Genomic DNA, 72,089 nt, shown 5'->3' with positions numbered 1-72,089 from the left:
ATTCGAGATTTCAACACTATCAGTAACTGAAAGATCCACTAGGCAGAAAAGCAGTAAGGACACAGCTGTACTGAATAGCACCAACAATTAACTGGTTCTAATTGACATCTGTAGAATATTTCATCTAAAACCAGAATTTACATTCTTCTAAAGATCACATGGAACAGACACCAAGATGGACCCTACTGTGAGCCACAAAAAATACCTTAACAAATTTAAAAGAGCAGATTAGTCAGTGTATGTTCTTGGACCATAATGGAATTAAACAAGAAAATAATAGAAATGTAGCTGGCAAATCCAAAATATTTGAACATTAAACAACACATTTCTGAATAACAAATAAATCAAAGAAGAACTACCAAGAGAAAATTTTCTTTTTTTTTTTTTCTTTTTTTTTTTTTTTTGAGACGGAGTCTTGCTCTGTGCCCCAGGCTGGAGTGCAGTGGCCCGATCTCGGCTCACTGCAAGCTCCGTCCCCCCGGGTTCACGCCATTCTCCTGCCTCAGCCTCCCGAGTAGCTGGGACTACAGGCGCCCGCCACCTCGCCCGGCTAATTTTCTTGTATTTTTAGTAGAGACGGGGTTTCACTGTGTTAGCCAGGATGGTCTCGATCTCCTGACCTCGTGATCCGCCCGTCTCGGCCTCCCAAAGTGCTGAGATTACAGGCTTGAGCCACCGCGCCGGCCGAGAAAATTTTCAAAGTAGTTTACATCAAAATGAAAATATAACATCAAAATTTGCAGCATGCAAATAAAGTAGTGCTTAACAATAAATTTATATGATTGAATAGATATATCAGAAAAAAGAAGTATCAATAACATTATCTAGCATGCCATCTTTAAAAACCAAAACAAGAAGAGAATATTAAATCCAAATTGAGCAGAACAAAGAAATCATAAAAGAGCAGAACTCAGTGAAATTGAAGGCAATAAGGAGATAATAAGCATTAGGGTAAAAAGATAAGAAAATTTCAGGCTGGGCAAGGTGACTTAGGCCTGTAATCCCAGCACTTTGGGGGGCCGAGGTAGGCAGATCATTTGAGGTCAGGAGTTTGAGACCAGCCTGGCCAACATGGTGGAACACCGTCTCTACTAAAAATACAAAAATTAGCCTGGTGTGGTGACGCATGCCCATGCCTGTAGTCCCAGCAACTTGGGAGGCTGAGGCAGGAGAATAGCTTAAACCCAGGAGATGGAGGTTGCAGTGAGCCGAGATTGTGCCACTGCACTCCAGCCTGGGCGGCAGAACAAGACTCCATCAAAAAAAAAAAAAAGAAGAAAACTTCAAATCAACAACTATATACCTTAAGGAATCAGAAAGAGAATGACAAACTAGGCCTAGAGCCAGCAGAAAGAAGATAATAAACCCTAGAATGGAGATAAATATGGAGTAGAAAACAACAAGGAAAATTAGTAAGATCAAAAGTCAGCACTCGAAAATATTTTTTAATGACAAACCTTTAGCTAGATTGACTTTAAATGATGGAAAACTCAAATTAATAAAACCAGAAATGAAAGCAGAAATAGTATTACCACTTTATAGAAACAAAAAAAAGAGTATGAGTACTATGAACAACAGCATGCCAAAACACTGGATAACCTAGATGAAATGGATGCATTCCTAGAAACATACAATTTACCAAAACTGAATAATTAAGTAATAGAAAATCTGAATAGATCTATAACTAGTGAGGACATCAAATCAGTAACCAAAAAACCTCCCAACAAAGAAAACACTGGACCCGATCATTTCACTAGTAAATTTTGCTAAATATTTAAAGGAGAATTAACAGGAATCTTTTTCAAGCTCTTTAAAAAATAAGGAAAGAGGAGGGGCTACTTCCTATTAGCTTGATACCAAAGTCAAAGGTACTATAAGAAAAAAAAAAAAAAACATAAACCAATATCCATTATGAATATTTATGCAAAATTCTCAAGAAAATACTAGCAAACCAAATTCAGCAGCATATTTAAAAAATTATACTCCATGGCTGCATTAGTCTGTTCTCACACTGCTATAAAGATACTACCTGAGACTGGGTAATTTATAAAGGAAAGAGGTTTAATTGACTCACAGCTCTGCACGGCTGGGGAGGCCTTAGGAAACTTACAATCATAGTGGTAGGGGAAGCAAGCACATCTCACATGGCTGCAGGTGAGAGGGAGTGTGCAGGAAAAACCACCATTTATAAAACCATCAAATCTTGTGAGAATTCACTCACTGTCATGCCAACAGCATGGGGGAAACCACCACCATAATCTAATCACTTCCCTCCTTCAACAGGTGGGGATTACAGGTCCCTCCCTCAACATGTGGGGATTACAATTTGAGATGAGATTTGGGTGGGGACACAGAGCCAAACCATATCATTCCATCCCAACCCCTCCCAAATCTCATGACTTTTCACACTTCAAAACACAATCATGTCTTCACAACAGTCTCCCAAAGTCTTAACTCATTTAGGCATTAACTCAGAAGTCCACAGTCCAAAGTCTCATTTGAGACAAGGCAAGGCCCTTTTGTCAACAAGCCTTTAAAATCAAAAGTAAGTTAGTTACTTCCTAGATACAATGGAGGTATAGCTCCTGTTCCAAAGAGGAGAAATTGGCCAAAATGAAGGGGCTACGGGCCCCATCCAAGTCCGAAATCCAGCAGGGCAGTCATTAAATCTTAAAGCTCCAAAATGATCTCTTTTGACTTAATGTCTCACATCCGGGTTATGCTGATGCAAGAGGTGGGCTCCAATGGCTCTGGGCAGCTCTGACCCTGTGGCTTTGCAGGGTACAGCCCCACTCATGGCTGCTTTCACAGGCTGGTGTTGACTGTGACTTTTCCAGGTGCACAGTGCAAGGTGTCAGTGGATCTATCATTCTGGGGTCTGGAGGATGGTGGCCCTCTCCTCACACCTCCATAAGGCAGTAGTACCCCAGTGGGGACTCTGTGTGTGGGCTCCAACCCCACATTTCCCTTCCACACTGCCCTAGCAGAGGTTCTCCATGAGGGTTCCACCCCTCCAGCAGACTTCTGCTTAGACATCCAGGCATTTCCATACATCCTCTGAAACCTAGGCAGAGGTTCCCAAACTGCAATTCTTGCCTTCTGTGCACCCACAGGCCCAACACCATGTGGAGGCCACCAAAACTTGGGGCTTGCACCCTCTGAAGCAACAGCCTGAGCTGTACCTTGGCCCCTTTTAGCCACAGCTGGAGTTGAAGCAGCTAGGACACAGGGCATCAAGTTCTGAGGCTGCACAGAGCAGGGGTGCCCTGAGCCCAGCCCATTTTTCCCTCCTAGGCCTCCAGGCCTGTGATGGGAGGGACTGATACCAAGATCTCTTACATGCTCTGGAGATATTTTCCCAATTGTTTTGGTGATTACCATTTGGCTCCTCCTTACTTACGCAAATTCCCACAGCCAGCTTGAATTTCTTCTGAGAAAATGGGTTTTCTTTTCTATTGCATCATCAGGCTGCAAATTTTCCAAACTTTTATGCTCTACTTCCCTTTTAAACATAAATTCCAATTTCAGATCATCTCCCTAAAGTTCAAAGTTCTACAGATCTCTAGGTCAAGAGCAAAATGCTGCCAGTCTCTTTGCTAAAGCATAACAAGATCGATCTTTGCTCCGGCTCCCAAGAATTTTCTCATCTTCATCTAACACGACTTCAGCCTGGACTTCATTGTCCATATCAGTATCAGCATTTGGGTCAAAACCATTCAACAGGTCTCTAGGAAGTTCCAAACTTTCCTACATCTTTCTGTTGTCTTCTGAGTCCTCCAAACTGTTCCAACCTATGCCCATTACCCAGTTCCAAAGTTGCCTCCGCATTTTCAAGTATCTTTATAGCAGTGCCCCACTCTCTATGGTGCCCCACACTCTAATACCAATTTACTGTATTAGTCCATTCTCACACTGCTATAAATACACTACCTGAGACTAGGTAATTTATAAAAGAAAAATTTCATTGACTCACAGTTCTGCATGCTTGGGGAGGCCTCAGGAAACTTTCAATCATGGCAGTAGGAGAGGCAGGCATATCTTACATGGCAGCAGGTGAGAGAGTGTGCAGGGAAAACTATCATTTATAAAACGATTAGATCTTGTGAGAATTAATTCACTATCATGAGAACCACATGGGGGAAACCACCCCCATAATCCAATCACTTCCCTCCCTCAACAGGTGAGGATTACAGGTCCCTCCCTCCACACATGGTGATTACAATTCGAGATGAGATTTGGGTGAGGACACAGAGCCAAACCATATCAAGGACCAAGAGGGACTTATGCCTGGAATGTAAGGATGGTTCAGCATACAAAAATCAAATGATATACTATACCCTATTAACAGAATTAAGAGAAAAAAAAACCACATCATCATCTCAATTCATGTAGAAATAGCATTTTAGAAAAATTCAACAATCCTTCATGAAAAAAATAACACTCAACAACCTAGAAATAAAAGGAAACCTCCTCAACTCCTCAACAAAACAAAGGACATACATGAAAAGCCCAGAGCTAACAACATATCCAATGGTGAAAGACTGAAAGCTTTTCCCATAATATCAGCAACAAGACAAGAAGTGCGTTTTTCCACTTCTATTCAACATAGTATTTAAAGTTCTAGCCAAAGCAATTAGTCCAAGAAAAAAAAAAGAGAGAAATAAATAAAAGGCATATAAGTTGGAATGGAAAAAAAATAAAATATCTATGTTTACAGATGGCATGATTATATACATAGAAAACCCCAAAGATTTCCCCCAGAAATGGTTAAAGCTAATAAACAATTTCAGCAAAAGTGCAGGATACAAAATCAACAAACAAAAATGTGGTGTATTTTGTATACTAACAATGTACAATCTGATAGGGAAATTTAAAAAAAACTATTTCATTTACTATAGAATCAAAAAAATAAAATACTTAAAAATATGCCTAACTAAAGAAGCCAAAAACTTATACACTGAACACCAGAAAAGATATACTATTTAATCAATCAGAAGACTTAATGTTGTTTTCAATACAATCCAAAGCAATCTATAAGCTTCCATGTAATCCCTATCAGAATCCCAATGATGTGTTTTGCACAAATAGAAAAAACTATCCTAAAATTCATATGGAATCTCAAAGGACAATGAATAGATAAAACAGCCTTGGAAAAGAAAAACAAAGTCAGAGGACTACTGCCTCCTGGTTTCAAAACTTACTATATATAACTAAAGTAATCTAAATAGTATGGTACTTGAATAAAGACAGACATATAAACCAATGGAATAGAGAGCCCAGAAATAAACCCTCAAGAATATGTTCAAATGATTTTTGACAAAGCTACCAAGACTATTTACTTGGAGGAGGACAGTGTTTTCAAAAAATGGTGCTGGGACAACTGGATAACCATACACAAACACAAAAAAAGTTGGACCTTACCTTACTCAATATACAAAAATTAACTCAAAGTGCATGAAAGACTTAGTAGAGAAAGAAAGTAGGATAGTGCTTCCCAGGGGCTGATGGGAGGGAATAACAAGGAGTTATTTTTTAACATGTATAATTTTAATTTGGAATGATGCAAAACTTCTGGAGATCAATAGTGGTGATAGTTGCACAGCAATGTGAATGCACTTAACTCCACCAAATTGGACAGTTAAAAGTAGTTAAAATGGCAAATTTCATGTCATGTGTATTTTACTATAATGGTTTTAAAAAAATGAAATGTACAACTTATGGACAGACCTTAAAATATACTAGGGACTTTAGTTAATAATAATGTAGCAGTATTCATTTATCGATTATAAAAAAAAGTAACATGCTAATACAAGATGCTAATAATATGGGAACCTGTGGGCACTGGGTGGCAGAGATGGGGTATGGGAGAAAAGTAATATATGGGAGCTTTCTGTATGTACTTTCTGCTCAATTTTTCTGTAAACCTAAAACTACTGTAAAATACAAGGTCAGTTTTTCAAAAAGCCAGTATTATTGCATTTTTGGTGTTTTACTTCTGTTTTTTTTCCCCTGTATGTTTTAAAAGCCAAATGCATAAAACTATAACTATAAATCTGTTAATAGACACACAGTATATAAAGATTGAATTTGTGACAATAACATGGGAGATGCAATTATAAAGGAGCAGAATTTTCTATATCATTGAAACTAAGTTGGTACTAATTTAAACTTGGGTATTGTATAGTTAAGATATTAATTGTAACACCCAGAGTAACCACTGAGGAAAAAAAAAACCTGGAAAAAAATACAAAACAAAAAAAAAAAAAAAAAAAAGGAAACGAGAAGTGAATGAAAGTGATACACTTGAAAAACTATCAAATTATTTTCCACAGTGGCTTTACCATTTTATATTCCCACAAGCAATGTACAAGAGTTCCAATTTCTCCACATCCTTGCCAATACTTAGGTTCCATTAAAAAAGTATAGACATACTAGTGAGTGTGGAGTGGTGTAGCTATGGTTTTGATTTGCATTTCTTTAAAGACCAAATTTTAAAGACCAAATTTCTTTGAGCATCTTTTCATGTGCTTATTAGTCATTTGTATATCTTCTTTGGATATATGTCAATTAAAGTCCTTTGCCTAGTTTTTAATTGTGTTACTGGTCTTTTTATTGATTGGTAAAGTTATTTAAACATTAAATACCATAATTTTTGGTATACTAGAAAAATCACATTAACAGGAGTCTTAAAAAGGGAAAACCTTTGAGCCATTTTCTCTTGCTTCTTATTCACTTGGGATTTACATACCAAGGGGTAATATTCACTTAAGTTTCTGTTTAACCAAAACTTTTTACTCAAAATAAATTATTATCTGTTTAAGGAATTGAAAGATGATAAGAGAGCCCTGCTCTAGAAGCACAACCTTTTTGTGTACTTAGTCATTGTCTCACTGAGGGATGAATCTTCAGCTCTGGGCTAGGGTTTATCATCTAAGGTGCTTTGAAGAGCATAAAATTACTTCAATTATGTTATCTCAATGAAATAAATCCCCACCAGAGAACAAACAATATTGACATAGAATTCTTAATTAAACATATATATAAAAATATATATACTGCTTAGGGTCACTTTAGTGCAATCAGATTATGGGATTTGCTGTAGCACAGAATGGAGTTCTAACACAGGAGATCAGATCATATGTTTGCATACACAACCATTTTCTCACTTTTCATTTTGGATCATATATTTCAGTGTGTCTAACTTTCTTCTCTGGTAAATAAATCAATTCCCCCAAAAACATTAACACCAGTGAGATCTAGACATGTTTGAAAATCCTATAAATATCATGTTAGAGAGAAAAAAGATTTCTTAGCTAAGAAAATAGAATTTCATACTTTATAGAGCCTGTTCCCACAACTTCAGGTATTCAACTAGGTCAGTAATAAGAAGACACTGCCAGGCGTGGTGGCTCATGCCTGTAATCCCAGCATTTTGGGAAGCTGAGGTAGGTGGATCACAAGGTCAGGAGTTCAAGACCAGCCTGACCAATATGGTGAGACCCCATCTCTACGAAAAATACAAAAATTAGCCGGGCATGGTGGTGCATGTCTGTAGTCCCAGCTACTCTGGAGGTTGAGGCAGGAAAATCGCTTGAACCCAGGAGGCAGAGACTGCAGTGAGCCAAGATCACACCACTGTTACTCCAGCCTGGGTGACAGAGCAAGACTCCGTGAGAAAAAAAACAAAAACAAAAAACATCATTAGTTGTGAATGAACATTAACAAAAATGTGTTAACTATATTTTATAAAATAAACTGTCAGATTTTATTTTACATAGTACAAAGATGATTGTCTAAACTGTTCTTACCACCACCAAGATGATTTAAGCTTTTACACATTTTGAATAGAAACTTCCTTCAAGAAGAGCTTAGTAATCTTAGTGTTGAAGTTTTGAATCATCGTTTATTATCATGCTAATTATCAATAACTTATAATTATCTGAAGTGTCTCAACATATTTGAAACAGCTAAAAGAATAAAAGTTCTTATAATAGTAAACTCAAGTTTGTTAGTGCTATGAGATGACTTCTATTTGCATATCAGGAATTTTGAATATTAAGTTCAGGCAAAGAAAAAATGCTTTTCTCTTCAGACAATTCTTCAGCCTCCAAAATCTTTCTAATAAGCATTTTGCTGCTTACAAATTGATTTGTATTTGTATTTGATTTTAATTTGTATTTCCAATTTGATTCTTTTCTGTGAGTTTAGAGAGCTTATTTATTGTCTTCAACATTAGTAAAAACATAAAACAAAGAGATACCATTTTCATTATCAGATTGGTAGATATGTTTAAATATGCAGGTAGTACTGCTGGTGAGTATGTGGGGAATGAGGGACTCTGATATACTGAGGAAGCATCAGATGATATAATCCCTTTGTAAGGAGATTTCTAGTGTCCACTAAAACAAAAAAAATTGCCTATGGCCCAAGACACAGCAAAGAGGGACACAGTCCTCTGCGGAACAAGAAAGGGAAGAGAAAAGGGTAAGAGTAAGGGTGGGGACACAGAAAAGTCAGAGATGTTATTCTAATAAAGATTCCACTACATGTAAGGATACATCAAAAGTGGGGGAAAAACATTATTATTCCATAACAGCACGTATACATAAAATTTTTAAAAAATTAAATTGCTTCCGGGAATATGGAGGCTTTGGTGACACTGTGGCAGAGTGTTAGTCGAGTAGTGGAGAAAGAAACTAGATTGCAATTGTGTGAGAACTGGGTAGGAGATAAGAAAGCAGAAACAACAAATGCGGAAAACTTGATTATTCTGAAAGGGTAGAGAGAAAGATAACTGGAAAAGTGTAAGTTTAGTGTTGGGAAAAGGATATTTTTCCTCCCGAGGTAAAAATGAGTATATGTTCCATGCAGATATGGAGAAACCTATAAAAATAGTGGGGTTAAAATACAGGAGAATGTAAATAAGCAGGAAAGCAAAAGTCCCTAAGAAGAAGCAAACACTGACAGAAATGAAGAGAAAAAAAATACAGTTTTATAATAATAGTAGGAAACTTCAAACCCCACACTTAAAAATGAACAGAGCATCTAGACTCGAGATCAATAAAGAGATACAGGACTTGAACAGTGGTACACATCAACTAGGCCTAACAGACATATATAGAACTCTGAACCAAACAATAGCAAAAACACATTCTTCTAAAATAAGTCTCAATGAACTTTATAAGACTGATATCATGTGAAATATCTTCACTGACAATGGATGAAGCTAGGAATCAATGCCAGAAAGAAAAATAAAAAATTCACATATATATGGAGATTACACATCACACTTTTAAATAACCAATGGGTCAAAGAAGAAATCACAAGGAAAATCAGAAAATACTCAGAAATGAATAAAAACAAAAACAGCATAACTAAACTTATGGGATGCAGCAAAAGCAGTAGTCAGAGAGAAGTTTATACTATAAACACCTACATTAAAAAATAAGAAAGATCTCAAATCAATTACCTAACTTTACACCTTGAGGAACTAGAAAAAGAAGAGCAAACGAAACCCATAGCTAACTGAAGGAAGGAAATAATAAAGATTTGAGTAGAAATAAACAAAATAGAGAATGGAAAAACAGTAGAAAGAATCAATGAAACCAAAAGTTGGTTCTTCAAAAAGATAAAGAAAATTGACAATCTTTTAGCTAGAGACAAAAAAGAAGACACAAATATCTAAAACCAGAAAGGGGGAACATTATTACCAGCCACACAGAAATTTTAAAAGGTTAAAAGTACACAATGAACATTTATACACCAACAAATTAGATAACTTAGATGAAATCAACAAATTCTTAAAAACACATGTAAATTATATAAACTGACTCCAAATCTGAATAGAAAAGACACTGAACTGAATAGAAAATCTCAACTGACCCATAAATAGTGAGGAAACTGGACCAGTAATCAAAAACTTCCCCAAAAAGAGAATTCCAGGACCAGATGGTTTCACTAGACAATTCCAACAAACATAAAGACTTTGAGTCAACAACAATCCTTCTCAAGCTCTTCCAAAAAGTAGAAGGGGGAACATCTTCTAACTAATTCTATGGAGCCAGCATTACTCTGATACCAAAACCAGATGAAGACATCACAAGGAAACATTACATACCAATATCCCTTATGAATATAGATGCAAAAATTATCAACAAAATCCCAGCACAACAAATCCAACAGCATATTAAAAAGATTATATACCATGATCAAGTGGGATTTATCCTAGAAATGCAAGGGTGGTCAACATAAGAGAGTCAAACAACGTAACATACCACTTGAATAGAACAAAAAAGTCTGCACATGATCACCTCTGTTGATACAAAAAAGATATCTGATAAAACCTGATACCCTTTAAAAAACACTCGTAAAATTAGGCAGAGAAAGGAACTTCCTCACCACGATAAAAGACATTTACAAAAATCCCACAGCTAATATCATATTCAATAGTAAGGAAAGATCAGGAACAAGACAAGCATGCCCATTTTCAGCACTGTTATTCAAGTTACAGCCAGAGCAATTAGACTAGAAAAAGAAATACATGGTAACCACATAAGAGAAAAGAAGATAAAGTATTTCTATTTGTGGAAGACATGACCTTATAGAGAGAAATTTCAAAAGAATCCACAAAAAAGCTACTAGAGTGAATAAATTCAGCAAAGTTGCAGGTGACAAAATCAACACACACACATATCAGTTATGTTTCTATACACCAGCAATGAACAATCTGAAAAAGAAAGAAAATAATTCCATTTACAATAGCATACAAAAGAATGAAATACCTAGGAATAAATTTAAGGAGGTGAACAACTTACATACCTAAAACTATAAACTATTGCTAAAAGAAGTCAAAGACCAAAATGAAAGGCATTATGTGTTTATAGATTGGAAACTAAATATTATAAAGAGGGCAATACCTCCAAGCAAAATTTCAATCTGAAAATTCCAAAGACTTTTTTGTATCAGTGGAAAAGCTGACTCTAAAATTGACATGGAATGGAAAGGGACTCAGAAAAACAAAAACAATCTTGAAGCAGAAGAACAAAGTTGGAGCACATACGTTTCCTGATTTCAAAATGTACTACAAAACTACTGTAATCAAAATTCTGCAGTACTTGATGAGATACAGAGGTCTAGTTTCATTCTTCCGTATATGGATATCTAGGTTTCCTAGCACAACTCAAAATGGATTATACACCTAAATCTAACTATGAAACTACTAGAAAAAGAAAATATAGGAGAAATGCTTCAGGACATTGGTCTGGGCAAAGATTTTATGGATAAGACCTCAAAAGCACAGGCAAAATAGCAAAAATAGACAAATGGGATTATATCAAACTAAAAAGCTTCTGCACAGCAAAAGAAACAATCAGAGAGTGAAGAGACAATCTACAGAATGGGAGAAAATATTTGCAAACTATTCATCTGACAAGGGACTAATATCCAGAATATATAGTCATGTATTGCTTAACCATGGGGATAAATTCTAAGAAATGTGTCCTTAGGCATTTTCATCATCATGAGACTATTATAGATGCAGATTTTCTTAAGCTCTTCTAAAAGTGGAAGAACAAGAAAGCTCTTCTACTTAGAAGAAGAAAAGTACTACTTACAAATACCTAGATGGTATAGCCTACTACATACCTATGCTGCATAGTGTAGCCTATTGCTCCTAGGCTGCACACCTATATAGAATGTTATTGTATGGAATAATGCAGGCAACTGTAAGACAGTGGTAAATATTCACGTATCTAATCATATAAAAGGTACAGCAAAAATTTGGTATTATATTCTTATGGGACCACTGTCATACATGCAGTCCATCATTGACTGAAACATTGTGTAGAACATGACTACACAAGGAACTCAAACAACTAAACAACAAAAACACAAATAATTCAATTTAAAAATTGGTAAATGATCTGAATAGGCATTTCTCAAAAGAAGACATACCAGTGGCCAAAAATTATATGAAAAAACACTCAACATCACTAATCATCAGGGAAATGCAAATCAAAACCACAATGAGATATCTCACCCCAGATGGCTATTGTCAAAAAGACAAAAAAAAAAAAAAAAAAAATAACAAATGCTGGTATGGATGTAGAGAAAATGGAACTCTTATACATTGTTGGTGGGAATGTAAATTAGTAGAGCCATTATGGAAAACAGCATGGAGATTTCTCAATAAACTAAAAATAGAACTACCATATGATCCAGCAATCTTACTGCTGGGTATGTATCAAAAAGAAAGGATATCAGTATATCAAAGAGATATCTGCACTCTCATGTTTATCGCAGCACTATTCACAATAGCCAAGATATGGAATCAACATAAGTACCCATAAACAGATGCAAGGATAAAAAAATATATACACAACAGACCACCATTCAGCCATAACAATGAAATAAATCCTGTCATTGGTGAAAACATGGATGAACCTGGAGGACACTACCAGGCACAGAAAGATAAATACCACATATTATCATTCACATGTGGAAGCTAAAAAAGCTCATCTCATAGAAGTAGAGTATAGAATAGTGGTTACTATTAGGATGGTGCAAAAGTAACTGTGTTTTTTTTTTTTTTTTGATTAAAAGTTAAGAGAATATAGGGAAAGGAATGGGGAGGGAAAGGTTGGCTAACAGATACAAAATTGCAGCAAGATAGGAGGAATAAGTTCTAATGATCTATAGCAACGTAGGGTGACATAATTAACAATAAATAATTGTATATTTTCAAATAGCGAGAAAAGATTTTGAATGCTCCCAAAATAAAGAAATGATCAATGTTTGAGGTGATAGACACACTAATTACTCTGATGTTTAAAACTATAAAACTTTTAGAAGAAAACACAGGGGTCTCTTTGTGACCTTGAATTTGGCGATGAATTCTTAGATATGACACCAAAAGCATCAGCAACAAAAGAAAAAATAGATAAACTGGGCTTCATTGAAATTAAAAACTTTTGCACATCAAATGACACCATCAAAAGTGAAAAATCCTACAGAACAGGAGAAAATATTTGCAAATCATATAGCTAATAAGGGGCATGTATCCAGAACACATATATTTTAAAACTCCTATAACGCAACAATAACCAAAAACACAATTAAAAATGAGCAAAGAACTTAAACATACATTACTCCAAAAAATATACACAAATGGCCAATAAGCACATGAAAAGATGCTCAACATCATTAAGACTTTTGGAAATGCAAATTAAAACCACAATGATATACCACTTCACACCTACTAAGATGGCTATTTAAAAAATAATGGAAAATAACAAGTGTCAGCAAGAATGTGGATAAATTGGAACCCTTGCATATTGCTGATGGGAATGTAAAATGGTACAGGCACTGTGGAAAACAGCTTGGCAATTCCTCAAAAAGCTAAACATATCATACAACCCAGCAATTCCACATCTAGGTATATACCCAAAAGAATTTAAATCAGGGACTCAAACAGATACTTGTACTCCAATGTTCACTGCAGCAATATCCATAACAGCCAAAAGATGGAAACAACCTAAGTGTCCATCAACAGATGACACCTCAAGAACAATCTAGGAGATGACTTCGCATCCCACAATTCCCATCCAAGGAGAGACCATCAACTTTGTGCTTTGACGCAAATACATACACACCCCACACTCACCCTTCTCTTTAGCTGATGTTGGAAAATTCCATAGCCATCAACTGATTAAGTGTGTGCTCCACAGGGCATTTGAGACACAGAATTATTTCCAAAGGGTCTGGTCCAATTGTATTTTGATGATCTCCAACACTGAGAGTAGTACCCACAGCTGGTATTACAGGCTACAGGAGTTCTGTGGATTAAAAGATGTTATAAAGAACTTCAAAAATCATCTAAATTGAAGTTTCACATTGCAAAAAAACTACCTTGTTTCTCTTAATGCACAAGTGTAGCTAATTGTGCTTCATTTAAACTTTTAGACGTACGGCAATAGATTCACACTTGATCCTAGTAGAAATTAAACCAGAGATAGCCATTAAAAGTAGGGATCTATTACACCATATTGAGATTTTCCACTTCAGACCTTCCCTTAAATGCATAAAAAGTTAGGAGAGGAAGGTCAACAGAAAGACCACCATTTATATATTGATCCTAATATTTATATTTCCCAATTCTGGGCAGTAAATTAACAGTAAAAGAGGCAGGGGGTAAAAGAGGCAGAGGTGACCCCAAAATCCTAAACTATACATTGTCATTCTATTCCACAAACCCTTGCAGAGAACCTAGCTTTTGTTAAGAATAAACAGGACAAGCTTAGTATAGACAACATGGCTTCAGTTCTATAAACTATGCAAATACACAGAACAGTGGGTTTTATGAGAATTAATTTCTCCCTAACTACTCATTTCTACAGGAATTCGGTATCCTGTGGCTATACCATACATAGAGCTGAGCTCTGACCAAAAAGAATCAGCACAAACAAGGGGCTGCTACCAACTGTGATACAAATCACCAAGTCCAAACATTGGCCAGAAAACAAAGGCAAGGAGTAAACAGTCACCAGGATGAGACAGACGAGATTATCTATGAAGCAGTTTCAGTGGGTAATCCCCAGAAAGACTCTCCTCTGAGGCCCAGGACTTCAGGGGGAGAGAATCGCAGACGAAGCAGTAAATCTGATACCCCTGGATAGGGAGGGAGCTGTTGAAGGCACAGTGGGGCTGGGTCCCTTCAGAACCACACTTCCTGTGCAGCTGTCCATGGCTTACTGAATAGGGGTGAGAACCAGGAATCCTCTTGGGGTTAAAAAGCTTCAAGGCATCCTGATGAGACATTTTATGTGAAAACCTGAGCACAAGTTCTGGAACTGAGACTACAGTGAAAGCATCTGTGGTTCCTCCTTACTCCCTTCCCCAGAGTTGCCCAGATAGGGCTTCATTCCTCATCTGAAGCCCTATCAGTAGGAGCCTACAGACAGCTAATAGCACAGTCCTGTCTTCATGCATAGAGTGATTCTACTCCTTGAGTATGTTGAAACTAAATAATCTGTCAATGTGAACTTGTTTTGTTTGTGCCCCACTACAGACACACAGGCAGTGTTCTTCATCATCTTTATGCTCTCTGTGCTTTATCCCCCAAGACTAGATTTCAACTGAAGAACTAGGACAATATTTTCACCAGTTTCAGCATGCAACTTTATTAATAACATGTAAATAAAATCTCAAAAGAATACACTTATATCAATATAAAGCACAGAAGTGTAGCTTACTCAGGATGAATAGATTCATTATCAGGTCACGTTGCAGAAATACTAAAAATATCTCAATTTATATTATATAGCACAATAAAAATCAGCACATGTTCAGGATCTCAAGATTAATTGGTATCCATAAAATTGCCTCCCTCAATCAACATGGAAAACATGAGTATTGAATTTATAATTATAATATGCATTGGTTTCATATTGCAACTCCAAAAAACTGTTTGAGGCTTTATGAGAACAGAGGGGTATTCAGAGTTTGAGTATTAATCTTATGACTTTATCTCTCACTTCAGGATCACTGTGCTCTGCTAAGTCTTGGAGTTTCCGACCAAACTGTTTTGCTTCCTGGAATATTGAAATAAGCTCAGATTTAGTGAACTTTTCCTTGGTAAACAGCTTCACCTTTGTTTTGAACTGAAAATTTATATTCTCAAATATTTCAATAATATTAAGAATATTGGCCTTTGACTCATGCTTGTTAAAGGGTGCAACCAATGATGACAGTACTTTGGCACTGATCAATTCTCTTGTATTGGCACAATTTTTAGACAAACACGAAAACACTTTTAAAACATAAAACTTGGTTTTGACACTTCCCTTGTTTAACAAGGTGAGAAAATCTGGAATATAACTGGTAATCACATAGTGATCGTCAAATTTTACACTCAAGTGCCCTAGTAATTTCAGTCCAGCCAGCTGCACAGGGGAGTTCAAGGGGCAAGAGACTATGTCTTTACAAACTTGATGTATATAGGATTCCCCTGATTTTGGTTCTTCAGAAGACTCAGAGCTGTCATCCACTATACTTAAAGCTCTAGGGTGTTCTTTAACATTGGCATTATTGACCAAGTTTTCAATCATAACAGTAATACCTACATCATGAATTATATCTTGAGTAAATGGATAAGCAGGACTGATGCCCATTATCATTGTAGCTATTTCATGAATGAAAGGATCCTTGGTTAACTTAAGGAGGGCAACAAGTTTATCAAACTCTTTAGGCTCTAAACTAAAGCCACGTGATTTGCAGCGGCAGGCCTTCGGATTAGGCCCATACTTTTCCCTTTGCCTAATCTCTTTTTTTATCTCAGTTAAGGTCTGGTAATAAGGCCCATGATAAGGTGGGATCTTGGTCAAAGGTCGAATCCCCAGAGGAGTTTCAATCAAAGTCTCAACCAGGGTCCAGTTTCCTTCTGGAGGCAAGGATTGCTCCCCTCCCTCAATTGGAACTAGGACAATATACCTGGCCCTTGACCATGCTATTGCCTTTTGTTTTATAGTAAGTGTGGGTTTGTGTGCGGGCTTGGGCTTTTCCTGGATCTTAGGTAGGGGCTTATAAACTTGAAGAGAGGTCTCTTCTTCAGGCCAGAACCAAGAACCTACACTAGACTCTTCTCCAGTCCAGAACCAGGAGCATATATTTTCTTCATCCTCATCACTGGATTTCATCCCAATGCTGGCCTCTTCCCTTCTGTCAGGTCTGGACCCAGTATTGGCCTTATCATGTGACTTGGCATAGGACCTAATATTTGCCTCAATGACAGCAACAACCTTGACTTCAGATTTGGTTACAGCACTGACCCCAGACATAGGCATGGCCTTTGACTTAGTTTGTGGCACTATACTGCGTTCTGCCAGGGGTTTTGTCTTAGTCTCAACCATGACTCTACTCTTAGTTGTATCTTCCATCTTGCTCACTTCCCTTGTCACAGCCATAGCCTCCCTGTAGGTCACTTTATGCATCCTGGTCATTGCTCCATCAACAGCTTTGGCCTGGGTCACTGATTCTGTTTTCAGTTCTGCCTCAGCCACTGCCTTGGCCTGGGTTTTACCATTCACTCTAGCAGTGGCAGGACCACTGATTCCATCTTGCAGGCCAGCCTCAGCCTTTCCTCTAGCCCTTGCTTCTGTCCCAGAGTCAACCATGTTCCAAGTTTAAGGTAAGGACAAGTTATATACCCCCAACCCCTGTCTCAGCCTTGACTGAAGGTCTGTCCCGGTTGGTGTTTTCATACAAAGTCCAGTAGTCACTCTGTCCCCTTTCCAACTACAGGCTCTGCCAGTGATATAGAAAACATGCAGAGGAAGCTCACTCAAGGTAGGGAAGGATGGCTGTGCATGGGCCCAGCCCTGTAGAGGGTGGTGGTCTTCAGCCACTCCAAGGCCACCAGATCTGCCACTGAAGTAGGACCTAGGGGTGGAGGAAGGAAATTGGGCTTTGAGTCTCTTTCAATTTTTTTCTCCTCATGCTGATTAGCACAGGGAGACAGGAGAATATGGAGATTCAGTGCTTGGTGGGAGAGGTAGGTAATTAGCGAACTCTCTCTCCCTTCATTTCACCCACTCCCTACACTTCCAAGTGCTATCAACCTTCTTTCCAGTCACCAAACAGGAGCATAAGGAGTAGGAAAACTGGAGGAGAAGCTGAGGAATCCCTTTAGTGGTTCTTGACCCCTGCTAGAGCCAAGCAGCTCTCCACCACTCCATCCTACAGGTCTACCCAGGCAATCCCCATACTCATACCAACCTGCACTGATCTGGAGTAACTTTCTCCTCCTTACCTTGCTTCCAATGGTGACAAGCCCTACAGCAGATCTACAGGCAGACCTATGGACAAATAAACAAACAGGAGAATGTGGAAACTGATCTCCTGGTGACAGACCTTGGTCCCTGGCCCCGATTCTTGCCTTTCCAGATACATTTTGTCTAGTGTTTCCCTCCTCCTAGTCCCCTCTCCCCCACTGCTTTGTTTCAGGGCTACTTCTCCTTCTCCTCCCTATTGCCCACCATCTTCCTCTTCAGTGATTGCCCTAGAATGTCCCTCATTCAGATTAGACTAGGCTTAAGCACGAGAGCAGGACAAGCAAGTGGAGAGTGAGAAAGGCAGGTCTTAGTATTCTGTATCCCCACAACTTACCAAGACTCCCAACTAAATCAGCAGCAGCAGGGGGTGGGGCGGATGGGCATAACTAGTAAAATGACAAAACAGAAGAGATGGAATTCTCTAGTCAAAGTTGCTCCCGTCCCTGTACCTTTACACCAACCTTAACAGATACAGGGCAATTTTCTCTTCTTTGTAATTTCCTAGTTTTAAGTTGGGTAACCATTTAACAAAACTTCACAACTGACAGTTCCACAGACCTGTGGACAGATCTACCTACAGGGATGCACAAAAACAGAGACCAATAAATGAAGACACAGGAGACAGTTGAGGTTGTCTTTGGTAGAGACCAGCACCCAGGGCACAGATTCTTTCTGGATACAGATACCTGTTCGGCAAACATTTTCTATCTCCCCTTTTTCTCCCACTCCTAAATCTTCAAGCCCCTCTGCTCTATTCTCAAAGTCTGATAATTCCTATACAGAGACAACTCAAACATCCCTACAGGGTAGTAGTAGTGGTGTCAACAGGGATGAAATGCCTAGACAAACCACGGAGGCTGGGAAAAAAATGAAAAGTATTTATTTCCATATTTTATCTGGGTTCCTATGTTTCCTTCCTCTCTCCCAAGGCCTATCATTTTCTGCAACATAATGCGGGTAAGGGAGGACATGTTAGGAAAGCTGGCAGAGAGTTCTGGAGGCTCCCTTACACTCCTGCCTACTGTAATCTTAGCCATCTACAACCTCCAAGTACTGCCTCCAAGTACTGCCCACTCTGTAAAAACCATGCCAATTTTCTTTTCCTTCTCCTCTCCCCTTGTGGTCTGCTGTCCCCTACAGATCTGTACAGAAACATGGAGTGCTGCAAACTTAGGAACAGATCTACACATACACACCCAAAGAACAAATGAAAGACAGAGAGAGACAGACGTGGTTATTAACGGTCAGACCAGTAACCAAGACATGAGGCCCTTTTCGAATACAGAGCCTTGATTATCAAACATTTACAACCTCTTTTTACATTCTCTCTCTCTCAGGGCTCCCCAGACAACTGTCCTCGCCTATGGAAGCAGCCCTCTCTTCCTCTTATCTAGTCTGCCTTTTCCCTGCTAGAAGCTGCAACCTTTTTCTTCCCAAACATGGTCTGAGGTGACCGAGTGTATGGAAATCAAGCTAGCAAAAGGCAGATCATTTTTTTTTTCTTGTTGTGTGCCATTCCTATTACCCGTCTCTCTCTCCTCACCGCCCGCCCCCCATGACCAGGTCGCGTAACCAGTGTTCACCTCCGATAGCCACATCCACCCCCAAGCAATGCCCACTTTCTCACCGACCTTCTCTGCTTGGATCAGAGGCAGTTTTCTTGTTTCCTTGCCTCGAGGTGCTGTGTCATACAGCAGCAGGAACAGCCAGTCAGACACAAGGACTCGAGGCAATGGCGGCGGCTGTGTATGGGTACTGACCCGGCACCTGGGACTCAAGACGAGATAACCGCTTTATCAGATTAAAGACTGCGATTGGCAAACTGTTGTCAATTTTGGTATTCTTTTCTCCTTCCTGTTCCCAGGGCTCCTCAGAACCTCGAGCGTAGTTACCATTTAACATCTACCTTGTCCTCCGCAGACGAGATTCTTCCTCGTCCGGGTTACCCACATCGGCAGTGGGAGGAGCTACAGCGTAGTTTATGGGGATCCGGCTTATGGAAGCGGAGTGATATCAGGCTTTGTCTAGCGCCGCGACTCTTAATGTAGGCGGGCTCCGGGCCCTGTACCCTGTGGCCGCTTCAGGTATTGGAATGCGCAGGGGCGAGTTCCGGATATAGGGAAAACGGCGCTGGAACAAGAGAGGCATACAAATACCAGAGTGTTTCTGTATTAGTTTCCCTTTTGCGGGAGCTCCCCGCAGCAAGCCTACCGTTCTTTCCTGAACTGAAATGCACACTGGTTTTCAGCTGTGGTGTCAGGAAATCTCTTCTGGCCGACAGGAGGAAGTGTTGCAGTCTTTAGAAGTTCATCTCTCCAAACACAGAGGCCCACTGAAATGGGCGGTCTCGGGGTGGGGCCCAAGGTAGGGAAGTCGGCAAAGAGAGTCAAGACTAAGATAGGAGAATACGTACTAATCGATTCCGCAAACTTTGTGTTCCTTCGAGTCCCCCCTCCCAGCCCTTAATTTTCGTTTTCTTTTCTTTTCTTTTTTTTTTTTAAGTTCTGGGATACATGTGCAGGATGTGCACGTTTGTTAAATAGGCAAACGTGTGCCATAGTGGCTTGCTGCACCAATCAACCTATGACCTAGGTATTAAGCCTGGCATGCATTAGCTATTTTTCCTAAGGCTTTCCCTCCCCCGACCCCACCCCCTGACAGGTCCCAGTGTGTGTTGTTCCCCTCCCTGTGTCCATGTGTTCTCATTGTTCAGCTTCCACTTATAAGTGAGAACATGCAGTATTTGTTTTTCTGTAGCTGCATTAGTTTGCTGAGGATAATGGCTTCTAGCTCCATCCATGTCCCTACAGAGGACATGATCTCATCCTTTATTATGGCTGCATGATATTTCATCGTGTATATGTACCACATTTTCTTAATCCTATCATTGATGGGCATTTGGGTTGATTCCACGTCTTTGCTATTGTGAATAGTGTAGCAATGAATATACGTGTGCATGTATCTTTGTAATAGAATGATTTATATTCCTTTGGTATATGCCCAGTAATGGGATTGCTGGGTCAAATGGTATTTCTGGTTCTAGATCTTTGAGGAATTGCCACACCGTCTTCCACAATGGTTGAACTCATTCACATTCCTACCAACAGTGTAAAAGTGTTCCCATTTCTACGCAACGTTGCCAGCATCTCTTGTTTCTTAACTTTTTAATAATTGCCATTCTGACCGGTGTGAGATGGTATCTCATTGTGATTTTGATTTGCATTTCTCTAATGATCAGTGATGTTGAGCTTTTTTCCATGTGTTTGTTGGCCGCATAAATGTCTTCTTTTGAGAAGTGTCTGTTCATGTCCTTTGCCCACTTTTTAATGGTGGTGTTTTGTTCTTGTAAATTTAAGTTCCTTGTAGATTCTGGATATTAGACCTTTGTCAGATAGATAGACTGCAAAAATTTTCTCTTCTGTAGGTTACCTGTTCACTCTGATGATAGTTTTTCTGTGCAGAAGCTCTTTAGTTTAATTAGATCCCATTTGTCAAATTTTGCTTTTGTTGCAATTGCTTTTGGCAATTTCGTCATGAAATCTTTGCCCGTGCCTATGTCCTGAATGGTATTGCCTAAATTTTCTTCCAGAGTTTTTAGTTTTGGGTTTTACATTTAAGTCTTTAATCCATCTTGAGTTAAATTTTGTATAAGGTGTAAGCAAGGGGTCAAGTTTCAGTTTTCTACATATGGCTAGCCAGTTTTCCCAACACCATTTATTAAATAGGTAATCCTTTCTGCATTGCTTGTTTTTATCAGGTTTATCGAAGATCAGATAGCTGTATATGTGCAGTCTTATTTCTGAGTTCTCTATTCTGTTCGACTGGTCTGTGTGTCTGTTTTTGTACCAGAACCATGCAGTTTTGGTCACTGTAGCCTTGTAGTATAGTTTGAAGTCAGGTAGTGTGATGCCTCCAGGTTTGTTCTTTTTACTAGGATTGTCTTGGCTATATGAACTCTTTTTTGGTTCTGCATGAATTTTAAAAGTTTCTTCTAATTCTGTGAGAAATGTCAATGGTAGTTTGATGGTAGTAGCACTGAATCTATAAATTACTTTGGGCAGTATGACCATTTTCATGATATTGATTCTTCCTATCCATGAGCATGGAATGTTTTTCTATCTGCTTGTTTCCTCTCTGATTTCCTTGAGCAGTGGTTTGTAGTTCTCCTTGAAGGGGTCCTTTATTTCCCTTGTTAGCTGTATTCCTAGTTATTTTATTTTCTCTGTACCAATTGTGAATGGGAATTCATTCATGATATGGCTCTCTGCTTGTCTGTTGTTGGTGTATAGGAATGTATGTGACTTTGGCACACTGACTTTGTATTCTGAGACTCTGCTGAAGTTGCTTATCAGCTTAAGGAGCTTTTGGGTGGAGACAGTGGGGTTTTCTAGATATAGGATCATGTCATCTGCAAACACAGACAATTTGACTTCTCTCTTCCTATTTGAATACCCTTTATTTATTTCTCTTACCTGATTTCCCTAGCCAGAACTTCCAATACTGTGTTGAGTAGGAGTGATGGGAGAGGGCATCCTTGTCTTGTGCCGGTTTTCAAGGGGAATGCTTCCAGCTTTTGCCCATTCAGTGTGATGTTGGCTGTAGGTTTATCATAAATGGTTCTTATTATTTTGAGATATGTTCCTTCAATACCTGGTTTATTTCTTTCTCTTGCCTGATTGCCCTGGCCAGAACCTCCAATTAGACAGATCAGCGAGACAGAAATTAACAAGGATATTTAGGACTTGAACTTAGCTCTGGATCAAGTGGAACTGACAGACATCTTCAGAACTCTCCACCCCAAAACAACAGAATATACATTCTTCTCGGTGCCATGTGGCACTTACTCTAAAATTGATCACATGGAAGTACACATTGGAAGTAAAATACTCCTCTTCAAATGCAAAGGAACTGAAATCATAACAGTCTCTCAGACCACAGTGCAATCAAATTCAAACTCAAGATTAAGAAATTCCCTCAAAACCACACAACTACATGGAAATCGAACAACCTGCTCCCGAATGACTCCTGGGTAAATAATTGAATTAAGGGAGAAATCAAGTTCTTTGAAACTAATCAGAACAAAGAGACAACATACCAGAATCTTGGATGCAGCTAAAGCATTGTTAGGAGGGAAATTTACAGCCCTTAATTTTCTACACGAAATGGTCAAGGTCCTGATGAGGCCGCTGGAAAGCTGATGCAGCCTGACTTGCAGATCAGTATCAAACATCCTTTCATCTTTTTTCTGTTCCTCTTACCTGAGTCTTTTCACCGTTATTGCCCAGCATATGTCTTGCACTGAAATAGTCAAAGATAAAGTGGGATGGGGATGTAGGGAAAGCAGAGAGATGACATTAATACCAAACTACCCCAGTGTGTATGCGTTCCATTCTCACAGTATTTTCCCCACCTAAATATTCAGGGCCTGAGCATAGGCTTGAGAAAAACAACTCTGTACTCATGGAATAGGATTAACACCAAAATACCTTGTACTGGTGAGCCAACTCCCTCCTCATTTTGTGGGCTCCTTCGAGGCGTTACCGACCACATTTTCTGCCCCTAAAAGCCCAGTGAAGTAGAAGGAGCATCGGGACTGTGGGCTAGGGAGGAGAGGCAATTTCAGGCCAGACAGGCCCGGGGCTCTAGGGTGGTCCTCCTGTGCGTTTCCTTCCCTGCTTCATGGAGCCATGCCAGGGAAGAAGGAACACCTGCTCTTAAGTGAACTCTGGGGCAAGGGCTTTCATCATGGCCTCACCGCTGCCCCTCTTCTAAAAGAAGGTAGACATAGACCTCTAATCCTAGGAAACTAATCACTGGTCTGCACCAGACTCATTCTTTCTGCCACACCGCTTTTTCTCCTTTCAAATGGTGGCTCACATTGGCATTGTGCCATCCCCACAGTTGCCCCCAAAAGAGGGCTTTTCCCTGTAAGGATCCACAGGAGGTCATAACAGTCCTCCCTCTCTGATGGCACCAGGTAGGGATGGTCTTAGCACCTCTTCCACTTTTCTGTCAGGAGAGGGGACCGCTGTTGGTGCCCTTCCTCAAGGCAGATCCCAGATCCCAGGTGCTCTCCTCAACTGCACCTTTTCTCTGAGCCCTGCACCCTTCCTAATGAATGCATGTGCTCTTTTCCTCTGAGTATATAAAACATTTTACTCTCCCTTTGAAGCGGTGGGGAGTTTGGGTTGTTAAACTGGAAGTTGCCTGAATGAAGGGCCCCTTTTTTTTCCGTCTTGTTCAGCAATGTATCTTCAGCACATAGTAAACAATACAGTCAGTCAAGGGTTGAAGGAGGTGAGGGGCTACTGAGTCATGAGAATTCCACCGGTACCTTCCGTTTTTTGCAGATCAATGCTAATTCACAGGTGTGTCTTTGTCTCTGCTGCCTGTAACCCCAGGGCTTAGATCAGAGTCAGCCATACAGTAGCAGCTCTGATTTTAATGGAGGAAGGGAATAAGGATGTTTTAAAATATATTTTTGAAAGAAGCCTGGGATATCTTATTATCTCATATTTGTAATGAAAATTTTGGGGGATATATTTAATTTTGATTGATATTAGTGGTTTCTTTTTCTTTTTCTGTCTTCTATTCATATTCACAACTATGCATTATTAAGTTCTTCAATATATTAGCAAACACCTATGAATTCATAAAGACCAATGAACAATGATCCAGTGGAATAATATGCAAGTATATGAACAGACTCTTCACAAAAAGACACATCAGTATGTTTTAAACATTTGAGAAAATGTTTAATCTCACTAATAATAGCAAATGCAAAATATAATTACAATGGTATATTATTTCTCATCTATCAGATTAACAACAAAATTTTGACAAATTTTATTGGAGAAAGGGTTGGAAAACTGGCACTACTGTATGTTGTTAGTGGAAATGCAAATTGTTATACCGTCTGTGATGATTATTTGGCAATTATCAATACACAAATGCACGTAGCCATAGACCAGAAATTGCACTTTAAGAATCTACCCTGGGCCGGGCGCGGTGGCTCAAGCCTGTAATCCCAGCACTTTGGGAGGCCGAGACGGGCGGATCACGAGGTCAGGAGATCGAGACCAGCCTGGCTGACACGGTGAAACCCCGTCTCTACTAAAAAATACAAAAAAACTAGCCGGGCGAGGTGGCGGGCGCCTGTAGTCCCAGCTACTCGGGAGGCTGAGGCAGGAGAATGGCGTGAACCCGGGAGGCGGAGCTTGCAGTGAGCCGAGATCGCGCCACTGCACTCCAGCCTGGGCGGCAGAGCGAGACTCTGTCTCAAAAAAAAAAAAAAAAAAAAAAAAAAAAAAAAAAAAGAATCTACCCTGAAGTAATATTTGCACATTGCAAAATACGGTGGATACAAGAATATTCACTGAAGATTTCTTTTAAATAATAAAAGATTGAAAATAATCGAAATATTTATCAATCTAAATATTGATCAGATTAAATAAATTATGGCATAGCTTCATGCCGTGGTGTGTTCTGTGACAGGCTTATTGATGATTGCGTTTTCCTGTTTCATTGATGACTGCCTTTTTTGCTGTAACCTCACATGGTGGAAGGGGCAAGGGGTTTCTTTGGGGCCTCTCTTATGAAGGCACTAATCCCAGTTATGAGTCTCATCACCTCCCGAAGGCCCCACCTCCTAATACCATCACTTAGGTGTACAGTTCTGTGGGTTTGTACAAACGTATGCCTAGTATAACTTCACCACCACAATCAACATACAGAACATTTCCATCACCCACCTCCCCCCACCAAATTTCCTCATGTCTCTTAGAAGTCAATCCTTCTCCCCATCCTCTATAGGCTATCTCCAATCTGTTTCTGTGCCTGTTGTTTTCCCTTTTGCAGAAATAATTATCAATAGTCCAGGGCATCTTCAACAGCCCAGTTGTCTTATAAATAGTGTGCTGTATTATAATTATCACTGCTTTTAAAATTAAAATGCTCACTGATGTAAGGTATGGAGGGCTTTGCTCAACTTCAAACCTCATGGACTGATGTTATTAAACAAATGACATTTTCTTAACAGACTGATTGCCTTCAAATTTCAGTACCATCTACTCACTAGTTGGTTGCCATTGAGTCACTTACTTCATGTCAATTTCATTTTGTGTAAAATTTGGAAGAGAAAAAAATAAAACAAAAAAGTACATTGTCCTTTGGGAGCTTAAAAAATAAACTATCTGGAGTCAGTGTATTTTAAAACTTCTTCAGCTGTTACGAGAGGAATGGTGTTAGGTGCTTTGGCCAGGTTACTTAACCTTTGTGTGCCTGGATTTCCACTTGTGTAGAATGAGGAAAATAAGTATATCTCCTTTATAGGGTTGTTGTTGTAAAGATTAAATAAAACACAACCCAGACAAAGTCCTTGAACACTGCTAGGCTCTTGTAAACACTAAAAAATGTGACCTATCATAATTACAATTTGAATTTATATAGCCTGAACTTAGTACACGTTTAAGAAGACTTAATGATCTTACTGCCGAAGTATGTCTATCAATGGATATAATTTTAAAATCATCATTCATTTTCACAATAACTGCTGTTTTATGACTTACATAATTATCTTAGGAACACTTCAGACATTTGAAAAATCCAAAGGAGAAAAGGTATCTTATATACACCTTAAAAAATGAGGATATCAGAGAATAACCTAAGTATTTTATTAGCACCAGGCTTCGTTTATCTTTTTTGGGTGGCACGCGCTATGAACAGTAAGTTGAAGCAGGGAGATTAAAAAAAAAAATGCCCTAGCTCCAAGGTTTTTACTTGGCCTTCAGCTTTTAGCCGGAAAGCCCATTGGAGATTCAAGTTGATTTTTATTGTTAAAGGAATACTCATACTTCTAATCTTACATTCTACCAGTAAGAAAAGTGACTGAATGCTTTCTCTAAATACACCTCACAGCATTGCTTGAGAGCTGAAAGATCCAACACATATTAGCAATTTTTAGTAGTAATTTTAGGTACTTCATTATCCATTCAATATTAATCACTTGGTGCATATTCTTCAGATTGTTTCTCTTTCTGTAATGTATTCTCATATATCAAAACACTCCAATGTATATACACATAAAATACATTTCTTTGCAAAATTGTGATTACCCTGTATGTAATATATTACCTTACCTGTTTTCCTTATTATGATATCTCTGGATTTTTATTTGCCATTTCATTTGGTTGAGCACATTTTCAAATGTTTATTGTATATTTACATAGTTCTTTGTGCTTTCTGTTGTTCCTATTTGCCAATTTCTCTATTTGTTAAGAGATCTTTATATGCCAAGCATATTAACCCCATGTCTTCAATATAGGTCATAAATAATTTCCTACACCTCTTTTTGTGTGTGTATGTATGTATATATGTGTGTGTGTGTCTATATATATGCACTTATAAATAATGTATATGCTATTTATGCACAATTTGTATATGCTATATATAGAGAAAGCTATACCAAAGACATTAATCTGTAGTTATATGTATATAAAGCCATATGTATATGTACATGTATCACTATACACAAAACATTTCAAATTTTATAGTTTTTTAATTTTAAAATGTAGTATAGTTCACTATTTAAGAGAAAATACAAACAATATACTTGAGGACATTGAAAGTCTATCCACATGATAGGATAGAAAAATACTGGGATGTTTAGTATTTCCAGGACTTGAGTCCCTGAAAAGTAATTCACGTTATTTTTTCTCTGAGGAAAGTCACTTCTAACACTTGATATGAGTCATGGTAATAAAAATGGTAGGATCAAGGGAGATAAAAAATGTATAATACCTGGAATATAGTATTTCTAAAAGTTTTAATACCCTACCCCTTACTTCAGTTTTTCTATGTCAACAAACTGTTTCTGCCTGAATGACACAGCACCTCAGGGACTAGTCATTACCCATGACCCCCAACACCTAGGCCTCTTGGTACAGGGAGCAGGATTTCACCTATACCATCATTATTTTCATCATCAATAGAGTTGTTAAGTTAGTGAGGGCCACATCTTGGATTTGAACATGATGACATGAACAGTATGACATGGCTTTAGGGCCAGTACTCTTAACCACTGCACCACAGAACCTCTGTCCCAGAGATATTATGATCGCCAGAATCAATGATTCTGACTCATAAATGAGCATTTATGTGGTCACTCAACATCCTTTGTGGCCTATGTGCTGTGAAATATCAAGATAACCACTGAACAAGGTCTAGGTCTGTGTGGAAGTTATGATGACCTCTGTAAAACTACATTAATGTATAAAGGAGAAGGGAAGCCTCACTGGAGATGTCAGAGTCTCCTTGAAGAGGAGCTGTACCCAGAACAATGGACAGGACTTATGGAGGCTGGATGGGTGGAAGGGAGAGGGAATCTAGTATGACTGGAGTGAAGACTGGGGTCCTCTCAGGTGAATAGACAGGGCTCAGAGATAACTGATTGGACACTACAGGGGTCTGAGGTCATCCTGGTGTAGGACCAATTGAAGAAGGAACACACTGGTTTCTACAGGATGCTACATAGTTCCTTTACACAATGAATTGGCACAAATGTTAGAAGAAATGTGCCCACGTATCTGCCAGTCATTCATGGCGGCAGAGAAGAACCAGGAGCACTGAGAGTAGTAAAGATAAGTTGATGTTCAGTTTCCTAAACCTTCATTAGTAGGATTTCAAAGGAAATTGTTTACAATTAATTGAACCTGTCCCTCTGAAAATTATATACTCCCCTTAAATTTTCTCTGACTCTAAAGTCTCATGGACTCCTATCTACCAGCGAGTTTTTGCCTGCATTCTGGAGTCATATTCTCAACCAGAGCACTCTCCTCGTGTGTTAATACTTGCTCTTTACTTTCATTGTTTTATCTCTGTATCCTACCAGAGATTATTCAGAGGCTTTTCCCCTCCTTTGTAGCCTCAACTCCTTTCATCAGCTCAGTGAGTTGTATCACAACACAGACTGCTTTGACAAGCTTAGGCAAAATTTAATACTCACTATCAATATCTTTTACATAATTTCTTTTTTGCATGTATTATTTCTGCAGAGTTTAGATCTGACTATCAGATAGAACTGTGGCTGCTGGCCAAAGACATTGTGGAGATAATTCCCTGATGCCATAGACACATATCCGTGAATGAGGGTTTTGCTACTTTTTCTAGGTATTCATTTTGCTATTATCCAGAATTCTTGACCAAGCTCAATCTTGTTCTAGTCACACAGAATTTGCCATTCAGATGCTAACAAGCCATTTAGAAATGACGTTTTCAAACAGGGATGCCTGGGATAATATCTATCCATTCATTCATTTATCCCTGTGAAAAAATTATGATTGTTTGACTGTTTTCATTGACAAGGCTATCAAGTTCTACTGGTGATTGTGAATCACTCCAAGAACTTACCTCCTCTTGAAGACAGGAATCATTATCCTCTCACAAAACAAGAGAAGAGGTTCAAGACACCAAAACATTGAATAATTCTGTTTTTCTTCTTCTTTTTTTTTTTAAAAAAAAGAAAAACTGTGGCTTTACAAAAAATGTCTCAAAAATTCCCATGGTCTGGAAAATGTATGTATGTGGTGGGACAAAATTAATATAGGACTGTCATAAAGAGCAATATTATTTCAAGTAATATGGGAAGAAAAAGTATTATGTTACTTTCTCCTTCCATGCTTTTCGAGGTCATTTATTTTGCCCAAAATACATTATACATAGTTCTTTGGAATCTCTGCTTCAATGTGTAATCACACACGTGGCTGTGTACATAAATTATGTTTGTATTCTCTGAGGGTAAGTTAATATTGGGGATCTTGGGTGATGTATTAGACCCAGGGAAAGGAGTGTGCAGAGAGTATGGAAGAGAGGATCATACAAAGAAGCTGAGGAGAAGTTTTGGCCAGCCATTATGGGGATGTGACACTGGGAAGTATCCTCTCTGAGGGGCCCTCTCTACAGTTTGAACTTATCAACAGATCTTGATGAGCAGAGATGGAAGCAGGTCATCCAGTATTGGTGTGGCCCCAATGGGGCAGCTTTCCTAGGAAGGAAATCTCTGTGGCTGGAGTAAGTCCTCTTCACAACCCTTTAAATATGAGACAGAGAAATAGGGGCTGGCTGAGCCTTAGAGCTAATGTAGGCATTGTCCTGCTGCCTGGCACACAGCATGGCACATTCTTGTCTTTCAGCATGTGGTTATGAATGAATGAAGGTGACTGCTCGGTTTAGTCTGTGAGTGAGTACCCACATCCTCATGGGATGTGGGCAACTGCAAGTAAGCAGGGTCTGAGTACTTCTGTTCTCTGGGCACTGGAAGCCATACACTCAAGAGGTAAACATCAGTATCATTCAAGAGATTTCAGCCATTCCTTCCCCATTGGAATCCATAAACAGGCCCCATAGGGTGATTCGAACTATTAGAACTAATAAACAAGTTCAACAGGGTGGTAATATACAAGATAAATATGCAAACATAAATTCATTTCTGTACACTTGTGATGAACACTCTGAAAATACAATTTATAAAACAATTCCATTTATAATACCATGAAGAATAAAACATTTGGAGATAAATTTAACCAATAATAGATAACTTGTATACTTAAAACTACAAAATATCATTGAAAGAAATAAAATGAAATCTAAACAAATGAGAGAAAATTTCCTGTTCATGGATCCGAAGACAGAATATTATTAAGATGTCATTATGCCCCAATTTTATCTGCAGATTCCGCACAACCCGTATCAAAATACCACTTCACTTCTTTTCTGAAAACGACAAGTTCATTCTAAAATCCAAATAAAATGCATGGATTCAGAATAGCCAAAACAATCATGGAAAATAAAAAGTTGGAGAAATTCAATTTCCCAATTTTAAAACTTACTACAAAGCTACATGTATCACGATGGTGATATTGGTAAAAAGATAGACATATAAATGTCTGTTGGAGTACAATTGAGAATCCAGAAATAAACTTATGTATTTATGGTTCTCTGATATGAGAAAAGAGTGCCAATACCATTTAGTGGAGGAAATTGGTGTGTTGTCTTCAAATGGTGTAGGGATAACTGACTGTCCACATGCAAATATACAAAAATTGGCCGAGTGCAGTAGCTCACACCTGTAATCCCAGCACATTGGGAGGCCGAGATGGGTGGATTATCTGAGGTCAGGAGTTGGAGACCACCCTGGCCAACATGGCGAAACCCCATCTGCACTAAAAATACAAAAATTAATGGGGCGTGGTGGTGCGTGCCTGTAATCCCAGCTAGTTGGGAGGCTGAGGCAGGAGAATTGCTTGAACCCGGGAGGTGGAGGTTGTATATATGTATGTATATATGTATGTATATACATACATATATATAAATTAATTCAAAATGATCAAAGATCTAAAAGTAAGAGATAAACTCTAAAAGTCTTAGAAGGAAACAAAAGTCATCTTTGTGGCTTTGAATTAAGAAATGGTTTGTTTTTTTATGACAACAAAAATATAAGTAACAAAATAAAAGGTACATAAATTGCATTCATCAGAATAAAAGCTTTATGCTTCAAAGGATACCATCAAGGTGAAAAGGCAACCCACAGAATTGGAGACTATTTTGGCAAATCATATGTATTAAAAGGAAATTGTATATGGAATATATAAATAAACTCTTACAACTCAAAAGTTATAAGACAACTGATTCAAAATGGACAAAGGAACTGGATAGACATTTTTCCAAAGAAGATATACAAATGGCTAATAAGCAGATGAAAAGATACTCAATATCATTAGCCATTAGGGAAATACTAATCAATACCACAATAAGATACAACTTCATACCCACTAGGATGTCTATAATAAAAATAGTAAGTGTTGGCAAGGATGTGGAGAAACTGCAAACTTCATACTTTGCTGGTGGGGATATAAAATGGTACAGCCAAGTTTGAAAATGGTCTAGCAGGTATTCAAATTGTTAAACATAGCGTTATCATATAATCCAGCAATTCCACTTCTAATCATGTACACAGAAGTGAAAACATATCCACACAAAAACTTGTGCATGAATTTTCATAGCAACATTATTCATAATAGCCAAAAATTTAAAACAAGTTGAATATCCACCAACTTATGAATGGATAAAGGTGGTATATTCATACAATGGACTATCATTCAGCAATAAATGAAGTACTGATACATGCTCCAACATGGATGAATCTTGAAAACATGCTAACTTTAAGAACCCAGTCACAAATAACCATATATTTTATATAATTTCACTTATGTGAAATGTCCATAATAGGCAAATCTATACAGACAAAATGTATATTAGTGATTGCCTAGAGCTTAAAGGTATGGGGAGATTGGGGTGACAGTTAAGAGGAGTATGGTTTCTTTTAGAGGTGACTAAAATATTGTAGAATTGGTTGTGGTGATTGATGCATAATTCTGTGAAGATACTAAAATCTATTGCATTATACATTTTAAATGGATGAGTTGTATGGTATGTGAGTTATATTGAAATGAATCTGTTAAAGCATATTTGAAGAAATGATTTCCCCAAACATCTCAAATTGGATGAAAAATGCTAATCTAAATATCTAAGAATCTCAACTAACTGTAAATAGAATAAAGAGTATAGAATAAAGAGTAAGAGATGTTAGCACATCACAAACTGTTGAAAACCAAAGACAGCAAACCTGCAAGGCAGTGAGACAAAATGGAATCATCAAATACAAGAAAGTCATAATAATATTATAGCTGATTTGTCATCAGAAATAATGGAGGCCAGAAAACAAAGGTATGACTGTCAAGGCGCAGAAAGAAAGAAAGAAAAGTCAAGCCAAAATTGCATATCTATTAGGCTGGTGCAAAAGTAATTGCGTTTTTTGCCATTAAAAGTAATGAATATTAAAAGTAAAAAACTGCAATTACTTTTGCACCAACCTAATAGTAAAACCAAACTTCAAAAGTGAGAGTGTGAAAAAAGATATTCCCAGGTAAACAAAGACTGAAAGAATTCATTGCTAGTAGCCCTGTCTTTACAAGAAAGACTAAGGAAATTTTTGCAGGCTAAAATGAAGTAACACCAAATGCTAATATGAACCTATACAATGAAATAATGAGCACTGGTAAAGATAATTACATAGGTAAATGTAACGGTATATATATGTATTATTTCTCTCTTCTTCTTAAAAAATTTTTCATTGATGCTAATAGATACACATAGTTTGAAGGTACATGTGATAGCAATACATTCATATAATTTGCAAAGATCAAATCAGTGTACTTGGGATATCCATCACCTTAAATATTTGTCTTTTCTTTACATTAAAAACATTTTAATTACTTTCTTCTAACTATTTTGGAATGTACAATAGGCTATTGTAAACTATAGTTACCCTACTGATCAAACCCTAGGTCTTATTACATGTATCAAATCATGTATCTGCATCCATTGATCAACTTCTCTTCATCTCCCTTCCTTCCTATCCTTCCCTGTCTCTGGTAACCACCAATCTACTCTCTATCTTCATGAGATCATTTTTTAGCTTCCACATATAAGTGAGAACAATCAATGTGTTTTTCTGTGCTTGGCTTGTTTCACTTAGCATAATGACCTCCAGTTCCATCCGTGTTTCTGGAAATGACAGTATTTCATTCTTTTTTTATGACTGAAGAATATTCCATTGGCTATACAAACCACATGTTTTAACCCATTCTTCCTTTGATTGGTACAAATGGCCAACAGGTATATAAAATGCTCAACATCTCTAATCATCAGAGAAATTAAAATAAAAACTACAATGAGATATCTCACTCTAGTTAAAATGTATTTTATCAAAAAAATAGATAATAACAGGTGCTGGTGATGATGTGGAGAAAGGAGAACCCTCACACATTGTTGGTGGGAATGTAAATTAGTGTAGCTACTATGGAGAAGAGTATAGAAGTTCCTCAAATAACTAAAAATGAAAATTCCATATGATCCAGCAATCCCACTGCTTGATATATCCAAAAGAAAGGAAATCAATATATCAAAAAGGTATCTGCATTCCCATGTTTATTGCAGCACTATTCACAAGAGCCAAAATCTGGATTCAGCCTATTTCTTTCCTTTTAAATGACTTAACACACAATTGCATAAAATAATAATTATAAAGCTGTATTGATAGCTTTATAACATGAAAGACGTTATATTTATTACAATGATAACACAAAGGAAGGGGAAGTAATGGCACTATATTGGAAAAAAGAAGTGACAACAGATGGTAATTAGGATCTACAGGAAGAAATGAAGAGTAATGAAAAGAGTAAATGTGTAGGTTAATGTAAAAAAAAGATAAAGATATTTTTACTCTCAACTTCTCTTCTTTACAGATGCAAGATTATATAGGGCAATCATTATAACACTATATTTTGGGGGCTTATAGTACACATCAATGTAATATATATGATAATAATAACACAAAGGAGGGGCAGAAGAATGGATATATATTGAAGCAAAGTTTTTATATTTTCCTGGAACTAAGTTAGTGTTAATTTAGACTTCTGTTTTCTGGTCTGACAGATAAACAGCTTGAAGGTCATCACTCTTGTCCTTATAACAAGGAAAAGGGGTGAAAAAAACTGAAAAATCAACAACTTTGCTCATATCCATCAGAGAATTTAGGTCACAGGACAAATGCTTGGCCCCAAAACTGGAGAGACAGGTGAATACAGACAGCTCATGCTCATGAATCAAAAGACATGGCAATATTCCCCAAATTGATTTACAGATCAAATACAATCCCTATCAAAATTTCAGCAGGTGTTTCTGGAAAAAAAAAAAAAGAAAAGAAAATCTGACAAGCTGATACTAAAATTTATATGGCAGGGCAAAGGTCCCAAAATAGCCAAAACAATCTTGAAAAAGAAGAGCAAAGTTGAAGGACTTACACTTCCTTATTTCAAAACTTATTATAATGCTATAGTTATGTCAGTATGGTACTGGCATAAGCACAGATATGTATATCAATGGGTCAGAATTGAAAGTTCACAAATAAACTTCTGCACTTATGGTCAATTAATTTTAATAATAGTGCCAGGACATTTAAAAATTATATATGTTTTAAATAAATGATGCCGGCATAATAGAAATTCCACATGTAAAAAGATAAACTTATACCCTTCCCTTGCAAATTATGCACAATAATGACCTCAAAATGGATCATAGACCTAAATGTGCAAGCTAAAAGTATAAGACTTTTAGAATAAAATATAGGAGAAAATCTTAACCTCGAGTTAAGCAAAGATTTCTTAGGAATAACAGCAAAAGCATAATCCATTTAAAAATATGATAAATTGTACTTCATCAAAATAAAAAAATTTTACACTTCAAAAATACTATTAAGGAAATGAAAGACATATCCCACATTGGGATAAAATGTTTGCAAATCATATATCTAATGAAATATTGATAATATTAAAAGATTGTCTACAGCTGAATAACATGAAGGCAAATAATAAAAATTAAAAGGGCAAAAGATTTGAATAAGCATTTAATGAAAGAAGATATGGTTAAAAGATATTCAACATCATTAAACATTAGGGAAATGCAAATTAAAATAAAAATGAGATTTAACTCCCCGCCCACTAAAATGGCTATAACCTAAAGACAGACAATAACAAATATGAGGTTATGGAGAAACTAGAAACTTTATATATTACTGGATGGAATACAAATTTGTGCAGCCACTTTGGAAAACAGTTTAAGAAGTAAAATGTAAAAAAAATTATTTGAAGAGACTTATCATATTCAAATATTAAAATACATAATTATTCCATAAATGATTCTGGGCAATTATTTTTAGGACGTGAGGACTTCTGTTTGTAACCCTTGGCTTATGACATTTCACTAAACACATAGCAATTAAATTTAAGAGTTAAAATTTTATAATGTAATTGATAAATGTCTATGATTAAATAGCAGTGAATATTATCAAACGTTTACAGGAACAAAAAATTTATAAGATAAAAAGTGAAAAAAATCCACAAAAATAAATATTCTCATTTCTTTAAAATTATTGTCTAATGTCATAAATAGAAGCAAATTTAAGAGGCAAAAAACTGAGAAAAACAATAAAAATGATCAGCATAAACAGCTAATATAGATTGATAATTAAAATATGAAGTCTGCAGTAGAGAAAGGATGTGAAAAAACAATTTACTAAAGATAAATTAGAACACGTTAACAAATGTGAATAACCTTAACTTCATTGGAAAGTTCTAAAAAATCCAAAGATAACTAGATACTAGTTTCATTATGAAGTTTTTTATACTTAAAAATAGAAATTTTGAAAAGATAAAAGTTAAATATAAATTTATTATATGTTCCAACAATACCACTATTAGGAATCTACCCAAGAAAAATGAAAACTTATGTCCACCCAAAGACTCTTACATGAATGTTTACAACAGCATAATTATGCTTCCACATTGGAAACAATCCAAATATCTATTAACTGGTAAATGAATAAGCAAATGTGATATGTCACATAATGAAATGCTATTCAGCGGTTAAAAATATGTATACATGCTACAACATGGATGAACCTGAAGAACATGGTAAGTGAAACTAATCCAATCTTAAACTGGGAGATGAAGAGAATGCAGAAAAATGAAACTAATAAAAAATGCCTCGGTTATCTATATATCTATATCTATATATACATTTTTTTTGAGATAGTCTCACTCTGTTGCTCAGGCTGGAGTGCAGTGGCACGATCTCTGCTCACTGCAACCTCCACCTCCTGGGTTCCAGCAATTCTCCTGCCTTGGCCTCCCGAGTAGCTGGGATTACAGGCATGCACCACCATGCCCAGTTAATTTTTGTATTTTTAGTAGAGACGGGGTTTCCCCATGTTGGCCAGACTGGTCTCGAACTCCTGGATTCAAGTGATCCACTCACCTTGGCCTCCCATACTGCTGGGATTACAGACTTGAGCCACCACGCCCAGCCAATCTCCTTATTTATGATCGAGATGGTCAGGCAGAGGTCAATACTCTCCAGTACAGGGGTCGATTGTTTCGCAATGAGCCATATAATGTTCCTAATTAGAAAGCGAAAGGAAAGCTTAGGAAGAGCTTCTGTGTGGGAAACAAGTCGATATATAGGGAACGTTGGCAGATTATATTTATAATGTATACTATAGGTATGTGGCTAATATATTACCTTTAATGGCAAAAACCACAATTACTTTTGTACCAACCTAATACTTGTATTCATAATTTCAATGGAGAGAATAAAAGATCATATGTATACTACTTACAAAAGAACCTTAAATTATAATCAAACATATGAAAATATATCCAAATGTCCTAGTGATTAAAGAAATGCAAATGAGAAAAATGACAGAATTGAAAATATCAAGATACACAGTAGTATGTGAATATACTTACATATGCATTATATATTTATCTATAATAGATATAGACGTAGCTATAGATATGAATAAAATATAGATTTATAGATTTGTCATGAGCATACACATCAAACTGTTAATATTGGATATCTTGTGGTTGAATAGAGAGAAGAAAATGCAATATAGTTTCTTACTCAAAAAAATATTTATTTTGGAAGGTATTTTATAGAACAGATATAAATATTTTGTAATCATGGGAAGCAACTGAGACAGAATTTTGAAAGCATTATACGTGCCTGATACAGGTAAAGTCTCTGGCATATAATGTTGGTTTTCTTTTTTTTTTTTTTTTTTTTTTGAGACGGAGTCTCGCTCTGTCACCCGGGCTGGAGTGCAGTGGCCGGATCTCAGCTCACTGCAAGCTCCGCCTCCCGGGTTTACGCCATTCTCCTGCCTCAGCCTCCCGAGTAGCTGGGACTACAGGCGCCCGCCACTTCGCCCAGCTAGTTTTTTGTATTTTTTTAGTAGAGACAGGGTTTCACCATGTTAGCCAGGATGGTCTCGATCTCCTGACCTCGTGATCCGCCCGCCTCGGCCTCCCAAAGTGCTGGGATTACAGGCTTGAGCCACCGCGCCCGGCCATAATGTTGGTTTTCAATGTAAATTTGAATAATCACTTTTCATTATCACCTGATCAATTTTCAAACGTAAAATTGGTTGACTGTGTGTGTGTGTGTGTGCACATGCACACACACATGAATGTGCAATTCTTTCTGCTTTGTGTACTTCATGGCTGCGCTCTTGTACTTTTTCCCTTGTTTGCTAAATCCAGGTCCTTGTCAATAAACATAAGCTTCTGTATAGGAGAAATCATACTTCCATAGCAGTTTTGAATTCCAGAACCTTTATGTCAAGACCTCCAATAAAAGTAAAACAGTCCTACTCAACATTGACAGATATTCCTGGGACTGTCTGGAACACCTGGCAAAGGATATCTGTGGTGTATAGATTAACTCAAGAATAAAGGGAAAGGCTCTTCTGCTTTCTCCATTTCTCTTGGCTCCTGCTGCAGTGACCAGGATTGAGCTTAAACAACACAAACAAACAAAAATATTTTCTTTCACCTATTTCAACATTCTACTTAATGACCCAAATATATGCATGGGTAATCTCATCTCCTTGGTCTAAACAAAATGGTCCATATCTACAAACAGTTATTAATTGTTAAAACACTTGAAGAATGATTTGATTGTAAACATCTTAGGGGAAGGTGTGAGGAAGAACATCTTAAATTTACCTTAAAGCGCATGGAGTGACTTTTTTATTTACATGTCTGCTTCCTAAAAGAAGTCCTATCAGTGTCTTTTTTTTTTTTTTTTTTTTGAGACGGAGTCTCGCTCTGTCACCCAGGCTGGAGTGCAGTGGCCCGATCTCAGCTCACTGCAAGCTCCACCTCCCGGGTTTACGCCATTCTCCTGCCTCAGCCTCCCGAGTAGCTGGGACTACAGGCGCCCGCCACCTCGCCCGGCTAGTTTTTTGTATTTTTTTTTTTTAGTAGAGACGGGGTTTCACCGTGTTAGCCAGGGTGGTCTCGATTTCCTGACCTCGTGATCCGCCCGTCTCGGCCTCCCAAAGTGCTGGGATTACAGGCTTGAGCCACCGCGCCCGGCCAGCCTATCAGTGTCTTGTGTCTCCATTGACCAGTCTAATCACATTCCCCACGTGGAGTTAGGCAGATATCACAGATATGTTCTGGTCACATTGCTCTCATTTTCTGGGGATGTGACTGAGTAAAGTTCCCATAGGTCTTTCATAGATTCAAGGCATGCAGGTGCTTTTTGGTCTTTGAATCATTTTGTCAAAACAGAAATCTTCTGAGACATCTCAAATCCCCCTTGTTCCTTGGTCTTATGTCTACACAGGCAGCCCTGTGCATATTGAAATGAATTGTTTCCAATAGACTGTCCTTTAGTACAGAGTTCAGCCACAGTCTTTGTCTCAGGCTTCCTCTGATTACCTAGTAGGCTGTCCGTTACAGGCCTCTGTTTATACCCAAGGATGGTCTCTATAAATTGAAACCTTGTGCCTTCTCACCATTTTTTTCCAGCTTCAGTACACTCATGGTGGTGCTAGACACCTTTTATTACAAGGAAAGTTATGACAATTTTAAAAGGCCAATTTAATACAGATTTATGCCAATGCCACTTCAGAATCCCAAGGTAAGCTATAAACTGACTGTTCTGTTTTATCATTTAATAGACACATGCAACAGTTTTGCCAATAACTTACTATCGGCAAACTATTAACCGATAACTTACTATTTCTTGTACGCAATGGTGCAGACATTTTGACTGAATTTTGCATATTCAGGGATTGTGAACCGTTATTTTTCAACCTCGATGGAAATGTGCACTTCTTATGTTAAATATAAAGACAGAATAATAGATGGGAATGTTTATGAAATAATAAAAATAAATGGTCCAAATATCCATCCCTCTTCTCACCTCCATCAGGTAACATATAGCACTCCAAAAGAGCACCAAAACTCATACAATATATAATAGTATGTACACTTCACTTTTTGTGTTTACATTTCCCTGTGGTCCCTGAGTGTTATGCTATTTATGTGAACATCACCTCATTTTTAGAAGAGAGGAGTAAAAAAACTAACATGTATTGAAGGCCTACTATGTGTCAAAACAAACTTTCTCTATTTTCTCCTTACTGTAATTCTGATAGATATTATTCTTAATCTTTCTAGTGAGAGATAACTCATTTCTTTTTATATATGTGTATATATGTGTGTACATATATATGTGTGTATATATATATGTAATCATTCACTGAGAACCTACTACAATACTGTACTGATGTAAGAGTCCTGGGTCCGGGGAAAAGAGGCTGCATTTGTTAGAGTCTTAAGGCCAGAGGTGAATAGTCTGGTCAACAGGCACAAGCAGTTACTTGCACAGAAAACAAAAACAAAAACAAGACCAGTTGTACCTCAGTAGTCACCAGTTCAGAGAGATGTCTAGAGCGTTAATCTTCCATCAGGAACCAGTGAATATCCAGAGGAAACCACAGACACTAGACTGTGGTAGTGAGTTAAGGCTGAAGACAGGGTTGCTGTAAGTGAGGCTTGGCTCTTTGCACTTGTGTAAAGCACTATTACACATGCCTGGGATTTCTACAGGAGAATCTTGTCATGAATGACGTTTTCTAAAGTAAATTTCCACGTGGAAGCATATAATAAAGAGTCTAACTCTTTTTTAAAATATTTGCTGACAGCTTTTAAGCCTCAGTCATGCCTCTTTCCCTTCTGCCCCACACCAGGTAAGCTTATAAGAAAGTCTAGGTGCTCTGTCCTTCAGCACCAGTAAGAGATTCAAACCATGCAAGCACCTGATTGTGCACAGGAACTCTCACCCTGGCCCTACCCCTTAAACAACACACAAATCTCAAGTCAGTCTCCTATTCTTGGTCTCTCAAGCTGTTTTTAGACCAGTTTGGGAGGCCCACCGTGCCCTCCTGAGAAGGCTCATTATGTTAGTAATAAATCTTCTCATACCCTCTTGCTGTGTGTGTGGCATTATGAGTCTTGACATCTGAATCTGATTTTAGGTGGATTTCTATCCTGTTACTTCAGGTGGCTACAAGAAAAGGGCATACTGGGAAGAGTATGATGTACTCATATATTTAGCACTAAGTTGAGGGTAAGGAGAAAAATTTATGGCCTTATCTGAGCGGTGCCTCAAATTTGCTCAACATGTATTCCAGTGTGCAAAAAATATGTAGGGCCATTGTCTCTTTAACTGGTTTGATCATCTTAATTGGCTCCACCTACATCTGGCTTTGCTTAGTTCAGCATTCTATGTCTGTCCTGTTGAGAATACTCACAGTATCTTAGGTTAACCTTCCCCTCCACCGAACCATTCTCTATCATGATGCTTTGGGTACATGGGTAGTTGTATTGTGGAGGCGGGGAGGAAAGGGGCAATGGCGCTGGAGAAAACAAAGGCTTCTAAAATTCAGGGTTTTTTCTCTGTATCTTCATTTGCTTCTTGCTAGAAGGTAAATACTCTAGACTGATCTCTAGATTGATGACGGATGATGTACAGCTAGTCCTGGTGGCTTTAGGAGGGTGACTGCCTCACATCCATAGCTTGGTCGTGTGGGCCATGCCCTTGTAGCCACTGGCCTTGTGGTCACTCATGACCGTGACCTCTTTGCTCTGACCTTTGTCATAGCAGGTAAGCAGTAAATGGGAACTTTATTAGGAGAGTGGATAGATAGATAGATAAGTAGATAGATAGTTAGACAGAGATACATAGATACAGAAACATATATGTACATATATTTGTAAAATGATATTGCAATTCAAAAACATGGTAAGTACAAAGGATGGGTTTATTGTCAGTGAGGGGTGATTACGGACATTACCTAACTAGGATTATTGTAAGGAGAAAATGAGGTCGTCCAAGTGTTATGTATTCAACCTTCTTAACATTAACCTTCTATAATGTTATGGGTATTATGGATTTATATGGGATTATACACAATGAGCTATATACATAATTCATAAACACAGATACATATCTGAAAAGCTTTTTGCAATCTTCTTTTTAAATTAAAAAATATATGATTAACATTACTTTAGGGATGTGATTTGCAAGCAGGGGTATCCAGTGTTATCAAAATATAATGTTACTTTTGCAGATTTCAAAATTCATTATTTATTCTAAATATAACCCCTAATACAATAGACATGTATTTATAGAAGAAAATTACCATGTTATCTCCTTCCCATCCCATTCCCACAAGATGTCTATGCTTTTTTTAAAAAACTGCAAACATGTTTATTTCCCCTTCATTTTTTTAATTAAGCATTTTATTTTGAGATAATTGTAGATTCTGCAGTTGTAATCAATAATGCAGAGCAATCTCTTATGGTATTTACATAGGTTCCCTCAAAGTTAATATCTTGCAAAACTTTAATACATATTACAAGCAATGTATTGATATTGATAAAGATACAGAAGTTTCATCACTACAAGGGTCCCTTGTGTTGCCAAGATGTCCACTCTTGAAAACTAAGTTTATATTTCCCATATATATTTGTGTATAATATATGTATTTTTATTTGAAAGATTTATCTATTAAAATATTGATAATAAAGTGTTCCATTTTAGTTTAGAACATACAAATACAAGTTGTTCCTAATATTTTTTTCTCTATTTCTTGTGATTGATGCTTTTGATACCTTATTTAACAGGAAAATACTTTCTAATAGAGGAAAGTAAGAGGTATCACTGAAGAGTTGTAGAAACCATGAACAAAGCACTAGAAGTAAATATCTATTATTACTATGATTTTCAAACAATGAAATTCATATATGTATGTTAATATGTAAATATGTATTCTTTTTAATCAGTTGGATTTTATTATATGTATATTCTGAAATTTGCTTTTTCATGTATTTATCTCTTGCTTTTTATATATACTTTAAAATGTGTATATATTTGAATTAGTTTAATATTTCTTTGAAATATATAATAGCTGGCCATAGACATCACTCTTTCAGCTAAGTCAGATTTATTTATATGTCCAGTATATTAATCTTCTCTCACTAAAATATGTTACAAATACTTTTCCAATTTTTCACTTGCCATTAATTTTTGGTTGTTTTGCAAAGGGGGTAGAATATATCTTTTGAACTTTAATAGTTCCAATTCAATGGAAAGCAGTTAACTATAGAAATACTGTCCCTGGCACCAGTGTGCATTTACCAATTTCTGATTCCCAGGCTATTATCATGAATAAAATTTAGTGACCCTGCTGACACTGCAAGGAAGTTGAGGATTTTGCCTCAATTGTGCATGAAATTATGGAGCCTGCAATCAAGTTTGGAAGGGAAAGAAAGTGCTAGAAGGTCTGAAAGTGGGAGAAAATTAGAGAGATCAAGGAACGGGAGGTTAGTGAGAGAGACAGAGAGCATTAATACTTAAATAAAATGTGAAAAACCATAGGAACATAATTAATCTTGTAAATTAATATATGTCCCCCTGGAAACCTTCATTTCATTCTATGTTCTTTCTTGTCTCTGCTGCTTCACCCTATAGTTGAACATCAAATCCACAGTTTTCTTATTGTGTCTAAAAATGGAGAGAGTGTACACACGAACTAAAGATTGGAGTAAGAAAAGGGGTGTTCCAAGAGCACATCTATCCATGACCAGAGGAAAATGGTTGAGTCATTTCCCTTGTGCTGACTTCTTCAGGTCTAACTATATTTTTACATTGAGTATGAATCTATGTTAGAGTTGAGGGTCGCCCAGGTGAGTGACTGCATACCAAAATCCTGAGTTGTATTAACTATGTTACTCCTCTGGGCCTAATTTTTATCTTCTTTTAAATGAGAATAGCACTAATGCTCATGCAACATGATGTTTTGGAGATTAAAATAAAAGACTGGTGGTTAAATGAGTGTGCAGCTATTCCATACTCAAGACTTTGAGGCCCCACTGTCTAGTTTCACATCTCAATTCTGCTACTTAGAAACTGTGACTTTGGGTATACAGTTGTATGTGATGAAGAAGACTTTAGGGTTAGCATTTGCTCAGGAGCATGAGACCACAAGGAATTGTGGGAACTGGCAGGAGGATGAGAGACTGGAAGACCACAGGGTCTGAGCTGGCTAGAAAAGGAGGGCAAGGCTGTGGAAGCCTGATGGTGTACAGAGAGGAAGTAGAGGGGCCATGTGATGAGTTCCATGATTCCTGCACACAAAGGAACCCAGGCAGCTCTGAGCTCTGAGTGCCTGAACAGACACTGTGGTTGATAAGTAACATGTGAGACCATCTGTAGTCCCCACGATGAGGCTGAGAAGTGCACAGTGTGGTCTCTGCTCCCTAGGTGAGAGGACCAAGGCTTAGAGAGGTACAGGAGCTTGTCTTTGACTATTGAGGCACTACAGGGAAGAACAAAGTTGGCATTATTCTTTATGTGATTGCAACTATCCCCTTAGTTCCTAGTTTTAAGAGATTAACACTCCAACATATGGCTCCTAATGTACATGTACATAAAGAATTGAAAAGTGGCAAGTGGTAGGAAAGTGGCAACTGATAGGAAATAACATATGCCAAACACAAAAGTGGAGGCATAATTTGTAAACTGGTGGTACCTCTCCTATGTAATAATCTATAGGATTGTGACTTGAAAACGTCGTACCACTATTATTTTAATTTCGAAAAGTGTACCTGCTGATTGTCTAACGTGCAAGTATTACAGAAGTGTGGAAAATAAATTGTGCAAATGTCCTATTCAACTCTTGCCTGCAATTCGGAACTGCTAAATGCCAGTTGTTGAGAAAGTTCCTACCGAAATGACCGTAACCTGTGCTGCTGCTGTTTGCTTAGAAGTGAAAACAAGTGGCTAAACCCATTCAAGAACATGGACATGGAGCACCCAGTGTAAGCTCTCTGAGGAATGAGCTGGGCGGATGGACTGAATCTTCCCTTCCCCTGCACATGCTAACCTGAGACTCTTCCTCGCATAGTGCACATAGTGCACCTTCAGGAAAGGAAGGGGTCGGGACGGTGGATGGAAGCCCCCGTTGTGCCAGGTAACATGCCCGCTTCTGTTGGGCTCCAGGTTGAGCATCTGACAGAGTCCCACTGTCTCTCACGGCCAAGGCCCATCTCTGGAAGGAGCGTGTGCCCTTTCTCATCAGGATTTACTGACAAATTACCTATGAATGCAAGCCTGATTGATGTATCTCCTACAACCAGCCAGGGATGAACAGGGATGCAGGGTCTTTCAGTCCTGGCCCTGCTGGCTCATGGTTGGGGCAGGGGAAGAGCAATCCAGGACATGCAGTGTACAATGTGTAACATCACTCTTTATTATGAAAATAAATGGTGATCATGAGTGGGGCGAATACACAGAACAACTGGTTCTTCGAGTGGTTATGTTACCTCGCCTGCAAGTTAACTTTGGCTTTCTGGTGAGCCAGGCCGCCAACCCCAGTCCTGGGCATGGCCTTAGTTAGGCTGGTAAAAAGATGAAACAAAGAGGATGTGAATGAAGACAAAGAAGACATCAAAGGGCTCCTTTTAGGGGATTTGCTTGAAGGCCTCCACTGGGATCTTGCTCTCGGTCTAGAGGAACTAAAGAAAAGGAGTTGGGACATCCAAAGAGCCAGATGCCCTGGGTTCCATACCCAGACAACCTGGCCTCAATTTTCTGGCCTTTCTGAAATACAGGAAACATCCACGTTTTACCCACTTGATTCCCAGATCTCACCTGGAGCATAGTGAAAACCTGGTCAGCTTTGGTGTAGTTCTACTCACTGTCCTGAAGGCACCTGGGGTGGGAGAAGAACAGGTGATCTCCGACACACTGACTATGCAATGCCACCCCTTAATCTATGCTACTTTTTGCTGGGACACATGTACCAATATGAGCACTATTGTAACAATGAATAAAGGCCTAGGGAAAACCAAAATGCCTGTTGCTGACATTCTTGCCCACTAGAATACAAAGCAGAAAAATCGGGTTGTTCAAATGAACAAGGGCTTAATACATATTGACAAAAAAAGATGTTCAAGAAATAACGAATAGAAATTCAAAACTAAAAATTATCCTCCAATTTTAAAATTGTGGTATAAGACAGGATTCACCATTTTAAGGTGTACAATTCAGTGATTTTTCTGGTATATTTACAAGATTGTGTAACCATTACAATTTCATCTACCCAAAACATTTCCACCACCTTAAAAAAAATACTCCTTACCTGTTAGCAGTCACTTCTCATTCCCCTTTTTGCCCAGACCCTGGTTACCATTCATCTGTTTTCTGTCTCTATGGATTTGCCTATTTGGGGCATTTTATATAAACGACCTCATACAATATGTAGTCTTTTGTGATTGGCTGTTTTCACTTAGCATAATATTTTCGAGGGTCATCCATGTTATAGCATGTATCACAACTTCATTCTATTTTATTGCCAAGTAATATTTCATTATATAGTTATATCACATTTGATTTATCTTCATAAATTGATGAATATTTGGATTGTTTCCACTTTTTGACTATTATGAATAATGCTGCAATAAACATTCATTTTCAAGTTTTTGTGTGAACACAAGTTTTCATCACTCTTTGTGTAATTGCTGTGTCATATAGTAACTCCATATTTACCATTTTGAAGAACTACTAAACTATTTTCCATAGTGGCTGCATCATTTTCCATTCTTACCAGCAATGTATGAGGGTTCCAATTTATCCATAGCTTTGTCAACATTAAAAAAATTTTTTTAATTGACATAATAATCATACATATTTACGGGGTACATAATGATGCTTTGATACATGCAATGTACAGTGAGCAGATGAATGTAACTAGCATATCCATCATCTTAAATATTTACCTTTGTGTTGGGAACATTTAATATCCTCCTTCTAGCTATTTGAAACTACATATTATTGTTAGCTATAGTCATCCTACAATGTTGTAAAACACTAGAACTTATTCCTCCTATGTAGCTGTAATTTTGTATCTTTTAACACAGCTCTCCCTATTGCTTTCCTCCTATCAACACTTGTTATTTCAGTTTCAAAAAATGGTAGCCATCTTGCTGTGTGTGAAGTGATACCTCAGTGTGGTTTAGATTTTAACTGGGTTATTTTCATTTTTATGGTTGAGTTCCAAGAGTTCTTTATATATTCTGAATACAAGTCCCTTATCAAATATATAAAAATGCACATATTTTCTCTGATTCTTGGGTTGTCTTTTCACTTTATTGATAGTGCCTTTTGATGCAAAACGAGTTTTAAATTTTGAAAAGTCCAGTTTATCTAATTTTGTGTGTGTATGTGTGTTTTGTTATATGCCAGAAACCATTGTCTAATTCAAGGTCACAAAGATTCACTCTTTTGTTTCCTTCTAAGATTTCTATAGTTTTAGCTCTAACTTTTAGGCCTTTGGCTATTCTGATTTATTATTGTATATGGCATATGACGGGGTACAAATTCATTGTTTGTGAGTGGATATCCAGTTGTGCCTGCACCAGTTGTTGAAAAGGCTATTCTTTCTTTACCCATTGACTTTTTCTGGTAGAAAAACAATTGACCATAAAGGTAAGGATTCTGGTTTATTTTGGACTCTCATTTTATTACATTGATCTATACGTCTATTCTTAGGTCTGTATCACTCAGTATGGATTGATTACTGTAGCTTTGTAGTAAGACTGCAGTAACTTTGTAGTGAGTCCTCCAACTTTGTTCTTTTTCAAAATTATTTTTTATTCTGCATTCATTGTATTTTCATTTAAATGTTAGGGTTAACCTCTTAATTTCTACAAAGAAGCCAGCTGAGATTTTGATATGGATTGCATTTGCATTGAATCTATATATAAATTTGGGGAGTATTGACATTTTAACAATATTAATTCTTCCAATCCAGGGACATGGGATATCATCCCATTTATTTAGGTCTTCCTTAATTTCTTTCTATAATGTATTGCAGATTTCGAAGTAAATGGTTTGGATTTTTTTGTTGTTAAATTTGTTCCTATGTTATTTTTATGCTTTTGTACGTGGAATTGTTTTCTTAATTGTATTTGCTTATTGTTCATTACAGGTATATAATAATACAATTGGTTTTTGTATATTGATTTTGTATCCTGAAACAATGCAGAACTTGTTTATTAATTTTAACGGGTTTTTAAGTGGTTTCCATAGGATTTTATATATACAAGATCATGTCATGTGATCTGAACTCTATATTGTTTAAAAATTAATTTCATTATCACAGTTAATGTATATACTTTATGAGCCCACTCATTTTTGGAAACACAACATCTAAATAGTTATTTTTACAAATTAACTGAAAGTTTCCGTTTTTCACTCCCCACTCTTCCCAGCTCACATCTATCCTGAAAGACTCCCAGCACTCACTTCTGAGACTGCTCAAGTTTCACCCCAGACTCGATGGAGACAGTCTCCACCATTTCCTGCTGCTCCTGGGAGAGGGTAGGCAAGGAGCTGGAGGAGGGTGCAGGCACTGGGATGGAGAAGGCACTCTGGGTCTCCTTCATGCTGGCATTCCTCACAATCAGCTTGTCATTCACAATATACAGACTGAAGGAAAGATAAGCTCTCAGACAACTGGAAAAATGGACAACCCCACACTTTCAACAATAATCCTACTTCCACTGCCACTGAGGAACCACATTCCTTCCAAGCCGCTACTCTGCCCACCTTTCAGATTCCTTGGCTGGTAGGCTTTACCCCTGCTGCAGAGTCCACCTTTGGAGAGATTGTCTACCAGTTTCCTTAGATTTGTAGATTTAACCCCAATGCATTTACACTTTACAAAATAAGTAGACATCCCATTTTCAGAAAAGGACTGTTTCACAGAGAAATCTTATAACTGGACAAAAAGATACACAGCTAATTAGTAAGTATTGTGGCCAAAAAGAGAATCTGGTATTCTCATAATCTAGACCTCTCCTTGGATCTACCAGTTGGCTTTCCATGGTACTGAGAACATCCCGAGGACTGCACCACCACATTACCACACCATTGGCTCCAGGACAGGATGGGTACTCCCACCCACAACACAGCACTTACTTGGAATTGCTGATAGAAGTCAAGATGAAAGTTCGGGTGAAGGCAAGAACAGAACCTGGAGACTCTCCTTCCACTTTAAAAACAACAAACAATGATACCTCCTTACAGTTGCATATGCTTTACAAATTCATACAGGGTTCTCCAGTCAGGGAGATAATCTTTTTGCACCCTGAAGGGAGCCAGGCTGGGAAAACTTTTCATTGAGAGTCAGGAGGGGATTTCAGGGACTGAGAGGGCAACAATAGGAACAATTAGCTCCCAGGGATAGAACCCCATAACATGTGTCAGGTCTCTTGACAAACATAAGTTCGCTTTATTCATTTTACACGGTTGCCCAGGGGATGAGCTTACCAACCCCATTTTGCAAATGAGGAAACTGAGGGGTTAGGTAACAGGACAATGTTCCAAGTTCACAAAGTAACAACCTGGGATGAGAACCATCAAACTCTACAGACTGTGTCCCTAACGCCTGAGCGGTGCAGGTGCAGACAGGTATGGATGTAGGTCAGGAAGTAATGACGTTTGGGAACAAAATTGGGGGAGAGGAAGAACACAAAGGGAAGGGAACAAAAAGGAAAGAACACAAAGATAACAGAAAGTTGCCGGGAGAGGAAGAACACAAATGGAGAGGAAGAATGCAAGGGGAGGGGAGAAGAGCAACGTGGGAAGCTGAGAGCGTTATTGGAGTAAGCCCAGCCTGGGGAAGGGAGTAATGAGTGATGTGGAGAGAAGACTCTATAGACACTCACCTTCCTTAAATACTCCATTGACAGAAAAGAAGAGCATCCTTTCCTGAAAGGGAAGAAGAAAAAACTAGAGCCTTCATGATCCTCCTACCCACCTACCTACTTCCTACCTACTCCAACTCTCTGGGCCTGACTGAGGGAGGAAGCAGGTGCTCACCGTCTGGATGCACAAATCTACCACATAGGAGTTAAGGTCATGCTGAGTTCTAGGCAATACACTGAGGGAGTCCACAATCTCACGTTTTGTGTGCTTCAGCAACTGAACCCTCAGGTCTGTGTGAGAAAGAGAAGCATTGAGGGCTGCCACACCCTATACCCTGTACCCTATTATTGACTTTCCACCCCATTTCCCATGCTGATCTTCCCCCATCACACACTCACGAGGGTCCTTGATATTCTTTATATTCCTGCTATCCTTGAAGTATTTTTCCAAGCTGCTCCTAGGAGAAGAGGAGGAACAGGAGTGGGTGGTCCGTGTAGTGCAGACATTTCCAGGAACTGGCCTTTTCAGGGGAGCCACATGGCCCCAGACCAGAGTCAGAGCTGTGACACTCACGGTTCTGGGTCCTCAGGGTTGAGGGTAATGGTCAGGGAGAAGCAGGCCTTGTCATGGTAAACACTGAGGAGACCCTTTCGATCTTCAGAGTCATAGATCAAGTAATACCTGTGAAAGAGCAGTGGGGATAGGCTATCTCTGTGGCCTGGGCCCTCAAATGAAACTTGAAGACTTCCTAAATCCATGAATAGACATTTGCTTGGGTGGCCTGTCTTGTCTCAGCCTTCCACTGCCTTAGGATTCTGGGGTACTTACTGAAGCAGGAACTGAAGTACCAGACTCTTTATGGTCTCAGATCCTTTATAGCTTTCCTGGAATCAAAAGACATCTTGAAACTATGTGGTTTAAAAAACGTCCCTTACAATATCTCAAATCTGGTCCCTCCTTACCTTACAAGGTTTTATTATCTCAGGGGCTTCAATGCCAATTATAATTGGAGATCCTAACTCCTGGCCATCCTGAGCAAGGAAAGAGGCAGTCAGCAGTGCATACCAGGGAGGTAGAGCTGGATGAGCAAGGAGATGAACAGGCCCGAAGGGAAAAAGGGTTAGAGGTGAGGCGTGAAATTGCCCCCTCAAAATTCTATCAGCAAGACAACAGTTGGAGTCTTCAACAGTGGGTCTTGGAAGCATCTATATTATTAGATGCAACTTTTGTGTGAATTAGTGAGTGTGAGTGCCTGTGTGTATTCAAGGACATTTTATTCCAGGGAGAATATTCTTGTCTTTTTCAGGAATCTATGCCTCTAAAGTGGATGAGGGTTGGATACAAACATGTAATCTAGGCAAGAGCCAAAGGACTTGAGGGCAGGCATGGAGGTCATGTACTTGAGTAAGAGGAGACAATGATGACAGTGAATACTTACCAGGCGTAACAACTTGGGGAAATATTCCCGGATGGTACTGTCCATAACAAAAAATAGAACGAAGTGATTGACAATTCAGAGTTGCACAGCCTCTCTCCCTCTCCCTCTCCCTCTCCCTCTCCCTCTCCCTCTCCCTCCCCCTCCACCTCTCACTCTCCTCCCTCTCCTTCCTCCTGGTTAGCTTCCACCTAGACTGCCCCGACTCTCTTCTCCAGTGCCACAAGAAGCAGCATTGGGAGCTCCAGGGTTTCATCCCCCTCCCTCCCTCCCCTTTGTCCAAATCCCGACAGAAGGCTCCGCAGGGAGCAGGAAATGGAGTGGGAGCGCAGGGCTCTGCTACCCCACTGGCTGTCCATCAATCTGCCTGGCCTGGCCCTGGCCAAGACCAGGTCAGCCCTTAGGGATGCCCAGGATGCTGGGATAGGTAGCTGAGTGAGGCTGGGCTCAGGAGACAGGAAGGGTAAGGCAGGGGGATGACAACAGAAATGGGGTGAAGGCAGGGGAGGGAGAGACAGGTGAGACATAGGAGAGGAGAGACAAGGGAGAAACAGGATGCAAAGTAAAGGGAAAGGAAAGATGCTCTACTGTGGAGGTGGAGTTCAGGGAGGTATAGAGGAGAAAAGGGCTCCCCTGCTGCAGCCCTTTCCCTCATTGCCCCCAGCTGGCCCTGGGGACCGAGGCAGGAAAGGAAAACATGCACCTGTTGGGCTGGGGCCCACTGGATGCGGCTGGAGCCTTTCTCACCTGTGTGAGCTCAGTCTGAGCTGAGCATGGGAAACAGAGCAGCCACGGGGACAGGAGACCTTCTCCCAGGAGGAGTGAAGGGTCAGGCCCCAGCTCAACATGGGGTTCAGAGTCTGGGGACCCCCTCTCCCGACCACTGCATTCTCTTCTGATGGTCCCTGACTCCTGTGCCCCTCTGTGCTGGCACCTTGACTGAGAAATGCTACCTGTCTCAGGCTACCCAGGGCTCCTCTGAGGGCCCAGGCAGGATGATGTGAAGTGTGGAGGGAAAGAGGGGCAGTGCCCTGAGAGGCCTGTCCTTCTGTCTCCTCAACCTCCTCGGCCCTCTGCCTTCCACTCCTGCCTCAGGAACGTGGCCTGCTTCTGGTCCCTTGACTCAGGAAACCCAGGTTTCTCCTCAAGGAGGGCCCAGTTCCTGGCATTGGGCCAGAGGAAGAGATGGCATGACAGCAGCCACCCAGGGCCTCGGCCCTCAGTATGAAGCAGGGAAGCCCCAATGTCAGCCCAGGACAGGTGGCGGGACGTTTTTGGAGCAAGAGGAGAACCCCTCTTGGGACAGGGGAGGGAAGCCCCATCTCAGCATGGAGGCAGGAAGGCCTGTCTCAGCATGAGGCCCTGGACTAAAGGAGTCTTCTCGGTCCAGGGCACCAGCATCTCAATACTGCTGGTCCTGGGTAGGTGGGAGAGCCCCGCTTCCTGGAGCACACTTATGGAGGGCACACTGGAGGAAGCTTGGTGGAGACAGGTGGGAAACACACCCCAGAGCAGGTGAAAAGGGGAGCATGTCAGAGGAAGGAAAGGAGACCTCTAAGCACAGATGAGTGAGTAACACAGAGAGAGGAGAGAGAGAGAGAGTAGGAGGGGAGGTCTGTGGTTCTCCCAGAGGACCAAGGCCGCTCCTTCCTGCAGAAGGGCACTTTCAGACACAGCTCAGTCACCCAGGTAGCAAAGGTGCCCAGGAGGGGCGACAGGGGTTGCCACTGACCTTACATAGGTGGACTGGTCCGAGAAGGTGCTGCACAAGGGGTTCCCTTCTAGCCATAGCTCTTCGAGCTTCAGCCCTTTCACCTTGCCCAACTCCCATGCTGACTTCAGCTAAGAAAGATGGGGAGGAAACTGGAGAAGGAGGGCCAGGGAAAGAGAGACACCTGCAACCCTGGGTCCCGAATTCCCCCAGCCCTCACAGTCACCCACAGGTACCTCTGCCTGCTTGTTGCCATTATCCTGGTGTATACTGCCATCCACCCTCCATCCAAAGTTGATCTGGCTCCCCCTTCTCACCTTATTTTTGGAGAGGTTCAGGGTCTTGACTTTGGGAGCCTTCTCTATAATGTCAGGCAGGCCATCCAGCTGGTGCAGTTTGTTGTCACACAAGTTCAAAGATAATAGCTATTGGGTAAGAACAGTTAGAGTGACGGATACTATCTCGAGGCTTGGAGACAAATCTGCCTTTCACCCCATCTCTTCCACCCCTCTAATTAAATACTAGCACTGGGCCCAAGGCCTCACCTCAGGGAAATTCCTTTCAATGATCTTCAGAGTGGCAGCCATGCAGTTTCTTCGATTCAGGATTATATCAATATGATGTTTCACCAAGTCTCCAGGAAGCCAAGAGAAGGGAAGCAGAAGGCTGTGAGGGGCCTGACTGGACCAGCACCGGCACCAACCCGTCCCAAAGTTGCCATCCATATAAATCTCCCTCCCAGGCAGACTGTTCTGCCCCTACTTGCCCTAGAATTGCTGCTGTCAGCCATACCTGGGTCAAAGCGGAGCCTCTGGAGATCAAGAGCTTGCTGGGAGACATCATATCGTTTGTTCAGGGTCAACTGCAGAGACAGAGACGAAGAAAGCAGCTCTGAGGCTCTGGTGGTGTGGTGGTCATGACAGGGAAATATAGGTGCAGGGGAAGAAGAGGTGCCTTGAGTATGTATTACCTTTAGCTGTGCCATCTCTTTTGGTTTCAACATTTTCTGCATAGACTGGGGTTTAGTAGAAAGATTGACAAAAACAAACACCTGCAAGAAGGCAAGGCAAGGTAAGCACCAGGACCTCTAATCTCAAAAAGACAAAGACTAGCCCCTGGCCTGTCCTCCTTCCCAGAGACTACATATAGGGAGTGTTGTTGACATATACCTTTTGGTTTTTCTCATCATGAATCTTGCAGTTGACTTTCTTTAATGCACAGGCAGCACTAACATCCTGAACAAAGAAGTGGGCCTGATTTTTGTTGTAGTGGAACTACAGGGAATAAAGGCAAGAGCAATAGTGTCAGAGGCCAGTGGCTCCTGCTGAGTCAGGCGTCTCCCCCTCCCTTGTGCCCACTCATCTGGCTTCACCATCTTCTCTTACAGCGACTGGAGTGAAGGGGACATTGCAATGGCTCTGGATTGAATTCACTATCCAAGTCTTATCATACTTTATCCCATAGGGAATCTAATGGTGAGAAGAAGGGATAGGATAGAAGAGAGACAACATGGAATTAAGTCTGGAAAATAATCCAACTAAGTGTTTTATTCTAACCTTCTAATGGAGTTTTAAAAGACTTCTAAGATAGGGACCATTAACATGATTTCAACTTTTTTTTTTTTTTTTTTTTTTTTTTGCCAGACATGGATTTCCTAGTTGTCCTTTTCTCTCTATTCCAAATGTACCTCCCAGATAATAAAATTCAGATGTTCTAAATGATCCTTTTTTTTTTTTTTTAAGGTGCTAGGAGATTCTACCTATTGAAGATCCAGCCTGCACCTCTGACAAGAACTCCAGAAACTCAACACTGCTACACTTAGCTTGAGCCATGAGGCATCTTGTGGAGAGCTGCTCCATCTTCTTGGCAGTAGTTTCCACCTTTGCATTTAGACAACCTCTTGTGTCCTCTTGCAGTCAGCCTGTTCCCTTTACATTGTTTTTCTGAACCTGTGCTTAGATGTTAACTCCCCCCGTCCTCAGAAAAATATCTAGTATTTCTACGTGTGATTAACACAACTCTCCCTGACCCACCTTTCCTGCACAGCTATTGCATTTTCTCAGGACACTCACTGTGACCTTGAACCAGGTCCCCAGGTCTCCATTCTGTGTGTTCTTCTCCACTTCTCTCTCTGGAGGAATTCTATCTTGGTATTCACTACGGCATTCCACACTCCTACTATTGGGTTGTAAGGTAGAGGGGTTGCTGTAGGGAAATGGATAAAAAGATATGTCTATAAATGTATAGAAATGCATAGAAATGTGACACAGTTTTTCATACACCCTCAACTCACTTAAAACCAGGTCTGCAATTAGGATTTCTCAGCCATTACTTCACTTCTAGCATTCTTCAGTTTTTCAAGGAGAGGAAAAATAAAACTACAGAGAGTGAAAGAATTACAAAGTCCCAGGGGCTGCTATGTGCAAACCAGCCTGCCTGGTCACTTACTTTCTTATTTGGGGGTCCTCGTGGGCATCCCCCACCTCTACATTTTCATCTTCCTTCTGAAGGTGGGGAGGTGGGAGCTCATACCCATCATGTTCATCATGAAAGTTCTCCTTTCCAAAACTCCCCTGGGAAGAATCTCGACCTTTATTTTCTCCTTGAGGAGAGCTGCTACCATCACTGTGTTCTGAAATTAGGAACAAAAATAAAAGTTCAAAGACAAATCAGTGGTCATATACCATGTACCATTTCTTGGCCTAACATAATAGTAAGGCAAGCAAAGTGCCAACCTGCCCTAATAGAGCAGTCACACAAACCCCGGAAAGCAAACTCCTCTACCTGTCCAGATAGGAGAGCCTTTTCTCACAAATGACACAATTAGGGAAGAGATCTTAAAGGAGGAGGTAACCGTGTGGAACTATTTGGAAAATGGAGCAGGATTTATAAAGAACAGAGTGTGAATGTTCATGGATTAGACTGGACATCAACCAAACCCCAGGAAGGATCCAAATGTTGCCTTCTGTTATGCCATTGTAGTCTAACAACCTCACCAAAACCTGATAGGCAACCTCTCTCACACTTCCCAAATGCAATCAGCCACCAAATTGATTTTATTAACAATCAGCAAGCTGTACTGTCTTTTCTAGTGCAAGCTTTCATGACAGGATGGATTGATGCATCATTCTGCTAAACTGTCTCTCTGCTTCCAGCCTTGACCTCAACAATACTCTTCTGGAAATACACAGAGTGAGCTTTCTTTTTGCTGAGCCTAAAATGCCTTTCAGCTGAGAAGACAATGCTTCTAACCTCCACTCTTCTATAACAAGGAGCTGAACAATGATCAGAAATGGTGTCAACTATAGTTTCCAAGTGTTTAGCGATTTTTCTGTCATCAGAGAGAATACTCTGTATGACTTTCATTCTTTTAAATTTATTGAGGTTTGTTTGATGGCCCAGGACATGGGCTATGTCTGTGAACATGGTCTATCATGAATGTTAGAAGACATGTGGAAAAATAGTGTACTCTGCTGTTGTTGGGTAAAATGTTCTATATATGTCATGTAGATCTGGTTATTGTATTGATTATACTATTCAGATCTTCTATAACCTTGTAGATTTTCTATATAGTAATTCTATCAATTGCTAAGAGTGGGATGTTGAATGCCCCAGTGATAACTGTGGACTTGGCTATTTCAGCTCCATCAGTTTTTCTTTCATGTATTTTGAGCCTCTGCTGTTTGGGTGTGTACACAAGTAGGATCATTCTGTCTTCCTGGTGGATTGATCCTTTTATCATTATGTAATATTCTTTTTGTTTCTATTGGTTTTCTTTGCTAGCAAGTCTACTTTATCAAATAATTGTGGACTCAGGAATGCTTATAAAGTGTTTCAGTTATATTTCACACTGTATTTACTCCTAGGAATTTCCTTGTTCACCCTCCGTATTCCCCACCAACATGTTCAATTCACCATGTGGCAAGATTTGGAAGTTTAATTTACATCTACAAGATAGTATCAATTATCTTTCCCATAAGCGTATTCACAAAGGATATTTTATTTTTATCACATTCAACTGAAACAACGGTAATGCTAGTGGTTTTGGAGGTGGGGATTAAGGAAATTAGACTATCTGAAGCCAACTTCCTTTTAGCATCTAAATTTAAGATTCTCTAGGTTTGTATTTTATTTTTTATATATATATATATATATTTTGAGACAGGGTCTCACACTGTCACCTAGGCTGGTGTGCAGAGGCATGACCTTGGCTCACTACAACCTCCACCCCCTGAGCTCCACTGAATCCTCCCACCTCAGCTTCCCAAGTAGCTGGGACCACAGGTGCACACCACCATGCTAGGCTATTTTTTTTTTTTAATTTTTGGTAAACATGGGGTCTCACCATGTTGCCCAGGCTGGTTTCAAACTCCTGAGCTCAAGAAATTTGCCTGCCTCTGTCTCCCAAAGTGCTGGGATTACAGACATGAGCCACTGTGCCCGTCCATAAGTTTGTATTTTATATGTATTATATATTAATTACTCCATGTTATCTCAGGACATACTTGCGAGTAAACATTCTATTCAGTCCTGATCACTTTACAATATACTTATTATGACCAGGCCTCAGATGAACTCCTCTGAAAAGTCATTGCTTTCACTGTGTGACCCATGGTCAAGATAGTCTTGTTACTCACAACCTTTGGAACTTTCCCTGTATGGCCCTGGAAGTGAAATTAAATGTGGGTTAGAGCATTTGATCCAGAAATGTTCAGTCCCCAAAATTTGATGATAGCTTGGAGTGCTCTCTTTTTCTCATATTTCACATCCAATTGATCAGGAAAGTCTCTTGACTCTACCTTTAAAATATATCCAGAGTCTGGCCCCTTTTCATTCCCTCCATTGCTACTACCCTGGCGAGGTCACCAACATCTATCTCCTGAATTACACTGCCTTCCAACTTGTCCCTCTGCTTTTACACTTGCTCCCTCACCATACATTTTCATCAGAGCAGGAAGAGTGATTTTTTTGAAGCATAAGTCAAATCTTCTCATTCCCCTGCTCAAAAATCTTATAACAAGGGTTTGAATCCCATCAATATGTTAAAAAGCCATGAGTTCATAATGATACTCAAAAACAACAACCAAGAAGATCCTTATTGATGACATTTGTAGAATGCCAGGAAACCAACTTATATTTATGAAAATTTGTAAATAAAAGGGAAGAATCAAATATTTATTTTGCCTTCCCTGTGCAAGCTGTACATAAAGGTAGCCAATTGTTGATGAAATTTTATTTTTATAGGAATATTCTAGCTAATATATGAAGAAGGCAAGATAGAATTTGACTATCGTCATTCAAAAACTTCTAATTAAATAAAGAATTTATACAATGATCATTAATGCCTTGTAAAAATCACAAAAAGGGAAATAACCAGATATCATGTACTTTGTTATGGGTACCACCTATGAAATATTCTTGCCAAACATTAAACCTGAATCTGATCAGGCCTCAGCAGCAATTTAGGACTTCATCATTGTGGATAGGCAATGAACCAAATGTATGACAAAAGACCCAGTTTCTTTAACAAATAATTTGAGAGAGAGGGAGAAAGACAGAGAGACTGAGAGATAGAAACAGAGAGAGACGTGATAAGTGAATATGTTTGCTGCTGTATGCTTGTATGCTATTGAATATGTTATATATACACAGATATATTTTCAAACTGCAATCATATTGTAAAAATATCTGTAACCTACTCTTTCAGTTAACATTTTACATCATTGCATGTTCAGAAATAATACTTAATTGATTTTTATTATTTATCAAATTAATATGCTTTCCTTTAAAGACATTGTGGAAATTAAAGCTAAGGTCACCTGTTTACCAGAGCAAGAACTGATGGTTGAATCTCATTGAGCTGAAAGCTCAGGAAAGAATAAATATGATTAGTTCAAAGTTTACCTTTTTCATATTCTCTAAAATATCTAAATAACAATTTCTGACTTTAATATAATTTATGCATTCGATTATTATTATAGTTAAAATTTGTCACAGGTCGGGCACGGTAGCTCATGCCTATAATCCCAGCACTTTAGGAGGTCGAGGAGGGTGGATCACCTGAGGTTGGGAGTTCAAGAGCAGCCTGACCAACACGGAGAAACCCCGTCTCTACTAAAAATACAAAATTAGACTGGCATGGTGGCGCATGGCTGTAATATCAGCTACACGGGAGGCTAGGGCAGGCGAATCGCTTGAACCCAGAAGGTGGAGGCTGCAGTGAGCCGAGATCACAGCTTGGGTAACAAGAGTGAAACTCCGTCTCAAAAAAAAAAAAAATAATAATCTGTCACAAGTTTAATCTACTAATAAAATTTCAAATTTTAATAAATCTTTCCAAAGTTTTGCTACTATAAACAATGCTATGAAGAATAGGATTATATATACATTCTATTATTTGTTTACAGTTTTTCCTGCAATAATTCTACAAGTGGATTACTTTGGTCAAAACATGAATGCTTTCAAATTTAAGAGATTTTTAGAAGTGGCATTTAAAATATACATTTATACTTATCTGCATGTTAATCAAGAGTGAGTGAATGAGCTTATATTCTCACCAGTTCACCAACCATTTTGAAAATGTGTATATGTTGATAAAACAATTGCCCTTTTTAAAGTTTATATTTTGAAAAACATTCCCTCAATGTATATATTCATAATTAGTCAGGAGGATGGCGGGAAGAGAAGGATCTAGAATTTATTATCAGGGGAGTGGCTGAGATATCAGAGAGTAGTTGAAGGCTGAGAGACCTGACAGTCTCATAAACAAGAGGCAAACACTCAAGGATGGAAGCATAAGATGAGGATGAGCAATGGCAATACAATAAAACGAGAAAAACTTCTGATATACCGAATCCATGCTAGCCATATAGGTTCATCTGGAAAACTTCATGGAAAGCACATTACATTTGTTTTCCCATTCCTGTGACATTGTCTTCCAAACATTAGAGAGAAGACACAGTAAAGAAGATAATAATGAGGATAATAAGAGCTATACCAAACTCAGCATTTGAAAAAATAAACCGAGTTTTTCTTCCAGCAAAGAGAGACTAGTTAAGTTGCACCAAACTTCCAACTGAGAACAACTAGAAAAGTGTGGAAAATAATTTAAAATAAAAAATTATTTAAAGGCATCAAAAAGCTAATGATACAATAAGATGCTATGGGGGAAATACCAGGGGAAAAAAGGAAACTCAGAATGTAATCCCAATCCTGGGGGCTGATTTTTTTCTAGCAGCAGTTGATGATTCCTGAGGATATAGGTAAGATGCTAAAATGCTGTGAATTTGTACCAAATTCCCACAGAGTCATAGAGCTAAGAGCATAAAATATGAAGTTGGGTATGTCAAGGAGAGGGGACCTTGGTAAACCACTCAGGCTTAGATAGGAACCTCTAAGAGCTATGTCAGGTAAATACGGGTAAACTAGAAATAGACCAGCCCTCCAAGGGACTGAAGTCCAAATTAATCATCTCAATCATCAATGAGATTAAAGAGATTTGGGGTTTTCCTTGCAACGTAGCAAGTTGACAGAAAAAAAATCTTCCCTGGAGCAAGACAACTTCATCCTAAGACTGAAATAAATAAATCTACAATTTATTATATATAGTTCCCAGAAAAAAAAATCTAGAAGGAGATAAAAATGACATGATTAAAAACCAAGCAAGCAAAAAATAAAAAATAAAAAGGACAATAAAAAACACATAAAATCCAGATAATCAGATAATGGCATTATTGTCAAGAATATAAAAGATTAAGTATTTCAGCCAAGAATTGGAAAATATATTAAAATGAACAGAATTTCTAGAATTCATAAATTCAATAACTGTAATTAAGAACAATTTTGCGATTAGCAGCATAACATAACAGATATACTTTTGTGGTCTTTACCCTTCAGATTACAATGTACATTCTTGCCTTACCAGTCTAATGCATATTAGTTCTTTTACATCTCCTTGAACAACAAGGAGGTTTGGAAAGAAGGATCTGAAGAAAATATCCAGAATGAAGTGTGAAGACGCAAAATTATGAAGAATACAAAAAGACATGGGGCAAAATTAAAGGAGATACAGTGAATACACCAAGCATGTTTAATTGGAGTTCTAAAAGGAAGAAAAGAGAGTAGTGCAAAAGCAGTATTTCAAGGTTTCAAAAAGTAACAAAAGATACCAAGTCACAGATGCAAGAAGCAATATATATTTCAAGTACAGTGGGGCATGAGGAAAACCAAACCCAGGTCCATCATAGTACAGCTGTTGAAATCCAAAGAAAAAAGCAAATATTCAAAGTAAAATCAAAACAATGGGTTATCTTCAAATGAGCCAAAATAAGACTGGATCGATATGTAATTTTTAAACAGAAATAATGTAGCTTGAAGAAAGTAATGTTATATATCCAGAGTGCTAAAGTATAATAGCCGTACGCCTAGAATTGTGTGTTTATTTAATTTCCGGTTTTTTTTGAAGATACAAAAATGGAAGTTAAATAAACATCTGTGATATTGCAAAACATATATTAGATCTTCAACCCTGTTTCCTGGCATACAGCTCCTAAAATTTTTATAAACTCCAAAGTGAAGTCTTTTTGTATGCTAGGCTGGCAGTCCCTAGGTAGCTTCAGGATCGGGGATGGTCACTGGAAAGAGCAAGGCAGTATTAAAGGGCTGGGACTTTCAAGGGGCTGAAGGGTAAGTCAGTCACCAATGGCCAATGGATTAATCAGTCATGCATACATAAAAAGCCTACATAAAAAGTCAAAGGACAGAGTTCAGAGAGCTTCTTGATGGATGAACACATGAAAGTTCCTGGAGGGTGGCATACCTGGAGAGGGCATAGAAGCTCCACATCTCTTCCCGCTACCTTGCCCCATACATCTATTTGTCTGCATTATTTGCAATATTCTTTATAATAAGCTGGTAAATGTAAGTGTTTCCCTGAGTTCTGTGAGGCATTCTAGCAAATTAATCACATTCAAAAAGAGGGTCATAGGAACTCCAACTTGAAGGCGATCAGTCAGAAGTTCTGGAGCCCCAGACTTCCGATGGGTGGTGTCTGAAGGAGGGGGCCAGTCTTGGGGACTGAGCCCCCAACCTGTGGGATCTGATGCTATCTCCAGGTAACCTAATTTAATTTTGACGCTATCAAAATTAAATTAGCAGACACACAGCAGGTGTTTACTATAAAGTTGATTGCTTGCTTGTTGGTGGGGAAAACTCCCCCACACATTTGATCACAGAAGTCTTCTGTGCTGATGGTTGTTGTGGAGTGAGAAAATAGAAAAAAGCACTTTAAGTGATTTTTTTTCCACACTTCTGACCTTTTTTTTTTTTTTGAGACAGGTCTCACTCTGTCGCTGCCCAGGCTGGAGTGCAGTGACATGTAGTTGGCTCACTGCAACCTCCGCTTCCTGGACTCAAGCGATATCCCACCTTAGTCTCTAGAGTAGCTGGACTACAGGCATGCACCATGCCTAGCTAATTTTTGTTTGTCGAGATAGGATTTTGCCATGTTTTCCAGGCTACTTGTGACTTTTTTTTTTTTTTTTTTTTGAGCTGGAGTCTCACTCTTGTTGCCCAGGCTGGAATGAAATGGCACGATCGTGGCTCACTGCAACCTCTGCTTCCTGGGTTTAAGTGCTTCTCCTGCTTCAGTCTCCTGAGTAGCTGGGATTACAGTTGTACACCATCACGCTGAGCTAATTTTTGTATTTTTAGTAGAGACTAAGTTTCACCATGTTGGCCAGGCTGTTCTCGAACTCCTGACCTCAAGTGATCCACCTGTCTTGGCCTCCCAAAGTGCTGGGATTACAAGCGTGAGCCACCGCGCCCGGCCCTACTTGTGACATTTTAATGCAAACAAAAGCTAAGCAAATTTGTCACCAGTCAAAACTAAAGATTTATCCTCAGGCCAAAGAAATATGATCCCAGATTGAGGCACGTAACTACAAGAAGGAATGAAGAATAATTACATTGGCAAATACGTAGGAAAATCTAAATGAATACTGACTATATAACACAATGATAATGTCTTTAAAGAATTTAAATATGTGTTCTCGTTCAGCTCTCACTTATAAGTGAGAACGTGCAGTGTTTGGTTTTCTGTTCCTGCATTAGTTTGTTGAGGGAGGGGAACAACACACACTGGGGCCTGTCGGAGGGGTGGGATTAGCGGAGGGAGAGCATTGGGAAAAATAGCTAATGCATGCTGGGCTTAATACCTAGGTGATGGGTTGATCTGTGCAGCAAACCACCATGGTACACGTCTAACTATGTAACAAACCTGCACATCCTGCACATGTAGCCCGGAACTTAAGATAATAATTAAAAATAATTTTTAAAAGGAATTTAAATATATAAATGCATATAATTAAAAATGCACACCAATATACTGGGAGGGGTATTATAATAGTTAAAATATTGGAGGGTACCTGTGTTGTCCAAGGATATGTAAAAGAACTAACGTACATTAGAGGCAAGAATGGATGTTGTAATCCGAAAGGTAGGCTACAAAAATGACAGAAGAACGTCACATTATCAATCCAAATGAGGCAAAAATTAATAATTTAAAAATAATTTTAAATTTTACAAAGGAAAAGAGAACATTAGAATAGGAAAATAGATGTAAAGCAAACAAGAAAATGTTATATTTAAGCCAGATTATATGTGGAATTATGTTAAGTGTAATGTACTGAAGGTTTCAAATAAAAAAGCAGAGATCATAAGACTCAATTAAAAATTAATTCAATCAAATGCTCCTTAATAGGAACATACGTAAAACAAAACACAGGACATTTGAAAAAAATGGCAAAAAATGTACCATTAAAACACTGACCAAGTGAAAGCTGTTATAACTATTCATAAGAGAAAAAATATACTTTCAGTAAAACATTACTAGAAGAAGGGATATTTTGTAATGACAAATGGTTCAATTCAACATAAAGATGTTAATAAAACAAATTTGTATGTACTTTTTAGTGCAAAGCCAAAATACACATGGCAATAAATTGATGGAAGTAAATGGAGAAAAAAATGCACAGTAAAAACTGGCAGAAGTAAATGAAGAAATGGACAAACCCACATTCTCAGTAGGAAACTTAAATATACTTCAGTGAATGACAGATAAAACAGCCACAAAATCCATTAGGTGAAGATTTAAAAAACATGACTAACAAAATTTACTTAACAGAGGCTGGGTGCGGTGGCTCACGCCTGTAATCCCAGCACTTTGGGAGGCCAAGGCGGGCGGATCACGAGGTCAGGAGATCGAGACCATCCTGGCTAACACGGTGAAACCCCGTCTCTACTAAAAATACCAAAAAAAAAAAAAAAAAAAAAAATTAGCCGGGCGTGGTGGCGGGCGTCTGTAGTCCCAGCTACTCAGGAGGCTGAAGCAGGAGAATGGCGTGAACCTGGGAGGCGGAGCTTGCAGTGAGCCGAGATCGCGCCACTGCAATCCAGGCTGGGCGACAGAGCGAGACTCCGTCTCAAAAAACAAACAAATGAACAAAATTTACTTAACAGAAAGAACACTGCATATGACAACACATGCAACATTTCAGAACAGATTATATGCTGACCTATAAAACAAGCCTCAAAAACGCTATAGTGGTAATACAATCTACTTTGAATGGCTGCTGAAAATTTGAGGTTATTGGGGGGTTCCCTGCCCCTCCTCCACCCCTAGTATAAATCTCAAGAATGTTATTTTCCAATATCCCTCACCTCAGGTGACAATCCTCACTCCCCAAATCCTGGACCAGAGAGGATCACATGACTCAGACCTTTCCCCTAACCAGGGGAACATCTCGGCTCAGCCATTACCATAACCACAGGAGGGGAAGTTTTCCATGTGGTGCCAGGATGGATGTGTCAGGACCCACTAGGTCCAAGACCTCAAGAGAGTGGGAAACAGTCAGCCTTGGCTCTTGCTACTTCCCATTTAAAGGAGAGTCCGCTAGGTGTCATGTGGGTTGGAATGGAGGTGGGGAGGGGGCTCAGTCCCTCCTGCCCTGTGGGAACCTAAAGCCAAGGCTTCATGCTGACCAACTCACCCATGGTGTGTCCTTAAGGCAGTGACGTTTCACCAGTGTCCTCACAGGGCTCTCTTAAAGGGAATCTGTGTGGTCTAGAGCTCGGGGTTTGCAGAAGTTTGGGGAGGGCAGCACAAGAAGGTGAGAGCAAGTCCCAAGCAACTTTGTTAGTGGACAAGATGGAGTCCTTACAGGAAGTCCCTTCTTCAAAGGCATAGAGAGGAGACCTCTGGGGGCTAGACGAGACTGAACTTACTTTTCTTACTGCCCCCTAAGTTCACTACCAGTCTAACCCCCAGGGAGCGGTTTCCAAGGGAGATACTCTTGCAGAATTGGTTAGCTACAATCACAGGGCCTGGGACCCAGGTACTTGTTACAAACAGAGAACTCAGCTATTCAGTCTCTGTCCAATGCATTACATTGTATTTCTTTATGGAAGAGGAGAAAACTTATTTGCAGAATCACCAGCTCCTTGCTGTCCCTAAAGTTTGCCTAATTATAAATATTCAACACTACAAAATGTATATTTTGAAAATAAAGTCATTCTGCACCTTCTATCAATATGATCACCTCACGATGACCTAAAGATATTCACTGTAGTCTATTTACCAATCTGGTGCACACTTTCTAGATATGCAAGGCAGATGTTTACCTACCTTAAAATATTTGTAAGTAACAAACATACATATATCTATATATACACACACACACTATACATATATATTCTTTTAAGAATTTGAAGTCACATCGCTTCTCGGCCTTTTGGCTAAGATCAAGTGAAGAATTTGAAGTCACATAATTTTCTGCAAACTGATTTTTTCACATACTGTGACATCCTTTAATTCTCATTTCTTTACCAAATGTGGTTTGGATGCAGATGTTTATTATAGAATCATTTTGCTTTTCAGGGAAATTAACTGTTGATATTTGTTACACTTTCTCCTGGTAAGCAAAGTCCTTTAGCACAGGGATATTAACACAAAGTCTGCAATACCATTGCAAATATGTTCTTCCAGCTTTTCAGATTTTAATATTTTTTCTTTTGGCAATATAGCAAGTATTTCTAAACTTTTATTAAATTTATGACTTAGAAATAAGACAGGTAATTCTTTGGGAGTACAGTGGGAACAGAAGAACACAGGGTGAATAGGAAGGGAACAAAAGGGGTCAGGGAAGCTGGGAGAGTTCTGAGAGGGAGCCCAGCCAGGGGGAGGGAGCAGTGGGGGATTTGGGGAGGGGACTCTACAGACACTCACCTTCTTTCAACACACCATAGACGGAAAAGTAGAGCATCCATTTCTGAAAGGGAAGAGCTCTGGTGCTCAAGATCCCCCTTAACCTCCTACCCACCTCTGGCTCTCTGGGCCTGTCCAAGGGAGGAAGCAGGTGCTCGCCTCCTGGTATCTATGTCCACCAGGAAGGAGCTGATGTCATGTTGAGTTTCGGACAACACACTGAGGGAGTCTACAATGTCATGTTTTGTGTGCTTCAGCAGCTGCCCCCGCAGGTCTGTAGAGAAGAGAAGCAAGGATTTGGGGTTGGGGGTGCTGCCACACCCTGGTCCTTGGCCCCTGTGATTGTTCCCATCACACCCCCTTACCTTGCCCAGTCTTCCCCATCACAAACTTGAGCATTTTTATATTTCCGCTATCCTTGAAGTACTTGCGCAAGCTGCTCCTAGGAGAAAAAGAAGAACAAGAGTGGGTGGTCTGGCCAGTGAGGGCATTTCCAGGAGCTGGCCTGTGTCTGCTGGGGATCCTATTTCTTGTTATCATCCTGATATGCACTACCATTTACCCTCAACCCAAATTTGATCTGGCCCTTTCTTCTCATCTCATTTTTAGAGAGGTTCAGGATCTTGACTTTGGGGGCCTTTTTTATAATGTTAGACAGGTCATCCAGCCAGCAAACTTTGTTGTTGTGCAAATTCAAAGACAATAGCTTCTGGGGAAGAAGAGTTAGATAATAACAGAGTGATCTCATTGATGTGCTCATTTCCCTGCCCCATTCTTTAATTGTTTTAAGAAGACTGGGAATGTCTACAAAAGTAATGTCTACTGATTTCTCTGGAGGCTAATTAGGAAAGGTGTTCAGAAGAATAAATAGGTGTTAATCTGTTGGAGAGAGCACTAGAGTAAGAAACAGACCCACTTCTCTTTACAGCACCTTAGGTAGGCCACATCCCTTATCCTGTATTCCACTGGTACATAGGATGAGCAACACACATTACTACATGAGTGTGTTTGTGTGTAGTAATGAAGATTAAGAATATTGCTGCCATTGCTGAGTTAAGGAAGTAATCATGATGGCTTTCTTCTTTATATTTTGTTTTGTAGATTAAACAGTTTATAATATTTGAATTTCACAATATACATTTGTTTGAAAAATATTCACCACTTACATTTTACATAATTTACAGACCTCTGAACTTGCAGCATCATTTCTAGGAATTCATCATATGAGACATTCTTGTTGCATGGATTTTTAAAATGTTATTATGCACTATTTAAATTATAATAAATTTATTATGAACTATTTAACATATACCAAATAATGTCAGAATATTTTTAGTTATTCCAGATCTAAAGCTTTCCTTTGATGTCTGTTGTTTTGTAAACAGACATTTAATGGGCACCTCTCTGTGTCCGGCTATAATGCTTAGTGAGAGATGCAAAGATGAGTAAGATTTGATGATTTTCACTCTCAGTGGAAATTACAAAAGTATGTGCCAGGCAAATGCATAAGCTTATAAAGATCTTGTAGAAAAACTGCATCTATTTTGCATTTTCATAAGCAGCATGTGTCTAATATTGATGAAGAATTTTGGAGTCACCCTAAAATGTGTAAAACAGTTTCACGAACTATTAATCCTAAACCTTTAGTGAATTAAAAAAGCTAACTTCTGGCCCAGGCGGGCTCCGGACACAGGAGCCGGGGTTCCGGCAGCAGCTCGGCTGGGAGACTGCGCCATCCGGCGACTGGGCCACACGCGAGTCCAGCGTCGCCGCATCCCCGCAATGCGGCCACGAGAAGCAGCGCGGGGGCAGGTGATCGAAGCCCCTAGAAGACCAGCATTCTCGTGATTATGGAGGCCCCTCTGTCCTTTCTGTGACGGAAGCAATGCTGACCTCGGTTTCCTGGACCCATTCCGACTCAGGAGCCTTCATGTAAATGGGTCCCGCAGTGCCTCCCAGTAAGATGCCAGAAAGCTCAGGAGTTAGTGTCTGCGGTGGACTGAGTCAGTGTTACTGGGGCAGCGGTTTCTCCAAGGCCTTTTAGAAAGACGATGATCTCGACTTTTCTCTGCCTGACATCCTATTGAAAGTAGGGACCATGGAAGATGAAGAGCTGACCAACCTGAGCTGGTTGCATGAAAGCAAGAACTTGCTGAAGAGCTTTGGGGAGTCAATCCTCAAGAGTATCAGCCCGGTCCAGGACCTGGAGGATGACAGTCCACGTCCCCACCCACTCTGATATGCCCTACGATGCCAGGTAGAACCCCAACTGCAACCCCCCCTTACTCCTTTAGCTGCCTTATATTTATGGTCATTGAGGACTCTTCAACCAAGCGCCTGCCAGTGAAAAATATTTACAACTGGATCTCGGAACATTTTCTGTATTTTGCAAATGCACCTACTGGGTGGAAATACTCAGTGAGACACAATTTGTCATTGAATAAGTATTTTAAGAAAGTGGACAAAGAGAGGAGTCAGAGTATTGGGAAAGGGTCGTTGTGGTGCATACACCCAGAGTATAGACAAAATCTGACTCAGGCTTTGAAAAAGACACCTTATCACCCACACCCATACCCACACGTGCTCAATACACCTCCCACCTGTCCTCAGGCATATCAAAGCACATCAGGTCCACCCGTCTGGCCGGGCAGTACCTTCTTCAAGATAAATGGATCCCTTCTCCAAGTTCTTGACATTGATGCTACCAGGGCCATGATACTCCCCCTGAGATACAAGCAGGTTTTCCTCCAGGAGCGATACAAAGCAGAGCGTGGGTCCTGAGCTGAGAGGACTGTTTCCCGGTGGGTGGCAGCTGCCAGTCAGTCCCATTGAGATGACGGCTGCCATAAGGAATGGCATCACCAGCTGCCGGATGTGGACTGAGAGCGAGCCATCGTGTGGCTCCTCGGTGGTTAGTGGAGAGGATGCGGACTGAGAGTGAGCCATCGTGTGGCTCCTCGGTGGTTAGTGGAGAGGATGCGGACTGAGAGTGAGCCATCGTGTGGCTCCTCGGTGGTCAGCGGAGACCCCAAGGAGGATCACAACTACAGCAATGCCAAATCCTCCAATGCCCGGAGCACCTCGCCCACCAGCGACTCCATCCCTTCCTCCTCCTCGGTCGACGACCACTGCAAGTTTGCCAGCATGGAGAGGCAAGAGGGCAATGAGGGCAGTGAGGGGAGCTTCCAGAGCCACGAGAGCCACAGTGACAGGGAAGAGGAAGACAGGAAACACAGCCAGAAGGAGCCCAAGGATGCTCTGGGGGACAGCGGGTACGCATCCCAGCACAAGAAACGCCAGGACTTTGCTAAGTCCAGGAAAGTCCCCAGCGACACACTGCCCCTCAAAAAGAGATGCACTGAAAATCACCCCTCCCCCCACGGCCCCCCACCAAGGCGAAGAAGAGGAGATGAAAGAAGCGCCGGGTGGCTCCTGCACTTAGCAGAGATCCGATCCTTTTTGAATAACATCACCAATCAGACGGCAAAGGGGCAGAAAGAGCAAAAGGAAACCACAAAAAAATTAAAAACAAGTCACTGATTTGTTTTGAACTTACGGCCATTTGGTTTCAGCATGTCAGGAGATTTCAAATGATTTGTGGCAACATCAGCTTTTTTTTTTTTTCTTGTTTTGTTTTTGGTTTGGTTTTCTTTTTTTTTTTCTTTCCCTCCCCCTTTTTTTTTATTATACTTTAAGTTCTAGGGTACATGTGTACAACGTGCAGGTTTGTTACATATGTATACATGTGCCATGTTGGTGTGCTGCACCCATTAACTCGCCATTTACATTAGGTATATCTCCTAAATTTGTCTAATCTTCTTTGTTTTGGACGCTTAAGAATTTTATTTTTAAAGGAGATTGAAGCCATATAACTCATATTGACACTCAGCTGTTTTACAAAAGCTTTTCATCATCTGAAGACAAAACCGAAAAAGCTAAAATTACCATTGCTTCCTCAAGCTTATCAGAAACCTGTGGCTGAATCTGCAAGATCAAAGTCAATGCCACCGGAAAACCATTCAGCACCTAGAAGGCACATGTGCAAAGTAATCGTCATTCAGGCCCAACCCTTAGGTTTACATGACTGTGGTCTGAGTTCCCCAACCCCCTCCTCCTTTTATTAGATGAGATTTAGCACACTCTCAGTTATTTAAACATGCAACATTTCTTTTTTGTGTGTGTGTGTGTGTTTTTATTCTGCTTATTTATTTATTTATTTATTATTATTATACTTTAAGTTGTAGGGTACATGTGCATAACGTGCAGGTTTGTTACATAGGTATACTTGTGCCATGTTGGTGTGCTGCACCCATCAACTCGTCATTTACATCAGGTATAACTCCCAATGCAATCCCTCCCCCCTCCCCCCTCCCCATGATAGGCCCCGGTGTGTGATGTTCCCCTTCCTGAGTCCGAGTGATCTCATTGTTCAGTTCCCACCTATGAGTGAGAACATGCGGTGTTTGGTTTTCTGTTCTTGTGATAGTTTGCTAAGAATGATGGATTCCAGCTGCATCCAAGTCCCTACAAAGGACTCAAACTCATCCTTTTTTATGGCTGCATAGTATTTCATGGTGTATATGTGCCACATTTTCTTAATCCAATTTGTCACTGATGGACATTTGGGTTGATTCCAAGTCTTTGCTATTGTGAATAGTGCTGCAATAAACATACGTGTGCATGTGTCTTTATAGCAGCATAATTTATAATCCTTTGGGTATATCCCCAGTAATGGGATGGCTGGGTCATATGGTACATCTAGTTCTAGATCCCTGAGGAATCGCCATACTGTTTTCCATAATGGTTGAACTAGTTTACAATCCCACCAACAGTGTAAAAGTGTTCCTATTTCTCCACATCCTCTCCAGCACCTGTTGTTTCCTGACTTTTTAATGATTGCCATTCTAACTGGTGTGAGATGGTATCTCATTGTGGTTTTGATTTGCATTTCTCTGATGGCCAGTGATGATGAGCATTTTTTCATGTGTCTGTTGGCTGTATGAATGTCTTCTTTTGAGAAATGTCTGTTCATATCCTTTGCCCACTTTTCGATGGGGTTGTTTGTTTTTTTCTTGTAAATTTGTTTGAGTTCTTTGTAGGTTCTGGATATTAGCCCTTTGTCAGATGAGTAGATTGCAAAAATTTTCTCCCATTCTGTAGGTTGCCTGTTCACTCTGATGGTAGTTTCTTTTGCTGTGCAGAAGCTCTTTAGTTTAATGAGATCCCATTTGTCAATTTTGGCTTTTGCTGCCGTTGCTTTTGGTGTTTTAGACATGAAATCTTTGCCCATGCCTATGTCCTGAATGGTACTACCTAGGTTTTCCTCTAGGATTTTTATGGTATTAGGTCTAACATTTAAGTCTCTAATCCATCTTGAATTAATTTTCATATAAGGAGTAAGGAAAGGATCCAGTTTCAGCTTTCTACTTATGGCTAGCCAATTTTCCCAGCACCATTTATTAAATAGGGAATCCTTTCCCCATTTCTTGTTTCTCTCAGGTTTGTCAAAGATCAAATGGCTGTAGATGTGTGGTATTATTTCTGAGGACTCTGTTCTGTTCCATTGGTCTATATCTCTGTTTTGGTACCCAGTACCATGCTGTTTTGGTTACTGTAGCCTTGTAGTAGAGTTTGAAGTCAGGTAGCGTGATGCCTCCAGCTTTGTTCTTTTGACTTAGGATTGTCTTGGAGATGCGGGCTCTTTTTTGGTTCCATATGAACTTTAAAGCAGTTTTTTCCAATTCTGTGAAGAAACTCATTGGTAGCTTCATGGGGATGGCATTGAATCTATAAATTACCTTGGGCAGTATGGCCATTTTCACGATATTGATTCTTCCTATCCATGAGCATGGTATGTTCTTCCATTTGTTTGTGTCCTCTTTGATTTCACTGAGCAGTGGTTTGTAGTTCTCCTTGAAGAGGTCCTTTACATCCCTTGTAAGTTGGATTCCTAGGTATTTGATTCTCTTTGAAGCAATTGTGAATGGAAGTTCATTCCTGATTTGGCTCTCTGTTTGTCTGTTACTGGTGTATAAGAATGCTTGTGATTTTTGCACATTAATTTTGTATCCTGAGACTTTGCTGAAGTTGCTTATCAGCTTAAGGAGATTTTGG

The 72,089-nt window shown here is 39.3% G+C and overlaps 3 protein-coding genes and 2 pseudogenes across 3 annotated transcripts; 2 read left to right on the top strand and 3 right to left on the bottom strand.

Moving 5' to 3' along the window:
* Positions 1 to 15,150: 15,150 nt before the first annotated feature.
* ARMCX5 (armadillo repeat containing X-linked 5) lies at positions 15,151 to 17,341 on the bottom strand. Its single transcript, XM_050775949.1, has one exon. It carries the CDS (start codon positions 17,166 to 17,168, stop codon positions 15,492 to 15,494), a length of 1,677 nt encoding a protein of 558 aa, XP_050631906.1. The 5' UTR covers positions 17,169 to 17,341; the 3' UTR covers positions 15,151 to 15,491.
* Positions 17,342 to 45,473: 28,132 nt separating this feature from the next.
* On the bottom strand, positions 45,474 to 49,626 carry LOC126946061 (nuclear RNA export factor 2-like). The gene is made up of 4 exons (XM_050776066.1): positions 49,589 to 49,626; positions 48,840 to 48,912; positions 48,165 to 48,347; positions 45,474 to 45,570 (listed from the first exon to the last, which is right to left on the bottom strand). The coding sequence occupies exons 1-4, from the start codon at positions 49,623 to 49,625 to the stop codon at positions 45,549 to 45,551; spliced, it is 315 nt and encodes a 104-aa protein (XP_050632023.1). The 5' UTR covers position 49,626; the 3' UTR covers positions 45,474 to 45,548.
* A 2-nt stretch (positions 49,627 to 49,628) lies between these two features.
* LOC126945855 (nuclear RNA export factor 5-like) lies at positions 49,629 to 67,750 on the bottom strand. Its single transcript, XM_050775872.1, has 18 exons — positions 67,641 to 67,750; positions 66,341 to 66,417; positions 66,091 to 66,249; positions 55,163 to 55,346; positions 54,787 to 54,919; positions 54,100 to 54,183; positions 53,884 to 53,988; positions 53,685 to 53,765; positions 53,507 to 53,576; positions 53,260 to 53,348; positions 53,032 to 53,139; positions 52,736 to 52,845; positions 51,007 to 51,043; positions 50,531 to 50,599; positions 50,397 to 50,452; positions 50,142 to 50,249; positions 49,967 to 50,025; positions 49,629 to 49,858 (listed from the first exon to the last, which is right to left on the bottom strand). Exons 1-18 carry the CDS (start codon positions 67,748 to 67,750, stop codon positions 49,692 to 49,694), a joined length of 1,806 nt encoding a protein of 601 aa, XP_050631829.1. The 3' UTR covers positions 49,629 to 49,691.
* On the top strand, positions 65,487 to 65,700 carry LOC126947079 (uncharacterized; annotated as a pseudogene).
* A 161-nt stretch (positions 67,751 to 67,911) lies between the features above and the next one.
* On the top strand, positions 67,912 to 69,580 carry LOC126946001 (forkhead box protein N3-like; annotated as a pseudogene).
* Positions 69,581 to 72,089: the final 2,509 nt, after the last annotated feature.

Source organism: Macaca thibetana, chromosome X (assembly GCF_024542745.1).
Source record: "Macaca thibetana thibetana isolate TM-01 chromosome X, ASM2454274v1, whole genome shotgun sequence".
Taxonomy (NCBI): Eukaryota; Metazoa; Chordata; class Mammalia; order Primates; family Cercopithecidae; genus Macaca; species Macaca thibetana.
Note: the sequence above shows the minus strand (reverse complement) of the source record. Positions and strands in the feature narration are given on the sequence as shown.

What these genes read in the sequence shown, in the direction of transcription:
- ARMCX5 (XM_050775949.1), bottom strand. Translation starts at nt 17,168, where the DNA reads ATGGTTGACTCTGGGACAGAAGCAAGGGCTAGAGGAAAGGCTGAGGCT.
- LOC126946061 (XM_050776066.1), bottom strand. Translation starts at nt 49,625, where the DNA reads ATGCTCTTCTTTTCTGTCAATGGAGTATTTAAGGAAG. An exon ending in ACTTCTATCAGCAATTCCAA is followed by an intron (nt 48,348 to 48,839) that starts GTAAGTGCTGTG and finishes TCTTTCCTTCAG; the next exon opens with TCTGTATATTGTGAATGACA. An exon ending in AAACTTGAGCAGTCTCAGAA is followed by an intron (nt 45,571 to 48,164) that starts GTGAGTGCTGGG and finishes CTCCCACCCCAG; the next exon opens with GTGCCTTCAGGACAGTGAGT.
- LOC126945855 (XM_050775872.1), bottom strand. Translation starts at nt 67,750, where the DNA reads ATGCGGCGACGCTGGACTCGCGTGTGGCCCAGTCGCCGGATGGCGCAG. An exon ending in AAGAGATGGCACAGCTAAAG is followed by an intron (nt 53,577 to 53,684) that starts GTAATACATACT and finishes CTGTCTCTGCAG; the next exon opens with TTGACCCTGAACAAACGATA. An exon ending in AAAGAATATCAAGGACCCTC is followed by an intron (nt 49,859 to 49,966) that starts GTGAGTGTGTGA and finishes TTTCTCACACAG; the next exon opens with ACCTGAGGGTTCAGTTGCTG.